This window comes from Hyperoodon ampullatus, assembly GCF_949752795.1.
Source record: "Hyperoodon ampullatus genome assembly, chromosome: 19".
NCBI classification, from domain to species: Eukaryota; Metazoa; Chordata; class Mammalia; order Artiodactyla; family Ziphiidae; genus Hyperoodon; species Hyperoodon ampullatus.
In genome coordinates, this window is record NC_136932.1 from 44680249 (window position 1) to 44751744 (window position 71496).

At 43.1% G+C, this 71496-nt stretch overlaps 2 protein-coding genes across 2 annotated transcripts in view; both read left to right on the forward strand.

Moving 5' to 3' along the window:
* Window positions 1-3576: 3576 nt before the first annotated feature.
* BLMH (bleomycin hydrolase) lies at window positions 3577-47066 on the forward strand (the record flags this gene model as incomplete). The annotated part of the gene is made up of 12 exons (XM_079724984.1): window positions 3577-3829; window positions 4129-4329; window positions 7535-7644; window positions 8476-8617; window positions 9439-9527; window positions 10834-10926; window positions 24546-24701; window positions 25818-25976; window positions 26091-26158; window positions 27958-28075; window positions 30714-30783; window positions 46108-47066. 12 exons carry the CDS (start codon window positions 3577-3579, stop codon window positions 46257-46259), a joined length of 1611 nt encoding a protein of 536 aa, XP_079581110.1. The 3' UTR covers window positions 46260-47066.
* Window positions 47067-70872: 23806 nt separating this feature from the next.
* Window positions 70873-71496, forward strand: part of SLC6A4 (solute carrier family 6 member 4) — a gene marked incomplete at both ends in the record, with an annotated part of 21245 nt that continues 20621 nt past the window's right edge. The window contains one exon of the mRNA XM_079725581.1: window positions 70873-71000. Coding sequence (XP_079581707.1) covers window positions 70873-71000 — 128 coding nt within the window. The remainder of the gene's footprint in view (window positions 71001-71496) is intronic.

The following is a 71496-nucleotide window of genomic DNA, read 5'->3' on the forward strand; positions in this document are numbered from 1 at the left end:
TAGGGAAACGTCTTCCTGGCTTGGTCATCTGGGGCAGACTCATTGGAAAACCAGCTTTCCTCTGCTCTCCTTCTCTGTGCCCACACAGGGGCTGAGTGTATGGGTGTGAGTTGCTGGGTGGGAAACTGGTACTAAGGGTGACACCCTGGCAATGAGGGCAGAGCAGGAGACCTGGCAAAGTGATGATGATAGGAATTTCTGGGCATGGGGTGGGAAAATGTAGTCATTGGCATGAAAAGGGTAGCCGTAGCTGTAAAACTGGCCCCTCCACCTTCTCCAGTGATTCCATCCCTCTTCTTTTCCAGTGCTTATATTCTAGCAATTGTACCTTCTCTGCCACATATTTACTCTCTCATCTGTACTGGTTCCTGCCTTTCACCCTCCAGGTAGACATTAGTTTTCCTTTTCTCCCAAAAGACCTTTCCTGGTATTTCCTTCCCTCTCAACCTACTGCAGTGTGGTGGCTTCTGCCCACCCCATCATTCACTGACGCTGTCCTCTCTAAGGTTGCCTCTGACGTAGTTACCAAACTTTTCTGGAGCTTTCAGGCCCATTCACCATCTTCTCCTTGCCTTCCTGGGATTCCAGGGCATAACTCTATGGGTCTTCTCCCTCTCTCACTGCTCTTTCTGTGATTTACTGCTGGCTTCTCTGTCTTCACCCATTCTTTAATGCCACTATTTCCAGAGTTAATGGTACCCCCTTATGGCATCTTTGTAACAAGCATTAAAAGGTTCACCATAATCTGATTGGGCACAGCCCTGGGCCAGGACATGTGGCTTCAGGTCCCATTCACCCCACTCAGCCTGGTACCCTTGTGCCATTAACACCCTGCACAACAGCATGCAGCTGCCCAGGGTACAATTCTTGGTGCTCATCTTTTTTTGCTTTATTCTCTTTCCCTGTGTAACCTTGTTGACTTTCATGGTTCGAAGACCTATGTAATTCTAGACATCTTTTAATCTGCCTCCTGGACTTCTTTTCCTGGGTATCCTGTGGGCATCCCAAACTTGCCAAGGCCCAAACTAATTTAATTATCTACTCACTTGCATATTCCCAAACATATCCATTTTTCTGTATTCCTTCTCTAAGTTAATGACACCACCATGCATCCACTCATCAAGTGAAAACTTCCAGATTATCTGTGCGTCCTCCTTTTTCACAGTTTAAAGCTTCTATCACCCCCCAAGTGCACTGCTGGATTAGCCTTCTAACTAGTTTCCCTAGGTCCAGAATCTCTCCCCTCCAAATCACTCTCCCCACTGCTCTTGCATTTCTTTCTTTACATAGAAATGAGCATATTGTTCCCTTGTTCAAAATCCTACGTTGGCTTCTAGTTAACCATAAGATAAAGTCCAGATACTCAGGCATGGCATACAAAAGCCTTTATATTCTGGCCCAAATCTACCTTTCCAGTCCTACACTTTGTCCCTGATCTTAACACCTTCCCTGATCTTAACCACATCAGTCTATGATGCACAGTTTCTTGAACATAATTTTGCCACATGCTTTAATGCTCCAGTGCCTTTGCTGGTGCCTTGCATGCCCTTCCTCTGTGTTTTGCCTTGTGAAAGCCCATCATCCACTCTTTAAGACTATGCTCACTGTGACCCCTTTTTTCAGGCACCTCTGGTCCAATTAACAGCTCCTTCCTTACTGCTTTTACATCTCTATTGTTATGTTAATACAAATTCTCCAAAAGTTATTTTGCATCTTTTTCACTACATTGTGTGTTTCTTAAGGGCAAGTTTAAGCTTGTTGGTCTCCATATCATCAGCAGTTTGCCCAGTGACTGTACATGGTAGATATTGAATAAAATTTTTTTTTTTTTTTTTTTTTTTTTGCGGTGCGCGGGCCTCTCACTGTTGTGGCCTCTCCCGTTGAGGATAACAGGCTCCAGATGCGCAGGTTCAGCGGCCATGGCTCACGGGCCCAGCCGCTCTGCGGTATGTGGGATCTTCCCGGACAGGGGCACGAACCTGCATCTCCTGCATCAGCAGGCGGACTCTCAACCACTGCGCCACAAAGGAAGCCCTTGAATAAAATTTTATGAGTTGAATTGGGCAGGATGCTTGAACATCATTTTGTGAAAGGACCAATGATTTCTTTCAGCATAATTTTCAACCTGTTCCTTTTCTTCAGACATCAGAAGAATCTCAGAATGGGACAGCTGATGGGCTCTGTTGGAGACAGTTGTTACGTCATATCCCCAAACTTTGGCTAGGTCTCTCTAGGGACACAGAGACTGTGATTTCTCAAATGACTGATTGGTGTCTGAGTATGGTTTTTCCCCCAGATATTAGAGTTCCTTCGAATCAGAGATTATTTTCAATCTAGGACCTAGATGCTAGGTTCCATAGAAGACTCTCACTGCTCTGAGTAGCAGAGTCAGGCTTTTCAGTGGTAGACAGATCTATCTGGATTTGTTTCATCACCTTTGGGTCCCATCCCAACATCTCACTAAGGTTTGAGATTTTAGAGCACGAAAAACAACATAAAAAGGCTTCACTATCTCAAAACCTTGTTAAACCTCTCAGTTATCCTGAAAGCCTGGGGACGAGGGCCCGGTCATTTGAAGGTTTTGTAGACGGCTGGACAAACAGTATCGATGCATTAGACTGAGTTCTGTCACGCCCCTTAGCTAGGTAGGAGACACTCACTGTCTCCATGAAGCCCAGAATGAGTAGTTTCCTCGAAATGAGCAATTGTATGTTTTTTGCGGTGTTGGGGTTTTTTGTTTGTTTGTTTGTTTTTGGCTGCTTTGGGTTTTTTGGCTGCGCGCAGGCTTTCCCTAGTTGCCGCGAGCGGGGGCTACTTTTCCACGCAGTGCGTGGGCTTCTCATTGTGGTGGCTTCTCTTGCTGTGGACCACGGGCTCTAGGCATGCAGACTTCAGTAGTTGCAGCATGCGGGCTCAGTACTTGTGGCTTGCATGGGCTAAGTTGCTCCGCGGCATGTGGGATCTTCCCGGACCAGGGATGGAACCCATGTCTCCTGCGTGGGCAGGCGGATTCTTAACCACTGCGCCACCAGGGAAGTTCCAGCAATTGTATGTTTGTAGAACCCTGGTAGCAACTGAGTGGGTAGGAAAGAGCTTGATTCCAATTTCCCCTCAAACACAAAAACATTGCCATTAAAAGTGCAGTGACTGGTCAGCGAAGGATGCCTATTGGAAGAGCTTTCGGGTTCATTTCTGAAACGAGTCAACCCATCCTAAGCCCAGTGCTTAATTATGCGGCCCCTGAGCCCGCCCTACCGCCTTTGAGCCCCCTTTTGGCCTCTGAAAGGGCTTCATGGGGCCAATTTCACAATGCTAGGGTATTCGGTCTCCGGGCCCGGCATGGAACCCTCGAGTTCCACGCTCGGGACTGACCTTATGCTAGGAGGGCGCCCCGGTGGTCAGGAAGCGTAATCACGGCTGGCTGTGAACGCCGGCGCCTCTGGGGCAGACGGCAGGCAGCGCTGAGGGAGAGCGTGGGCCTGAGCCGAGGGGGACCCGCCCGGGGCGGGGGCGCGGGCGGCTGCAGTGCGTCAGCGACCCGCCCCCTCGGCCCTCCCCCGGGCGGGGCCAGCCCCGATGGCGCTGACTCAACAACGCGTGGGGGGAGTTTTGTCCCTCCGCGGACCCCGTTTCTCTCAGCCCTCCGCCGCCGCTGAGCCGGTTTCCTCTTTCCGGCGGTCGGGGTGCGAGAGCCAGGTCGGGCAGCTTAGGCAGCGAACCGCTGTGCAGCCCCGGCTCTTGCCTGAGGACCCCGAAACTACCGTTCCCCCGCCGGGCAGCGTGGGCGCCATGAACGACGCGGGTGAGGCGCCACTCTTCCCCGCCGAGGGTAAGCCGGGGGGCGCGGGTGGCCTCTGGGGACTCAGCTGCGCCCCGGAGGCCCGGCGGCGGGGAAGGGCCGGGGCCGGGGCCGGGTCCCGAGGCGATGCTGAGGGTAGAGCTTTCTGGGTGGGCTGGAGCGGCCCGGAGGGAGGCAGCATTGTGGGCGAGGACGCCGGTGAAGGGCTTCTCCGCTGCTATGGTCACCTCGGGATGTTCTTAGCAAGTTAGAGCCCGAGTGTGGGAGTCCCGGGTCAGCCCTTCTCAGCCTCTTTTTGATGTTATAATCAATCCCGTTTGGTCTTTTAGCAGGACTGAATTCGGAGAAGGTAGCTGCTCTGCTTCAGAAACTGAATTCCGATCCTCAGTTCGTACTGGCCCAGAATGTCGGCACCACCCACGACCTCCTGGACATCTGTCTGAAGAGGGCCACGGTCCAGGGTGTTCAGCATGTGTTCCAGCACGCCGTGCATCCTGAAGGCAAGCCTGTCACCAACCAGAAGAGCTCAGGTGAGGTCTTTAAACTTCTTGCACACTTCCCTTGACTTTCTTGACAGCGTCCCATTGTGGTGTCTTACCTAAGAATGGCCTTAGGGGAGAAGAGGTTTGGATAGAAAGAAGTTGTAGTAAATTTTTAGAGAACAGGCGCCAAGTACAGGCTGGGCCAAGAAGGTTACTTTGTGACTTGTTTTCGTGCTCTGTGGTTCGTTAGTATATTTGATTTGAGCACTAAAGTGACTGACTAGCCCATGGTCATCTGTTTGAATTAATTCACGACATTCTGTCTTGAAGTTATGTGACTGCAGCCCCATGTCTTGGAGATATATGTTCTTCGTACGAAACGGATCATGCAAAAAGGTTCATGCCCTAGAGGACACCTCCACGTTGCCCTGAAGGCCATGTACAAATGTATGGGATGGAAAAGACACAATGTAATTGCATCAAAATGTCATCAAATGTTATTTTTAAGTATAACTTTTGGTTGCAGTTTGAACACATGTGCTAATGGGCTAAGTTACCACCAGTAGACTAGTTTGTAATACAGAAAAATACTCATTTCTCATGCCTTGCTGGTCAAGAGCTCTTGCTTTGCTATCTGCTATCTAGCACCACTAGAAAACAGAAAAACAGCTACAGTGAAAGATGGGTTATCCAGGAATCTAAATAAGGACATTCTCATGGCAGAATTTTACTAAAAGGACTTTTTAAAGTCTATCAATTTTAAAACTACTTCTAGTCTATTTATTTTGGCAGAAAGCAGATCAGTGCTTGCTTAAAGCCAGTCAGAACTCAAAGTGTACATTTATAACATGGATGTGTTTTATTGTATGTAAATTATACCTCAGTAAAGTTCATTTTTAAATTTTAAGAAAAAAATTATGATCTTGCAATAATTAATGTTTTGCCACAGTAGAAAGTGCTTGGGGTGGTGTGGCCTGTCAGGCTACAAATTATCCAGTTAGATCCAGTTAGTAATGTTATTAGTGGTCCTACATGGATTGCAGCGCCCTTTTAGGGAAAAGCCTGGAAATGTTCATCTAGAACAGATCATGTCTTATATATCCTGTAGTGTCATTTTTATTTGCAAGAGGTACAAATAGCACATGAGCTATGTAGGTTATTTCCCTGCAGTTTTCACATTAACAGTTCAGATTTCCTCACCAGGAAATAATAGTGTGCTTATGAGAGAGGTGGCATACAGGTAAAACCAAGGTAAAGATGAGCTACACTAAGTCATTAGTGACTTTTTAAAAATTTTTAAATTTATTTTATTTATTTTTGGCTGCGTTGGGTCTTCATTGCTGTGCGCGGGCTGTTCTCTAGTTGCGGTGAATGGGGGCTACTCTTCATTGCGGTGTGCAGGCTTCTCATTGCAGTGGCTTCTCTTGTTGCGGAGCACGGGCTCTATGCATGCAGGCTTCAGTAGTCGTACTTGGGCTCAGTAGTTGTGGCTCGCGGGCTCTAGAGCGCAGGCTCAGTAGTTGTGGTGCACGGGCTTAGTTGGTCCGCAGCATGTGGAATCTTCCTGGACCAGGGCTCGAATTCGTGTCCCCTGCATTGGCAGGTGGATTCTTAACCACTGTGCCACCAGGGAAGCCCCATTAGTGACTTTTGAAAAACACTGTGTGTAGTTACTTATTTTTAATTATTTTTTCTTCTTGTAAGATTACTGTTGTTCAATGTAGAATATTTGCAAAATACCGATGAGTAAGTATTCTGTCAGGTCTTTATTCTGTGTGTGTGTGTTTAATATGGGTGATACCTTACATATTGTTAGGTAACCTACCTACCTTTTTCACTTACCAATATATTGTGAACGTATTTTCATATTAGTAAAAAAGTTATGCCCAGATAAAAGTCAAGGTTTTTCCCCTCTGAATCTTCCTTAGAAAAGAGTTACCCTATGTGTGAGGCTTTACAAAGACTTTGATCATGAGCATTCTCAGTTAATTTAATTTGAAGTAAAGTACATTTTGGGAAAGACATTAATTACTCTGAAATAACCTTGATCCTTGCTAGTTTGGGATGCTTATGGAGATCATTTGATTGAATCAGTTTTTTTAAAAAGCAGACAATTTGAATGCAATATTTTTCTAGGACATGACCTCACGTGGAAATGTTGGATATCCTTGTAAATAGACCCCTAAAGATCACTTAAGATGAAGTACAGAAGTACAGAAGATGGTGACATTGTGGAGTTTGTGATTATCCACTTACAGGACAAATGACGAATATGATTATATGGTGGTGGCATAACATTTTTTAGGGACAGCATTATGCATGGATTCAAAGCATTGCTGTGACTCAAACATAGTAGATGGAAGAAGGATGATGTGTTCTGTTTGAAAGAGTGATCTAATAATGGTAAAGGCACTGATGCCAAGATGCACGTGAAAAGTGTGGATCAGTGTGAAAATGACATGTCAAAGTGGAAAAAACAATGCTTCTACATCAATTTATTATATTAATATGATTTTAAATATCTAAATATTAAAGCTACTAAATTAAATATTATAGGCAGACAGTTACTATTTCATCTATATTTTTAAGTGTTTATATAATCCAGTTAACTAAATAACTTAAAGAAAAATTCTCGTTGGGGCATGGGGATTGACTTATGCTAGAGTCATCTTATATTGAAGCATATACTATATATTCCACATTAAAGGGTGGAGACTTTTTAAAGGTTTTGCCACATATTGCCAGATTGCCTTCAGATATTTTTTACCTGTTTAGATTCCTATCCAGGGTATATAATAATGCTGTTTCCCCAGGTCCTTGCCAATATTGGGCATTATTAATTGAAAAATAATGTTTCTCCATTTAACAGGTGTCTTATGATGAACTTTAAAAAAATGTTTCTTGGCTATTTGTATCTTTTTTGACTATTAAATTAGCTGTTCATGATCTTTGCTCATGTTTCTCTACCAGTATTTCTTTTTCTAATGTAATTTTCTTAGGTGATTTGTAATTGATTCTTTATGTGATACGTAAAGAGTTTTTTTTATATGTTAAGGATATAAACCTTTGGATATATATTGCAAATAGTAAGTACTACCTTTCTTGTTTTTGTGTTTGTATCTTTCTGCTCTTTCTGATTTGGTCTTAAATTGTCCAAGATCTTGTCATAGATTCAGTATTGGGAAATACAGTTGGAACAATGTAATCTATGTGAACATTCATCATACTTTCTTGATTTGCTTTCTTTTTTCAGGGCGATGCTGGATCTTTTCTTGTCTGAATGTTATGAGACTTCCATTCATGAGAAAATTAAATATTGAAGAATTTGAATTTAGTCAGTCTTACCTCTTTTTCTGGGACAAGGTATGGGACTGATCTTGAAATATTCTTTTTGTTTCAATGTCAACCTTGGTAGGGACTATCTCTTCATTTCTTGCTTTTCTAGTTGTAGTCTGCCTTCCATTATAGATGGGACAGCATTTATTCTGATTTCCAAAGTATCAAAAGTTGACTCTTTTCAAAGGCAGAACTACTTTTGGTTGGTAGGTGGCTACTTTTTGCAATGAAATAATAAGTCTGATGACTCACCTTACTACTTCCTTGTTTCTTTCTTATTTAAAATGTTTTATTTTGTTTTCAGTGATTTCCCCTTTTAGCATCTTTATGTAGATTATTTGTATTTCTAGGACCTAATTCCCTTTCTCCAGGTAATACTTGTCTGAAAAACAGTAAATAATTTTATTCCAGTTTTTTATCTTTAAAGTGTATGTTATATGTATCCATTAGATCTTTATTGATTGAAGACTCTAAATATCAGATTTTTCTGTTTCAGAATAAAGCAGTGCCTTGTTTTGGATAAACTATTACAATGTGTACACACAGATAAAGAAAAACACTTCAGACATTCTCATGAAACCAGATACTGCTTTCCCCCACCACACACACCACGTGACATGTGGGATCTTAGTTCCCCGACCAGGGATCGAACCCATGCTCCCTGCAGTGGAAGTGCAGAGTCAACCACTGGACCCCCAGGGAAGCCCCAGAGATACTGCTATGTAATTACCAACTTTAGTTTAAAAATACCTACTCTGTTGGGTCTACAGTAGTTCCAGGACTCATATTCTGTTGATAATGCCAATAAAGATATTAGCTCTCTTCTCCTTTAATTTTATTTAACTTCTCTTACTCTAGGTTGAACGCTGTTATTTCTTCTTAAATGCTTTTGTGGACACAGCCCAGAAAAAGGAGCCTGAGGATGGTAGGCTGGTGCAGTATTTGCTTACGAATCCTGCAAATGATGGAGGACAATGGGATATGCTTGTCAATATTGTTGGTAAGAGCCTTTCTCTAATGAAACAGAAACCCAGCATGATCAAGCAAGGCTCTGTAGTTAGGCATAGGTCATTTCTTTGGTGGTTAAGTACAGAGTAGAATTGGTCCCCAGAGGGGTATACAGTTAGCTTTAAGAACCTTTATCTCACACTCTTACCTATTAAGTACCTTTCTTAAATTAGAGGTAAGGAGATAGGTACTGTGAAGGTTGAGTTAGAGAAGAAAAGGTTGTATTAAGTAGAACTAACTTTCTATGAAAAAGTTTATCTCTTATCCATTGATGTAATCAAGAAACGCGTTGAAACTGCAACTGTTTGAAAATGTCCTCATTCAAAAAATTGTCTTTTGGAGAAACTTCATCATGCTGAATACTTTACAAAGTGTGTTAGATTAAAAAGAACAGAATTAATTCAAGATAGATGGATAAATAGGCAGATTAAATGACCTGTTTAATAATATTGTAAGGTCATTAAGTTTTCTGAGTTAGACTAGCAAAATATGGCCTATTTTTTTTTTTTTTTTTTTTTTTTGCGATATGCGGACCTCTCACTGTTGTGGCCTCTCCTGTTGCGGAGCACAGGCTCTGGACACGCAGGCCCAGCAGCCATGGCTCACGGGCTCAGCCGTTCTGCGGCATGTGGGATCTTCCTGGACTGGGGCACGAACGCGTGTCCCCTGCATCGGCAGGCGGACTCTCAACCACTGCGCCACCAGGGAAGCCCAATATGGCCTGTTTTTAAAAGCAATAGCTATTTTTGCCAGGGTTCCTGACACTGGAGTATACGTTTACTTTATTGAACATTAAAATTTGTTTTCTTTTAGAAAAATACGGTGTTATCCCTAAGAAGTGCTTCCCTGAATCTTATACAACAGAGGCAACCAGAAGGATGAATGATATTCTGAATCACAAGGTACAGCATATGGAGCAGGGTGGGATTGCATGTAGTATACTTACCTTAAAACTCCTAACTGATTTTCCAGGGACATTCCTGGGCATTTCAGTATACACAGTCTGTGTACAAGATAGCTACTCAGTGTCTATCCAAGGCAATGTAGCCTCATATTAACTTTAAAAATAATTGAGATTAGGGTGGTTTTTTTCCTTCTCTTTAAAAATCTCCCACTTTTATTTCTATTGATTTTAATATTTTCTTATGGGTACTGAGGAAAGAAAGCCCCATTCTCAGCCACAAGCATGCTAACTTGGTTCTAGTGGAGGTGGACTGGGGCAGCTTTATGTTCTAGTAAAACCAAAAAGAACTCTTTGGAAGACTTCCTCAGAGAGTATGCAGAGTTCTGCGGCTTCCCCAAACTATATCAGTGTAGTTTATCCATTCACTTAACATTTGATGTAGTCACTGAACTGCTTTTTATTGCCTCAGTTGTCTTAATGAATCATTCTCTCTTCTCTACATAACCCATTTTCCCAAGGAGGATTGTGAATCCTACAGGGATGCTGCTCTGCCAGCCAGACATCTTTTTTAAGAACTGGGAGTTGCCAGAATCTGCTGTCTTGATCTATGAGGCTAAAATTGGATTTGTCATTCCTGGGAGAAAGACTACATTTTAAAATAAACTGTAAATGTGTTTCCTCAATATTAGAAGTAGGTTATTTTCCACCCAGGAAACTGGGGAATATTATCCACAGGCTAAAAGGTCATTAATAGTATAGCATTGGATTCCATTTCAGGTGGGAGCAAGATTCTCTTTAGCACAGTGGTTAGGTTTATGACTCACCTTTATCTTTGGCATCTCTCAAAATTGAAAACAACAAAAATGAAAAGTATATTGGGGGTTGGCATAGCCATGGTCATAATGATTTTACAGAGAAGAAATGGACAACCAGTAAAATTGTAAATTAAAATCTATTAGAGTGACTTAGTGGCATAATCAGCTTGTCTCTTGCTTTTTCTGAGGGTGATGGCATTATGGAATTACATGTTTTCCCCATCCCCAGACATGTATCACAGGGGGTACCATCAGTTGCAGAGCAGGAGCAGTTCCATCTAGTATTGTTGGGGAATGATTCATGTCTTTTCTCCTTATGGAGAGTGTTTTTAGCTTTGTGTTTAAGTGGACTGGTTGGGGAAAGATCCATTTGCTTTTATGAACTTTGCCCGGGGTCTTGGCTGAGTTATACTTCAAAATAGAGCTAGCACTGGTCTGTTAGGCTCATTTATAGTTGAATATGGGTAACTGAATAAGTTTCTATCATAGATGAGAGAATTCTGTATACGACTAAGGAACCTGGTACACAGCGGCGCAACCAAAGGAGAAATCTCAGCCACACAGGATGCCATGATGGAGGAGGTAATAACAATTATTTGAATTTTTTGTGTCCCTTCTAAAGAACTCTCAGAATATGCCTATCTGTTACATTGATTGGGAAGCGTGGTCATTGTAGGTAATGTTGAATTGAATTGAAAATTACTTATTTTAGGGACTTCCCTGGTGGTCCAGTGGGTAAGACCCTGAGCTCCCAATGTGGGGGACCTGGGTTCAAGCCCTGGTCAGGGAACTAGATCCCAGATGCATGCCACAACTAAGTAGTCCGCATGCCACAACTAGATATCCTGCATGCCACCACTAAGACCTGGTGCAGCCAAAATAAATAAATAAATAAATACTAAAAAAAAAAAGAAAAAACAAAAAAAAAACCCAAGGGCTCCCCTGGTGGCACACTGGTTAAGAATCTGCCTGCCAATGCAGGGGACACGGGTTTGAGCCCTAGTCTGGGAAGATCCCACATGCCGCAGAGCAACTAAGCCTGTGTGCCACAACTACTGAGCCTGTGCTCTAGAGCCTGCGAGCCACAACTACTGAGCCCGCATGCCACAACTACTGAAGCCTGCATGCCTAGAGCCCATGCTCCACAACAAGAGAAGCCACTGCGATGAGAAGCCCGCGCACCGCAACAGAGAGTAGCCCCCGCTCGCCCCAACTAGAGAAAGCTCGCGTGCAGCAACGAAGACCCAATGCAACCAAAAATAAATAAATAAAAAATAAAGTGTAGAATCTTTAAAAAATAAAAGGAAGAAAATTACTTATTTTACAGCTGAAAAGGCTGAAGTATAAACTTTGCAGTTTAGTATGGGACTTGTACTTATATCTTCTATTTCCCAATTTATTATTCCATAATTCACTCTTTTATTCATTTCATAAATATTGAATACGTGCTATGAGTTTGCCACTGGGAATACAAAGATGAGAAAGACATGGTCTCTGCTTTCAAGGAGCTCAATCTCTTGGTAAAAGAAACACATAAATAATTAAAATAAATCCTATGCTAGAGATGTGTTATAAAGAATTTGGTGGTCATAGAAGAGGGAGTGACTAATTCAGTGAACTGAAGGTTTCATGGGGAAGATATTGGAACCAGCTCTTGAAAGAGCAGTAAAGATGTACCAGATGGGTAACTGGGAAAACCATTCCAGACAACAGGAATTGCATGTACAGTAGCATGAACAAAGGTGGAATCTTCAGAGAACACAGTAGCTGAAACGTAACATTTTGTGAGTGTGTTTGGTAGTAAATTAAGCTAGAAAGGCAGAGCTGTGAGGGATCTTAGGTAGATGCCAGGTCTTTTGGTTTTATTCTATAGGAATAAAGATGAGAAGCTATTGATGGTTATAACAGTTAAAATAATGTATGTGAAAACATTTTGGAAAACTTAAAAAGCATTAAACAAATATAAGGCAGTAATATTTATTATCAAGGCAGTTAAAAATCTTTATTATTAAATACTATTCATAATCCAAATGAATATGTATAAAACTGTGAAATCACTTTGAGAAAAGTACAAACATTTCCCTTTTTCATCTAGTGGGCCCATTACTAGGAATCACTCAACTAACAGTACTTTCAAGACTGTTTGTATGGAGTTAAGATGGCCTAAATTTTTTCACTGAAGCGCACAACATTAATGCTTCACTTGTGTTTTCCTTTGAATTTTAGAGAGGCAGCATAGTGTAGTCGAGAGCATGGTCTCTGGAGTCAGGCTATCTAATCTCGTTTAACAGCCATGTGACCTGAGACAGGTTCCTGAAGCTCTGAAGTCTCAGTTTGTTCAAGTGTAACACGTCTAGCTTGATACAATATTCATTTCTTAAATATTGTTCAGTGGATGAATACAGAGGTTTCATTTTGCTAGATACATTTAAATTATCTCATACTTACCTCTTTCTTTACTCCTTAAGTGTTCTTTGTTAAGAGAGGTATCTGACTGTAGTAGAAGAAAATAGGTTTTGGAGTAGGACATGGGTTTCCGTTCCGGCTCTATCACTTAACAGCTCTGTGATTTTGGATAAAATACTTAACCTGTCTGAGATTCCGTTTGGGGTTTAAAATATATTTCTCATTGGATTTTTGTGGGGATCAAATAAGGAATTAAGTATAAGAGTATAAGGCGTAGTGCCTGGTACATAGCAGTGGTCCAATAAATGTTAGTTTTTTCTCTTTCTCCTTGGAATGATCTCTCCTGTTGAGGCCATATCTCCTGCATAATTTGCCCTTCTTTATGTTTATAGTAAGATGGTGGGATGTAGTAAGGATGAAGGTTCTATAAAGAGTTACGGAAATGGGCTCAGATAACACTTATTGCAAATCACAAGCATTCTGTTGGCTTAAGATGTTTGCTTTAATGATCTTTTAAATGATATGTCTAAAATCCATGTTCTGACTCTGGGATTAGCTGATAAGAATTAGGGCAGGTTCACTTCCCTGGCGGTCCAGTGGTTAAGACTCTGCGCTTCTAGTGCAGGGGGCGCAGGTTCGATCCCTTGTTGGGGAACTAGGATCCCACGTGTGGTGTGGTGCGGCCAAAAGAAAAAACAGAAACGAATTAGGGCAGGTATATTTCACATATCTTTTCTCTCCTGTTCCTAACCTTGGAAAAATAGTACAACACCACCTTACCAAGTCCTGAGTATGGATGTATTATAAATAGGGTTGTTTACTTAATGATTCTAGGTAAACTGTTGACTGTAGAATTCTGTGTGGTATAGGTCTTTAGATTTTTACAATCCCCTAGATAACTCTTTATTTAACCTGACTCTTATGTAATGAAGAGTCTAGCTGTGGTTTTATTTTATTTTATTTTATTTTATTTTTATTTTTTGCGGTATGCGGGCCTCTCACTGTTGTGGCCTCTCCCGTTGCGGAGCACAGGCTCCAGACGCGCAGGCTCAGCCACTCCGCGGCATGTGGGATCTTCCCGGACCGGGGCATGAACCCGTGTCCCCTGCATCGGCAGGCAGACTCTCAACCACTGCGCCACCAGGGAAGCCCTAGCTGTGGTTTTAAAGCCACAAATTAGTACGTATGTTTTGCCTAGTCTTGTAGGCACATCAAAATGATGACTTAACAGCCATGAAGCTCAGATAGCTTTGAATGAAATGTATTTATGCTAAAGGCATTCTTTCTAAGAGAAGAGAAAGGCAGGTTGTTTGTTGTGATGACAGACAAGGCAGATCTGGAACCGTGTAGTCACTTCTGTTGTAGTGTTTTCTTAGTGTGTCTACTCTCTTTTAGCCTCCAGATTCCCTTAGGATTATTAAGTGTATTCTCTACCAAAACTCTGTCTGTTAAAAAACAAAACATAGAACAAAGACCAGAAACAATATTTATCAGTGCCATAGGAAGAGACAGGGAGTCATTATGATTTACTCAGGAAATTCTATAGCAGTGGCTCTCAGCTCTTAAAAGCAATATATGGGGGCTTCCCTGGTGGTGCAGTGGTTGAGAGTCCGCCTGCCGATGCAGGGGACACGGGTTCGTGCCCCCGTCCGGGAAGATCCCACATGCTGCTGGGCCCGTGGAGCGGCTGGGCCCGTGAGCCATGGCCGCTGAGCCTGAGCGTCTGGAGCCTGTGCTCCGCAACGGGAGAGGCCACAACAGTGAGAGGCCCGCGTACCGCAAAAACAAACAAACAAACAAAAATAATATATGGGCTTAGGCTTGCTTCAGACCTAAGGTCAAGGTCATTTTCTTTGAGATTAGGGCCTAGTTATCTTTCTTTCGGAGGTGTACCCATTTATTTTATTTTTTCAACTGAACAATTAACTTCTTAGTTTGAAACATACAACATATTTGAATTACATTTGCTAATCATTCTACCGTGTTGCACATTAGAGGCTTTTGAGTGTTACACCAGGAGCATGAATAATGCTTGTACTTTTAAACTTTATAAATATAAGAAATTACATACTAACACAAGGAAGGATGACATAGAAAGTCCTTGTGAGCCAAAGGTTAGCACTGCTAACACTCTGGTGCATTTTCTTCCATATTTTTTTCATTTAAGATCATATAAGAATAGCTTTAAAAAGAGATCCTGTACACTGTTTTATAACTTGTTTTTTTCATTTTCTTTGTCTTTCTCTAAAGCCTATAGTTTCTTTTAATACAATTTTTAAAGGTTACTTTCCATTTACAGTTATTACAAGATATTGGCTATATACCCCATGTTGTACAATGCATCCTTGAGCCTGTCTTACACCCATTAGTTTGTACCTCCCACTCCCCCACACACACTGGTAACCACTTGTTTGTTCTCTGTATCTGTGAGTCTGTTTCTTTTTTGTTATATTCACTAGTTTGTTGTATCTTTTAGATTCCACATGTAAGTGATATCATACAGTATTTTTCTGTCTGACATTTCACTTAGCATAAATATCAAAAATAGAAGAAGATATACAGTGAGAAGTCTTCTCACCCTATTCTCCATCCTTCCAATTACCATGTACCCCCAAATTAGTTTTATTAGTTTTTGTTATTAGTTTTAGCTGTTAGTCATCCTTCCAGAGATTTCTTTTTTAAAAAACATAATAGAAATAGAATTTTTGAGTCAGGGAGAATATACATTTGTAATTTTGATATATAATGCCAAATTAACCTCTTTGGAGGGTCTATCAATTTACGCTCTCATCAGCAATATCTGACAGAACCTGTTTCCCTTTAGATTTATCAAGGCAGTGCATTTATCAAACAATCGGATCCTTACTGATCTGATAAGGTACACAGTTGACAGGTAAACAGTCTGATAGATAAACTATCTCATTGTAGTTTTAATTTATATTTTCTTACTTTGAGTGGGGCTAAGCATCTTTTCTGTGAACTGTATATTCTTATCCTTGTTTTTTTTCTTGGTCTTTTATCAATTTCTAGGTATTCCTTAAATGTTACAGAAATTAGCCCATTGTGATATGAGATGCAAAATTTTTTTCTTAGTTTGTTGCTTATCTGTGATATGCTTTGCTATGCAGAATTTTTTACTTATATATAGTCAAATTGGAAGTTTTTTATGGTTTTTAATTAGAAAAGCTTTTCTCAAATTATAAAAGAATTCTTCCATTTTTCTTCTAGCACTTATAGAGTTTTGATTTTTGTGTTTGAATCTCTGATCCATTTAGAATTTATCCTGGCATAGGGTATGAGATATGGATCTAACTGTTTTCCTCTCAAGGCTACCCAGTTGACCCACATCTTTTCAAATAGTCCATCCTCTCCCTACCCCTTAATTTGAGATGCCATCTATCATTTCTGAAGTTTCCAGGCATGCAATTCTGTTTGTTTAGTGTGTTTATTCATCTGCCAGTAATCCTGTATTTTAGTTACTGAAGCTATTTATAGTGTTTTAGTGTTTGTAGAGTTAGCCCCATCTCATTGTTCTCTTATTGTTTTCCTGGTGAATTTTGTTTTGGCATTTGTCGAATTGTGGCATCTACACCATTAAAAGCTTCTCAGGTGATTCTGGTTTAAGAGCCACTGCTGCTAAGATGTAACATTTTCTAATATGGTCTTCTCTTTTGGATTCTGGAAGAGGAAAGGAATTATTATTCTGATAGTCATAGAGGACATTTCTGACACTGAATAGGGGACTAACCTTTCCCTTGAGGTTCTTAAAGGAAATAGATTATATTCACAAATTGCATTTCCCTTTTGAAGTAAAGCTGCACTTCAGGAGATTTAGTTAAATAGGTGAAACTGGAAGGAAGAGAGGTAGGAAAACCAGTTAGAAGCTGCAGCAGTCCAGGTGGTACTAATTTGGCCTGAACAAGAATAGTGAGGATAGAAATGGAAATGAGAGAAATGTGAGAGATCTCAGAGGAAAAATCCATAGCACTTGGCAACTTATCTGCCAAGGATTCATCATTACAAATAACTTTAAGGTTTTAAGCCTGGCAACTGGGAGAATGCTGCTGTGGGTCACACACGTCAGTAAGAGAAGCTCTTTTCAGAGGCCACCGTGAAGAGGAGAAATATTGACTTCGGAGTGCCTAGTCCCAAGGCACTGTCCAGTTGGAAATGGGTTTCAAGCATATGGAAATCATTCCAAAGTTCAGGAAAGAGAATGATCTAGAAAAGTGATAATGATGCTAGTACCGGTGGCTGAAACCTTGCGAATTATTGAAATTCCTGAGGGAGAATGGAAGGATAGAATAGGTCTGAGTAAAGAATTCTGGAAAATAATCTATTTCCATAAAACTTCGATTTCTATAAAAGTGAGTGCCAGAACTGTGTGATGTAGGTGCTGGTCATCAGTGTCAGATGCTGCAGACAGGCCAGAGACTCTGAGGTCTGAGGAAAGGCTGCTGATTCCTGAGTAAGGGTGTGTGGAATGGAGAAGGGAAGGAGCTAGGTGGAGAGGAGTCAGACCATGGCACGGAGAGGCAGGGAGTTTCAAGAAGCTGGGCAGTGCAGAGGAGAGAAGTTGATATGCATTTATTCCATAAGTATTTATTGAGTACCTACTAAATATTAAGCATGTTCTAAGCACTGTGGGTACAGTGATGACTGAAACAGACCTGGTCCCTGCTCACATGGATTTTACATACTAGTGGAGGGAGACAGATGATACACAAGTAAATAAACAATCTGATGTGATATGTACTCTGAAGAACATAGAATGCAGTGATTGATAGGGTGGTTAAGAAAGGCCTTTCCAGGGAGTTCCCTGGCAGTCCAGTGTTAGGGCTTGGCTTTTACAGCTGTGGCCCCGGGGTTCAATCTCTGGTCAGGGAACTAAGATCCTGCAAGCCATGGCACAGCCAAAAAAATAAAAAGGCCTTTCTGAGGTCAAATATGAGCTGAGATATAAATAGCAGGAAGAATCCATCCATTCAGAGATCTGGACATAGAGCATAGCAGGCTGAGGAGACAGTGGGTGCAAAAGCCCTAAGACAGGAGGAAGCTTGGTATTTTTGAGGAACAGAAAGAAGGCAGTGTGACTTGAGCTTGGAAAGAGAGTGGGAATGGCTGGAATAGATCTCAGAGGAAATGAGAACTGGCTAATATAGCACCTGTGAGCCATGGTAAGGATATTGCATTTTATTCTAAGTGAGCTAGGCACTGGGGAATTTAAACTGAGGAGTGACATGGTTTAATTTTTGTTTTAAAAATATGCCACTCTGGCTGTTTTGAGAATGGATGGTAAAACAGTGGGAGAGGAAGTAGGGAGACCAGTTAGGAGGCTCCTGTGGTTGTGTAGATGAGATATCCTAGTGGTTCCGACCAGATTGATGAGAGTGAGGATTAAGAGAAGTGAATACATTTGGGGGTGTATCTTGGAAGTGAAGCTGTCAGGACTTGCTGATGTGGAGAACAAGGAAGAGGGAAGAATTGGCGTGAGGTATAGTGTCTGAAGTGGGAGGGGTTACAGGTAGGAGAGAGGGCTTTTCGGCAGTGATGAGGAAACCTGTGTGTGGTAAGGGATAGCAGATGTGAGTGAGAGAAGCAGTAATTGAAGAAGCAAGGTTTTGGAGGAGGGAAAGAATAAATGTGCTCTGAAGTAGTGCTTTCAAACTTTAATGTACAGTTGAATCCCCTGAGGATCTTGCTAAAGTGCAGATTGATTCAGTAGGTCTGGGTGGGACTGGAGAGTCTGAATTTCTAACTATTTCTTTGATTCAACCACCGCTCTAGAAGGAGTCTCAAGATGATCATTTGATTCTTAGTTATCATCTGTATGACCTCATTTCTCGTAACATCACAGAAGGGCACATACCCTTTAAGTGTACCTTCTTATGTCTTTCCCTGCCTGAAAATATATTTGGTGCCCCCAGAAAGTATCTCCTTCTCTGCCTGCTTCTGCAGGCACAGGTAAGATTTTTGTTTTTAAAACAGATCCTTGCCTTTCTTTCATTCCCCACCAGAAAGCAGTAGAGAGCTGTCTTCTCTCTCCTTTCTGTGCATTATCAGCAGTCACTAAGGTCTCTGCTCCTTCCCTCTTGTAACTGGTTCATTTACCCTTAGCACTGAACTTTCTTCAAAGTTCAGCTATATTCTTTGACCACTTTTGTGTCCTTGTGGTCATTCAACTCTGTGATCAATAGGTCATTTTACCTATGAGCCTAATTTCTCCATCAGTGAAACTAAAAAGTCAGAGTAGGTGATTTCTTAATGGCACTGTAGCTTTGCGTTTTTATAACAATAGAAGTAATATTTCTACAGTGCTTTAGACTTTACTAGGCAATACAGTATTGTAAATACAAATGAAGATTCTAATATTCTGTCACTTCTGCAGTGGTTCCAAGCACTGAAATCTTTTAGCTTTACCAATTTTGCTCCATTACAAGTAGCTTGGTTGTTACCATTGCACTACCTTCCCATTCTAACATTTCTAATTATTACGGTTTCCTCCATTCTGCATCTGCCTGTAGCTGGCTTTCAACTCTCACCCTTCTAAGTATTCATGACTGACTCTCAACTATTGCATCCTGCCTTCCTCCTCTCACTTGATGTCTGTCTCCCAGTTTAGCCATGGGTATAGGAATTGACTCCATCCCACATCATTTGTCTTTAAATTGGGGTCCACACATTCTTTCCCTATGTCCTGTATTTCATGTTTTCTGTGTCCTTTTTCTTTTTTCCATTCCCTTTCCTGGTTTTATTATTCACCAGTATTCAGTTCTGCATAATGACTTGTGTTCAGTGTCCAGCATCTATTTTTGTCCTGAATACCAAGTGCATCTTGTGAGAAGCAGGTGACACTCCCAAGTTGCCCACCAGAGAGCAGACTCAGATATCCAAAACTCAGTGCCAGCTTTATACTTTGGGAACCGGGAATATTATTTCAGAACAGCAGAGTCTCTTATCAAGAAATGTAGTATCAGGGGCCCTGGAGACTATACTTTGGAGAGTTTTAAAAAATTAGAGCTTGTTTAACTATTGTAAGTTGACTTGGAGCCAAATATTCCTTCCAAAGTGTTATGAACTGACTTGAATCTGAATGGCTTTGGATAATTATAGTCATGGTAAACAAAGCAACATGTCTCAAATTACAGTTTTACTAAAATCCAAGAGAAAGAGATGTCACCCTTATCCTCACTCGTGCCTTATGTGTACCTCTGATAAAAATTCAGATTTATAAATCATATGCAGTAGGGCATAAGTATTTGTATTCCAAAAAGATTAATCATAGAATTCATTTAGATAACTAAAATGCAGGTTTCCTTTAATGCATTTTTGGGGAGAAGGAAGGAATGATTTAACACTTTTTACTTTAGATAGGGAGTCAAATGCATAATGAGGTATATGTAAATTATAGTGTCAAACACTCATTTGTATTTAGAATGTGTTTAAAAGTAAACAGAACTTCACTTAGTTGTCTTAAATCTTCATTAGGCCTAGCCCTAGCCTCCTTTTTTTGGCCAGAGCCTAACTGAACTGGATAAACCACCCTTGGATGACTGAGAATTAATCAAGATGACCCCATATAAAATGTTCATACACATGTGACAACGATTACTAGTTGAAAATACACATCATTTAAGTCTTTAAAACCTTCCTTATTTAAACATGTTCTGATTATATACTTTCATTGTCATTGTCTTTAGTTACCAGTGGCAGCGTCCTCATGATGAAAGGTGCCATTTGTGGCTTTGGTGCTGAGCAAATACAAAATGACTCTCTGGTCCTTATGAATCCCAAACAGAGCTCATTAATCCATGGCTAGATTAGCTCAATTACAGTTGCTAATGTGATGCCCTGCTGCTGCTTTTCTGTACTAGAAACCAACCTGAGAATGATGCAACATTAAAAGAGAGGTGGGGCTTCCCTGGTGGTGCAGTGGTTGAGAGTCCGCCTGCCGATGCAGGGGACATGGGTTCGTGCCCCGGTCCGGGAAGATCCCATATGCCGCGGAGCGGCTGGGCTCGTGAGCCATGGCCCCTGAGCCTGCGCGTCCGGAGCCTGTGCTCCGCAATGGGAGAGGCCACAGCGGTGAGAGGCCCACGTACCGCAAAAAAAAAAAAAAAAAAAAGAGGTGGTTTAAGGAGCAGCTGTTTAGGCTCATAAAACACAAAGTAAATCCTAGTAAAGGAAGATTCTCTCTTGGGAAACAAAACATAAAATGAAAGGCAAACATAACTTCATCTGTAGGTTAATCTGTTTCTGTTAAGATGGTAGAGTCAGGCTCTGTCTTCCAAAATAACACATGAATTAAGAGTCTTTTTACCCTTAATTATAGGCCTAATGTCATAGGCAGGCCTATGTTTAGTTTTCTAGCTTTGGTTCAGAGAATAAGTTTGAGCCTTGGTATCAGGTTCCAGTCTGTCCCAAGGCTTTTTGAGGCCTAGAATGAATGCACTGGAGATGATGAAGAGAAATAAATACAATTTCAGTGGCTGATGATGACATATGGATACTGATTTAGAATTGGGGGATCTTGGACATGTGTTCCCTAAAGCCAGATAGGGACTGGGGTATCTACTGAATTTACCTAAAGGTCAGTCTGGAGAAGTCCTGGCTGCTCAAAACAACTACTAATGTACAGCTAAGGAGTATCAAAAACTAAGCTCCTTAAGTGGTCTTTCTGGCTGAAAGTGGTGGGGTTGGGCGTATTAAGAAATCAGGCCGTCATAGATCATTCTCTGGTGATTCTTTCTAGAGCAGAGGCAGGAGCCGACATTTCTGAAGGGAGTGGAGGGTAAGGTGAGGGAAGAGGGTGGGATCTGTCAGGTTAAGGACAGCAGAGTTCTCCAGAGTTGGGGTCCAAGGAGAGGAGGGGAAGGAAAGGTTTATTTCTTACAGGCTATAGCTTTGTTTTATTCTCTAAGCCTTCCCTTTTGTTCTGCGTTTAGGGTCTGCCCAGTTTGAACTCCTAAATTTAAGTTTTACACCAGTCACTGGAGAAGAACTTTCAATTTAAGAAAACTGTTTTTAATGTGGGGATACGTCTAAGGTCTAGTTTCTGTCCCTGGTAGATTAAGTCTAGCAGGGGACACAGTAGAGAAACACAAATGACACTATGGAATCAAATGTTAATTTTTCTAGCTCACACTAATTTCTCCCTTCTCTGAATACTTCTGACATAAAAATTTAATTAGTGAAAACTTTCTGGAAAAGGGTCATCCTGCACTGAGCTTTTTTTTTTTTTTTTTTTTGGCTGTGCCACATGGCTTGCGGAGTCTTGTCCTTTGACCAGGGATTGAACTCAGGCCCTCGGCAGTGAAAGTGTGGAGTCTTAACCACTGAACCGCCAGGGAATTCCCTTCACTGAGTTTTATAGCATGGGAGTAGGATTGGGTTTTGAGGAACAGAAGAGACAGTAAAGTTATGAAGGTGACAGCGAGCTGAGTGCATTGAGTGGACAGTAAGGAGAGACATAGACAGGCCAGACGGGTGAGCAGGCTCCATGATGGGAAACAAGGTTGGGTGAAGTTACAGAGAGCCTTTAAAATCCAACCATGTTCATCAGAGAAATGCAAGCTAAAACCACATTGGGGATACCATTACTTACCCACCAAAATGGCTAAAATTAAAAATACAGTGCCAGGCTTGGCAAGAATGTATTGTTAGAACTGGAACTTTCTTCCTTTGCTGGAGAGTATGGAAATTCCTTCAAGCCCCTGGAAAACCGTTTGGATAAAAATATTCTTAGCTGCTTTATAAATAACCCTACACTGAAAACAACTCACATGTCCACCAACACAAGTGAATAAATTATAATATATTTACACAGCAATAAAGACAAATTAGTGATATCCACAGCACCATGAATGAATCTTACAGGCATTATGTCAACAAAGGTTGCCATACACAACAGAGAATATGCTGTGTGATTCCATTTATATGAAATTAAAGAACAGGCAAAACTAATTAGTGGTTATATAAGTCCGAATGATGCTTACCTTGGGGAAGGTGTGGTTATTGATTAGAAGGGAGCTAGGGAACCTTTGGAACCCTGGAAATATTCTGTATATTGATTTGAATGGTGGTTACATGGGTGTATACCTATGTAAAAAATTGAACTGAGTTGTATATGTAAGATTAGTGCACTTTGTATAACTGTTGAATGTATGTTATGCTGAAGTAAAAAAAAAGAAGACAAATAGATCAGGTCATGGGGTTTAGATTTGTTATAGGAAAGCATTATTGAATCTTCAACAAGGAAGTGACTTGAAGAAAGGGTGGTACTTCTGAAATTATTCATCCTGTGGTGGAGAGTGGAACACTGTTCACATCAGTTATCATATCTAGGTCAGATATAGTGCTAGATGCTATAGGAGATACAAAATATCCATGACCTTGTCCTTATCCTTGAGAAGTTTATGACCTTTTGTAAGAGACAGGTTATAGGAAACCCAGAAAGTTACAGTAAACAATAAATGCTTAATTCATGGTGTTATAGAAATAGTGCTGAGGTCAGACCTGGGTTCAGATCCTAATTTTGCAATTTATTGGCTTTAGGACTTCAGTCAAGCTATTTATTTCCCTGAACCTTGGTTTCCTTATCTGTAAAATGTGAATAATACCTACCATTTTTTTTGAGAGGATTGAGAAATATGATATTTAAAGATTGTAGTACAGCACAGAAAACAGTCAATAAATGTTCCCTTTTTTGTTTTAAAACCTGTACCAATGGAGCAAAACTTTTTTTTGGGGGGACAGTGTGTGACGTCAGTTTAGACCATGGTTCTGCCAGTTACTAGCTATGTGATCTTAAGTAGGTTACTTAGTTTCTTTGAGTCTCTTATCTCTTTTGGGGGAAGAAAAGAAAAAGGAGGGGAAATTATGCCTTGAGAGAGTTCTGTGAGAATTAAGTTAACCTAGCAGATATATAGTATCTAGCACAAAATAGTCACACTTAATAAATACAGGATCCGCTTCTTTTGACTGTATTGGAGTATATCAATACAAATGTATGGAGCAAATAATACAGGTAATAAGATTGGATTAGGGTGGTGCCTGGGGTGGGGAAAGAAGAAGCGGATCGCAGTGTGTATTTTTTAAAAGATAAAGCAAATTTGATACAGAAGAGGAAGGTATGTCTCTATACTTCTATTTTTGTCTTTCTATAAGGTGAAAATAATATAAAATATTGAAATATCCTTGGATTGTAATAATGCTAATTGAAGGTTTTATGACATCATTGGATAGTATGTTTAGGTCTCACAACCCAAAAACTCGTACCTTACTACTAAATTTAGTCTTGTTCTAATAATAATTTTAATAGACATTGTCATCTAAGCTCCACCAAAAAGTTAATGACTTTTCTGTGAGTAGAGACCCCTGTCACAATCAAAGCAAAACCTAGAAGCATAAAAGGAAGGAAATCCATTTATAAAATGTATGTAATTGTTTGTCACTTGAAATATAATCAGCAGAACAGCAACCCAGGTCTTGTTGTGTATCAGTGGTGAGTGACTTCTTGGCTAAGGAAGTTTAACTTGCAGGGCAAATACTAAGCACTAAATATTAACATTTCAGAATTGTATTGTTCACAGTGTTTATTTAAGGACTCAGAAGTTAGCTGATATCAAATCCTGGACATAAACCTTCCAATTTTTGGAGCAATATTAGATTTCCTGTGAAATTTCTGGCTTGAATTTAGCCACTGATTTCTTGTGTTTCCCAAGCTAGAAGAAAATGAAGAGGTAAAAAATACTGCTTCCCCCTAGCCATCACTCATCTGTCCTCCTTTTTTCCAGATATTCAGAGTGGTGTGCATCTGTTTGGGTAATCCACCAGAGACGTTTACCTGGGAGTATCGAGACAAAGATAAAAACTATCAGAAGATTGGCCCCATAACACCCTTGAAGTTTTACAAGGAACATGTCAAGCCACTCTTCAATATGGAAGATAAGGTTGGAGACTGGCATTGGCAGCCACTGGCTGTTTACTTTCTCTTTTTTTTTTTTTTCGCGGCACGCGGGCCCCTCACTGCCACGGCCCCCCACCTGCCACGGAGCACAGGCTCCGGACGTGCAGGCCCAGTGGCCATGGCCCACGGGCCCAGCCGCTCCACGGCACGTGGGATCCCCCCAGACCGGGGCACGAACCCGTGTCCCCTGCATCGGCAGCATCGGCAGGCGGACTCCCAACCACTGTGCCACCAGGGAAGCCCTGGCAGTTTACTTTCAAATGCCTGTTGACTACAAGAAAGAATATACGATTCCTGGGTTACCATGCATGGTCATCAAACTAGACACTAAACAAAATCTTTCCTCCTTCCTCTGAGGTATTTTATGTACCAATTCAGTTGATCATATTAGGATCCCCAGTGCTCCTCTTCAGAGACTTTTCTGACTATGGGCCAGCAGTCAGTTTAATTCCCATAAGCTCCCCTGATTTGGGCCCTGAGTCATTCTCAGGTGCGAAGACAATAAAAGTATATTGGGAGTTTCTTACCATGGGTTCAGAGCATCACTCTACTGTGGGCCCCTCTCAGGACTCTCTTGCGGAAGGGAGCAGTGTCCCATCCTAGTTTTTCCCGCTCACTTCAGGGCTTCTCCACCTGCCTAGCAAGATGACTAGAGCCTTCTTCATTGGCATCTTGACCGTCTTAAAAGCACATGGCGTTGTTTTATGATTGGAGTCCCAACTCAGTTGTGGTACTGCCAGATGTTAAGCCTTTCTGGTAACTTGAGAGCGGAGGTTTTGTAGTGATGGACTCGTGAATTGCCATCTTGCCTTACTCAGTGCACACAATTCTGCAGAATTAGTTTTGGGGTGATTCCTGCCAGTAGGAAAAACAGGTTGTTGCAACTCCCAAATATGTCCCTTATACTAATTAGAATATACAGGGACCTCTCTCACATGACCTTGCCACCTTTTGTTTCTCATTTAACAATGTGTAATGCTTGTTCTTGTAGGCAGAGGCGCTAAGCTTGATACAAATATATGAACTTAAAGGAGAGGTCTGTATCTTGCTTGACACTCCTGGTTTTATGCTCTAATCAACATGTTCTTGATCTCAATAGATTTGTTTAGTGAATGACCCTCGGCCCCACCACAAGTACAGCAAACTTTACACGGTGGACTACTTAAGCAACATGGTTGGAGGGAGGAAAACTCTATATAACAACCAGCCCATTGACTTATTGAAAAAGATGGTTGCTGCCTCCATCAAAGATGGAGAGGTTGGTATTGTTTCTTTGTCTTCTGCATAGGCGTTAAAACCCTTCTTCCAACTTCTTTGGTGTAATAGGAAGAACTTATGTTGACTTCTTTCTTCTTCTTTCCTCTATTTCTAGGCTGTATGGTTTGGCTGTGATGTTGGAAAACACTTCAATGGCAAGTTGGGCCTCAGTGACATGAATGTGTGAGTGCAAGAAATTTAAAATAGAAAATCGTTTGTGGGTTGTGACTGTTGGAGTGCACTCTTGGTATGAAGTGACTCAGCTCAGGTTCACTCAAAGATTAAGGTTGGCCTGAGGGTGGGTCTATTTCTTTCTATTTTGTAGAGTTTGAGGATTCATAGCAGAAACTCCACATATTTATATGCTCTAACCTGGGAAGTCAAGATCATACTTCATATCTGAGTTGAAATTGTTGGACGTTCCTAAAAAGTCATCCTACATGAGAAAGACACTTAAAAAAATTTTTTTTTGATTAAAAAAAATAATGTAAAGTAATATTGTAAAAGATATAATAATGTGATGCCAAGTATTTGATACCAAGTATTTATCAAAGATACCACATACTTTTTGTCTTTATTTTTGTACAATAATTACTTTTTAAAAGACAACTTAAGGGACTTCCATGGGTGGTCCAGTGGCTAAGACTCCACGTTCCCAATACAGGGGACCCGGGTTCAATCCCTGGTCAGGGAACTATATCCCACATGCTGCAGCTAAGAGTTCACATGATGTAACTAAAAGATCCCACATGCTGCAACTAAAGATCCTGCATGTGGCAATGAAGATCCTGTGTGCCGCAACTAAGACCCGGTGCAGCCAAATAAATAAATTTTTTTTTTTTAAAAAGGCAACTTAAAAGTTGGATTACTGGGACTTCCCTAGTGGCACAGTGGTTAAGAATCTGCCTGCCAATGCCAGGGACACAGGTTCGATCCCTGGTCCGGGAAGATCCCACATGCCACAGAGCAACTAAGCCCGTGCGCCACAACTGCCGAAGTCCGCGTGCCTAGAGCCCATGCTCCGCAACAAGAGAAGCCACTGCAATGAAAAGCCCGCGCACCACAATGAAGAGTAGCCCCCAGCTCGCCACAACTAAAGAAAGCCTGCACGCAGCAATGAAAACCCAACGCAGCCAAAAAAAAAAAAAAAAAAGAAAAGAAAGTTGGATTACAAAAGGTTATAAAAATAATAGTAATTGATTACTGTGTAAATCTGCTTAGTGCATTTGGGGATATAATGAAAGGTTTTCCAGATCTCTTGTTTGCTATTTGAGCCTTCTTAACTACTTCTGTTGCTTTGATACCTTATGTATTTTGTCTTTATGACAACTAGGACTAATATGCATACATACTTTAAAGCATTCCTCCTGGTTGTTTATGACAATGAAGATTGATTTGTGAACTGAATCATTCAAATTCCTTGACTGTTAAAATATATCACTTTAGTGTTACTTGTAAGTAATTATTGCTTGTAGGAAACTGAGTAAATATCTTGACAGTTAACAACAGGAGAAAGGAAATCTGCTAAAAGAGAGAATTCATGAGGTTTTTTAAACTTTGAAAATATTCTCCAATATTTTGACAGTATTTATTTAAATTTCAGTTAGCAGTGGTCTAAATGAATTCAGAAACTGAGTGCTTCTGCCGGCTCAAAAGAGACGATTTTTGAAAGAAATTACTTCAGAAACTTTTAAGTTTTCTTGCCAAAATGACAATGCAAGCTTATCTTGTCAACTTTTTGATTTGGGGAATTTATGTTTAATAACTTTGTATTTTTCTGAGTACTCTTGTGACACAGAGAGAATGGAATCCCATTGAGAGACTAAATTTTGCATGTACCACGTTCTCTAAAGAGCTACAGCCCAGATATATCTGGAGCTGCAAAGCCCCTTCAGGTTCTTCTATTATCCTTTTACAACCAGAAGCCAATTATCCCCCATGACTGTACTCTGTATATTCTGTGCTATTGTTCTCTTTTACAGCTATGACCATGAGTTAGTGTTTGGTGTCTCCATGAAGAACATGAATAAAGCTGAGAGGCTGACTTTTGGTGAGTCACTTATGACCCACGCCATGACCTTCACTGCTGTCTCAGAAAAGGTATGACCCTCAGCGTGCCCACTCCAGTGTTTGCATAGATGGATCTACATGCTCCTGCAGACCGTTTATTCCAGCAGAGCTTCTTCATAGTGTATATGATTTCTTTTAAAAGTTAGCAAGACATTGTACCTGCCTCACTTGGGGTTTGGCTGGATGCTCAGAAGTAATAAAAATAGAAACTTTCCATGAGGAGCAGAATTTGTGTCAGCAGGGAGTAAGGAAGTAACTGCTTTTCTGTAACTTTGGAAATTCTTGGTGTGAAAAGAGGTCAGCAAGGGAACTTGGGAGAGGATAACTTCAGTTTAATAAAGAATTAAAATGTGCCCTGAAAGTGTTCATATCTTGATGACTTATGTTCAGACTCACCATCCTTTCATTTGTCATTCAGATTCTTCTGCAGTAAAATGTCAATAACAGTAATTTGTAGACTCCATGCCCATTACTGGATTTATGCAGAGCTTCAGGAAATTGGATGTAAAAAGTATGTTGAATTTCCTATGAAATACTCTGACTAATAATATCACTGTTTCTAAGACACAGTGTTGGAAACAACAACTGCAGTTTTATTTCACAAATAAGCCTCCCCATTTCTAGGCTGTAGAATAGATATTTACTCCTGTGCTCAGGGATCATAAAGAAGAGAAGACTTCAAAATACTTTAGTTCCTTACCACTGCAAGCAAAAGTGTTCTTTTCCTAGCCTAATTGGAAAGAAAGTCACAGAATAACTACCTTGACCTTAGAAGCAAAATATTAGAAGGAACTTCTCATAAAATACTGTAAATAATGAAATAAAATGCTATAGTAAATAAACTAGAATAAAATACTACTAAAATACTTAGCATAAAATATTAAGTTGTTCATATTTATGTTTGGACCTCCTATATTGTAAAATTCAGTGGATTTATAACTAAAGCTCCTTAAAGTTAAACTTTTAAACTATTCAGAGGATTATTAAAAAGGAAAACAAACTAAAAACCTTGCAATTTCCAAGAGAGTTTTGGGTTTTATCATTTTCCATCTCTATTATAGAGTATTCCTGTTCTTCAGAAATAAAAATCATACATACTCCATGTCATTTTCTCTGGAACTTCCATTCTTTCATTGGCATGGTTTATTAATATGCTTTTGTTTCCCCTCTGGGAAATGGAGCTACATTACCTGTAAATATTATAAAACAGAATTGATACTATCATAACTGGAATTTTATATTGAGATTTTTCTCTTCCTTCTACTTTGAGTTTTTGACCACTACAAAACTAGTTTGCACTGCATTTGAATGATAATGCAGAGATAAATGCTAGTAAGTATTCTGGGATATTCTTTCTTGTTTCTGGTTTCTTGGAATCCCTCTGAGGGAGGTCCAGATATTATTCTATATTTGTAGATGACATGGCTTGATCTAGGTCATGCAGGAATTCATTGGCAAAGGAAAGAAGAAACATTTTCAAACTTACTATAATGAATGACTTTAGGTGATATAGATTCTAACAGTTATATTTAAAAGGAAAGTAAAGATGGACTATAATGCAGGGAATAGAAAACCAAAACATTTAATAAGCTAGCCCCAGAATGTATAGTTTATTGATGTGGTTTTAAAGGTACCTGAGGCTAAGATTAAGGGGTAGGTAGTACAGATAAGGATGTTTGAAACTTGTGGGTTTGATTGTTGCCTATTTCTGAGACTGAAAATTACTGAGATTCAAGAAAACTGTCAGGAGTAAAATCAAATCCCATGTAGATGGGACTCATGCAGTTTTATGCAGGTGGGAGTTGACAGATGAAATCATTAGGAGATAATTCAGGAGCCAGCTCTCTTCTCATGCTACCGAGATTTAAGTTGTTTTGACATCAGCTAATGCCTGGGTAAACATGAGAGAGAACAGTCTTTTCCCAAGTGCAGGCTTCTTATCCCTCTCTGTTTCACTGTAATAAAGACTATAAATGAAAGTTATGATGAGTATCGTTGTCCCTTTAAGAAGATGAAAATTGAGCTTATTTTATTAATGAAGATAGAAGGAACGGAACTGCCTGGGTTTTCTTTTATGAAAATAGTGTTTGGTTTGCCATTCAATCTCTATTGTATTAAATTCAATATTTGTGTACCTGAATCAATAAAAGAACACATTGGTGAGTGTCATTACTCAGTTCCCCTAAGAAAGAAAAGTAGGCTGTATTAATGAGAATGTGTTTGTTTTGTTTTTTAAACTCTTGACCAGGTCTTAGAATCATTTCTAAAATAAATACAGTGGGATACTTCTGCAAAGAATGCTGATTAATTAAAAGCAAGGGTCTCTGGCTTCAGATGGTGTTCACTGCTTTCAGTAATTTAATATTTTGTTTTTCTTAGCCAAGAGGTATTTTATTGTGCTTACTTTCTGTATACAATAGGATATAAAGAAAATAGTATTTATCGCTTTGCTGGGTTTATTGCACTTTCACCCCAAGAGATTCAAACTCCACTTCTATTCGAGTATCCCTTTGGTTATAGTGGAAGATATACGACCCTGGTCATGTATATCATTGCTGTATAGAGAAGGCCCTTTCTTCTGAGTGGCTGAATAAGAGCTAAAATTACATGACACCTCATCAGGACGGATCTACTTTCAGACTACACACTGTCATCCACTCTTTTGCAGGATGATCAGGAGGGTGCTTTCGTGAAATGGAGAGTGGAAAATTCGTGGGGTGAAGACCATGGCCACAAAGGTAAGCTTAATCTGGTAATACTAACTCAGAGTGCCTAGGTCTGCTCTACTCTGTGCCTCCTAATGTGAAGAAAAAGCTGCCCTAGTGTGGATCATTTTTATTTTTCAGTAATTGGTCCCATTAGCTAGATTATTAGCTAGACTATTCTGGAGAAAAATCTGAGGATCTCGTTTGCCCCCAGGATCCCTATGACCAACGTGGTAGGCCTGAACTCCCTGGTTGGCTCTGAGATCAGTATGTGCTGGCATTTGTTCAAAACCATGCTGACCCTAGTAGACCTTTGTACCAGAATCACTTGGCCAGTAAGAAGTTTGAGTGCCCTTTGCCAGGACACTTGCTGTACGGAGTTAGGTGCATTTTCATTTACTGCACTAACTCTAGAAAATCAGAAGCTTTCTAGTGGGAGAATGGGATTGGCAAGAAACTTTAGGCATGTATTGGAGACTCATGAGAAGTTGTGAAGTCTAAAGAGGGAAAGAATGCCGTGGTTACCATTTAGACGGTTTTATTCTGACAATCAAAACGCAGCCAGAAGTCATAAGTAAATTATAGTAATTAGGCTTAAAGAAAAACCACAAGTAATATATGAATTGTAGAAAAATAAAAACTACAGATAAGCCAAAAGAGGGGAAAAAAATCTCTAATAATCCTGCTACCCAGCGATCACCATTGATTAACTATTTAGGGTATGTTCTTGCAAATCTTAGAGACCATATTTCTTAAGACTGTTTTTCATAGTAGATTTAGTAGATAAAAGCCTTTTTTTTTTTTTTTTGTTTTGTTTTTTGCGGTACACGGGCCTCTCACTGTTGTGGCCTCTCCCGTTGCGGAGCACAGGCTCCGGACGCGCAGGCTCAGCGGCCATGGCTCACGGGCCCAGCCGCTTCGCAGCATGTGGGATCTTCCCGGACCGGGGCACGAACCCGTGTCCCCTGCATCGGCAGGCGGACTCTCAACCACTGCGCCACCAGGGAAGCCCAAAAGCCTTTTAAGGTGTTGTTATGCTTTAATTTTTAGAGTTTCAAACCCAAAAGTGGCAGCTACCAGAGAATATTATGCATGTCAGCATGTATTTGCTTTTGTGTTATGTGCTGGTCACATCTTGCAGCAGCTGTTTCCCAGAGTCCATATTTCTTACTTTTAGCCAGTGGATTCTGGCTAGGAAGGATACATTAACCACAGCGCTCTAGACTAGTTAGAAGACTGGAAGGAAATAGGTAGGGAATCCAGTGAGATTACCCAGACACTTGGAATCAGACTTAAGCTATCTCACCCAAGCAGCAATCAGCCAGAAATTTTCTTTAAAAAAAGTAAAACAAAATGAAAGAAAAAAAAAAATAGTGATCTCAGCAACTCTTTACCTGTTGCTTCCCTCTTTGTTTAAGTGATTTTCCAGCTAAGTTCTTTAGAGCTCTAAGATTTCCACAGGTAAAAGGTGGAGGTTTGGAAGTGAGCAGGTGGGGCTTCAGTTGTTTATATTTGAAAACTACTGTCTTAGAAGAGCCTTGACAAGACTTGAGTATGCTGCGATTGAGTGGCACAGGCTAGTAGGTGATGGCCAACACCTAGAGGCCATTTAATCTGTCATTCCAAGTCTTTTCATCTCCCCATGAAATGCTTATTGGTGGATTTTGGCTAACTATCCCTGGAATCTGCCGTGAAACTCAGCAGCTCAGTGATTATATGTAAACGAATATCAGCGCTGTTGGTGCATATCTGTTCATCATCAGGTAGTTGCATGTCCCCCATCTGTGATTTCTGTTATTGTTCTGTGATGATGGGGCACTTGCTAAATTAACTATTATGAATTAAAGTGCAACATATTTTTTAATTGGTGATTTCTTATAAGATAAATTCATTTTAAGACACAAAAACATTGGGATCAGGTAGAGGTGGGTGTAAGGAAACTAGCAAAAAGATTAAAAACAAACAACTCAGAATTCAATTATATCTGTTGATGATGGTTAAGAAGTGGATGCAAAGGAGAAACTTGTCTTGAATTGGAAGGATTTGGTGTTTGTAACATTTTAAAACATAAGCTATTGTTTCAGATGAAACTCTAGCTTCTGTTTCATTTTTGGTCTCATTTGGTCCCTGTAAATGGTTTGTCATTATAAAGATTAGTGTCTAGGAAAAGGACTAAAGTTATGGTTTGTTTGTTTCAAAGGTTATAGCTTATGGTTTGTTTCAAAGGTTATAGCTTATTGCACTATAAAACATTAACCAGTTTTGCTTCCAACCCAGAAGTCTAACATTTAATTATTTACATAATTATACGAATTTTATAATTTATATTATAAAGCACACATAATTATATCACACACACATCTTCAAATGTCCTTTGGCTCTTTGAACTGATTGTGTTATCTTACTGGTTCACTCTTGTAGTGAGTTGAATAAAATCTTTAACACGTGTTCATTTTATATTTGCATTATATCACCATTTTACTTCTTAAAATTTACTTTAATGACAATGAAACTCCCTTCTTAGTTTTTTGGGTTTTTTTTTTAACATCTTTATTGGAGTATAATTGCTTTACAATGGTGTGTTAGTTTCTGCTTTATAACAAAGTGAATCAGCTATACATATATATATATCCCCATATCTCCTCACTCTTGTGTCTCCCTCCCATCCCCCCATCCCACCCCTCTAGGTGGTCACAGAGCCCTGAGCTGATCTCCCTGTGCTATGTGGCTGCTTCCCACTAGCTATCTGTTTTACATTTGGTAGTGTATATATGTCCATGCCACTCTCTCACTTCGTCCCAAGAACTGGGGTCTTGATCCCTGTGGTCTGCCTGTAATCCTTCCTAGTGAAACCTGCAGCTGTCTAGTTAAGACTAAACTAACTTTTTTGTTGTTCTCGAATAACTGAAATGCCTGAGATTATACAGAGTAAAGCATTTCCGTCGAGAGCCAAAAGATAAATTGGACTGAGTGGGGGTAGCGAATAGTTCATTCAAAGCCAAAATAAATTATTCTCATGTGTTTCTTGGTAATGTTCTTTCTGACTTAACAGGAAGGAAGGAAAGAAAACATGATCTAATTTAATTGGCACACTTGGCCTGACCTTAGGAGAATACGTAGTATGTTATTATGCTGGCGATGTGTGTTTACCCCAGCAGGGCCCTCCCTTCTGTCATCCTGGTGGGCATTGGCTGCCATGTCTGAGACAGAACCTCTTTGATGCTCTTTCAGGAGACAGGACAGCCTTAAACAGCATTGCTAGGATTTTGTTTCTGTAGATAACATTGTTAACAGTTTGTTACTGTTCTCTATGGGGTTTCTGCTTGTTAAGATTGATGGTTTCTCAAAAAGCGATGTTGATAATACTACAGGCTGGAGGTGAACAGAGCAGAGATACCTGGGCAGGCTGCCTTTTCCTTCTGCCCAGTTCTGGCTTTGGCCTTTCCCATTGGTCATGAGACTACTAATTAAATCAGATAACCTGACTGTTTCCCAAAGGGGACAAATATTACCTCTGACCACTAGACACATAAAGGGAGAAATTAATTCTTATCTTATTGAAGCCATTGGTTTACTTCATATTGGCGAAGTATTCTAATATTCTAGAATTCTAGTGTTCTTAGTCAGATGGACTGAAAACTGGATACATATCTAAGATGGTGTACAACCAACGTGGCTTTCTTTTTTCCCCCACTTCTTGAAGTACTTGACTGTGTGTTTATGGATCATATTAGAAATGGATTTCATAGTTGAATGAGGGAACAGACCTTGGGACTTGTTACATTGTCTTTCATTTTGAAAAGTTGATAGGCTTGTTAGAATCAAGTAGTTTGTAAAATGTTTAAAAATTTAAAATAGGGGTGATAACCTTTGGTGCTTCTTACTCTTAGTCAGAAATTCATCTGAGAAGAGCATAATCTTTAAGCCAAAGTGACCTACAGGTCATCTCACTAAAAAGTGGTAGAGCCAGAATTATAATTCAGTCTGACATTAGAGCCTGTTTTCTTAACCACTAACTGTGCTTCCTCCAAGCTTCTCTGTTCTACTAACATCTAGTCTACTCATGGACATACCAGATCAATTTATGATCTTGGTGACCAGAAACTAGTGGCTACGGGGACATAAAACTTGTATAAAGTATCTGGAGATGAGTAAATGTCTGCTGTCAGGAGAAAGGGCTCTTAGAGCACTGTTTATGTCTGGGAATCTGAACAAGGAGGGGAGGATGGAGCATCTTGTGAGTGGTTTGTGTCCAGAGTTAGCACATCGTGAGTTAGGCAAGTGAAAAACTGTATGTAGCCACCAAAAATTTCCCAGGATTATTTTGTCCATGCTGCTTTATAACATGGTTCTTTGTTTTTGTTTCTGTTTTTTTTTTTAATTTTTATCATGGACAATTTCAAGCATATATAAACAGAATAGTATTAAGAAGTCCCCATGTGCCCATAACCCAGCTTCAATAGTTATCAACATTCTGCCATGCATATAACAAAAGTGTTGATACTCAATAAATTAAATTCTTGGATGGTCTCCCTAATGAACCAGTCTTATTATGGAACTTCTTTTTATGATTGGTTCACTTAGTCATGAGATGATATTCCAGTTCTAAAGTCTGATACATTAGAGCTCTGAAGGTAAAATTATCATAACATAGTTCTTAATGCTTGTAGTCTAGTTTCTTAATATGATGAATAATACAACTTTTTAGTAAGGTTAGGAGGAATATTATTTTCTAACTCTGCAATGGTCATTGAAGGAAAATCTTTGTCTTTTAAAAATTTGTTTCTCTACATTTTCATTTTGAACCAAGATTAGTTTTCATTTTTCAGATTGCTTTTGTGCCTTTCAACTTCAACTTTGAAGTTGTTTTTTTTTTTTTTTTTTTTTGGCGGTGTGCGGGCCTCTCACTGTTGTGGCCTCTCCTGTTGCGGAGCACAAGCTCTGGACGCGCAGGCTCAGCAGCCATGGCTCACAGGTCTAGCCGCTCCATGGCATGTGGGATCCTCCCGGACCGGGGCACGAACCCGTGTCCCCTGCATCGGCAGGCGGACTCTCAACCACTGCACCACCAGGGAAGCCCTTGAAGTTGTTTTTAACTCACATTCTTCATCTTTCCTCACAAATAAGCCTTTCTGTTCCTGATTTCATTTTAGTAAAATTTCCAGACTTCCTCATAAAAGGGAGTCTCTTGATGATTTCAGTTAAAGAGGCTTTGGCATGTTAGAGATTAATCTGGAAAGAAATTTATGTGGCTGATTCACATTACATCTGGACTTCTGCTGCTTTCTAAAAACCAAAAGTATGGCCTTTAAATTGCCTCACCATGTGATTTTGGGAACAGTATGTCCAAAGCTAGGCACAAAATTCATCATATCCTTCATATAATGTTATATGGTGGAACCAAGAGAGACAGTTACTACTTTCTTGATTATAGATCCTGGGCAGTCATTTGTCTCCTTATGGTTTCACATTTCTCTATCAGTAACACGGATAATGACTATTTCCTTGTGAGGCCCTATAGTTTATATATAGCCATCAAACTGTATACTGTTATATAACTCTAAAAAGCTCAATGAATACTCCATATTTCTGTCAGAGGTACTCAGGACATAGACTTCATAACATCTTGCTTCATAAGAATTCAACATTTGCTAATGTATTTGTATTTTTTTTCCTCACAGCATCATGTAGAGTAACTCAGGATATGAACACCCATGTTTGATGTGAAAAAATGAAAACATGCTGAGAGGTTTTGACTTGTTCAGGTTGCCCAGTGTCAGAGAGAGAATTGGAATTCAGATTCCTTAATGTGACACAGGCAGCTTCCCTAAAAATGTATATTACCTATGAAAGATAACCAGTTATTTGCAGATCAGTTTGAGATTCAGTGGATTTCTAGCACAGATAATATAAATTATAGACAATATTGAGCTGGACTTGCAGAAATAAGGGAAAATTATATGAGCTAAAAGTGGATGCTTCTGATTTCCTGTAAAAGAGCAAGATACAAATTTGTTTTGTCACCTCAGGGTTTTCATGTCTCTCCAGGCTTGGGGAAAGCGCTGCTACTATCAGATTCGGGTATCTGAGTTCTTTCAGAGGGACTCCTCATCCTCCATCTCCATTCACCAACGAACCTGCATGACTCAAGCTAAAAAATAGTTCATGTGAGTGGAACAGAGGAAGATTAACCGTTGCTTCCTTATCAAAGTGTGTGACTAGCAGAGGGCTACCATTTGTGAGAGGGGGACAAACTATGGAACAGAGGCTTCTCCTAACCTGCAAGCAGGCATTGGTTTCAGGGAGAAATCTCTTCACATTTAATACAGATTTGTGTGTGTGTATTTGCTTTCTCCTATAGAGAGGATCTGTCATTTTCACCAGATTGTCTCCCAGGTGTGTTTGTATTGCTTTGAGGAGGATAGAGGTTAAGCACAGAACCTGGCACCAGATGCCTGGGAACACATCCTGGCAGTCCCTCCTATTGGCTATGTAGCCTTGGTCATGGTATTTAACCTTTATAAGCCTTAGTTTTCTGATCTGTAAAATGGGGTTAATAATTGTACCTACCTCATAGGGTTGTTGTGAGAACCGTGCCAGGCATATAAGAAGTGCATGAAAATATTAGCTATTGTTGTTACTTTTGTTAATGTTACCTGTAGACAGGTGGGAGCAGGAGAGAGAGAACATAAGGCTCCTTAACCCTTCCCTCTGGGAGAGGGCTGTCTTAACTTGCCCATGGTTCTAGTGTCAGGTCTCTAAGAATTCAAGACCCTCGTGTGACCACTGGACTACATACCAGTTTACTGGATGGATGACTCGTCATGTGGGCTTAGTTGCATGAAAGAAAGCAGTGGAGGCGAATAAACCTAGTGCCCAGGAAAACCCATTAGCAATAGCATCACCTCACATTTATTGATGGGATGCAGGGAACCGTGCACAGACCATGGTGGAACGAATGTCTCTGACCCTCAGAGGAATTTATACTTATTCACCTGAGACATGGAAGGGGATTTGAAGAGGGCTGTGATAGGACAAAAGTGGCATTCGTGGTGTGCTCCTCAGACTGTAAGATATAGGATAAGTGGACCAAGGAAAGCAAGAGAAGGGATGATTTCTCCAAGAAGGCAGATGACAGCAAAAGAGGAGGAACCGGGTAGAGCCCCCTCAGTGGGGAGACAATAGAAAGACACTGAAGCTGAGGTTATTGAAATGGGTGAAGAGTTAGGGAGAAGTCATGGAACTAGGGGATGTCAGGGAGGACTTGGTGGTAAATAGTGCTGCAGCAGGGCAGCCAGAAAATGAGTCAGTGGGAGAGGCTTTGGGATTGGACTTTAAGGCAGGTTTTGGAAACTTTAGGAGGGGTGAGGGTAGAAGCCCAACTGTGCTATAAATGCCACATCAGGAACATTTTGTACTTGAGTCTTTCAAATGCTAGGTACAGGGAGTGGGGAGGCCAGGAATTGAGCTGGGGCCATTGAGGCTGTAAATCTTGTTCTGTGTGGTGTTTGCAATTTATTATAAGAGCAATTTATTATAAAAACAAATTGCTTTTATAATTATAAGTGCAAAATAATAAAGGGGATAAACTACAAGAGAGATGGTGAGTGATTGGAACAGGGAAGGCTCCTTAGTGATTCTTCAAAGGTGAGCAGAGTTTTAGGAAAGATGTTAGGGTTGTGGCTCTTTTGGGAAGCGAAGTGGAAGGCCAAGGAAAGGGGAGCTGAGAAGCATTGCTCTTGACCTGTGGAGCATGCTTCAGGCCAGTCTGAGGCCTGGAGCCAAGAAATAATGTGGCCTGCCATCAATGGAGCTTTTGAGGAATGATCAGAAAGCAGGCTTTGCCTGAAACAAATAGGAGTAATGATGTTTGGGGTTAGAGAGAAGTCATTGAGTTTGGGTGAGGAAACAACCCTTGGATGACACCTAAAGATGTGTTTTCTCCTCCTGTCCAACATCAGAGACCCTGGCAGGATTTTGTGTGATCTCAGACTTGCCTGGATCATGCTCACAGTCCAGGGAAACAAAAAATCAGACTGGTTGGTGTGCTGCCTTCTCTCCCCAGCCCAGAGGTGGACAGGCCTCTTCTGGACCCCTTAGCAGAGGGCACTTCCTCAGGAAGTGTGCACTTCTGCAGACTGAACTTTGCTGTGGTTTGATGGTTTAAAAAAATGCAACCCACAAACCAAAACAACCCTCTTTCCCAACCACATTTTTCCACTCTGCCTTCTTACCAGGGAAACAGAATCTTCTGTAGCCTTTGTTTCTGAAAGAGGCTACAGGTAATATCCAGCTGTAAGAGTAGCCCTTCTCTTATCAGCAAAAGGTTCAGGAACCTGAACTACACACCAGACGTTTGTGTTTTACTCTGGAGGAGAAAGAAGCTTCTCCTCAGATCACTGTCCAGATATCTGTCTCTTAAGTAGTAGGTTTGTTTCTTTTTGAAAAGCGTCCAGCCCATCCTGTTCTCCAGCCTTCTAAATAAATGCACTTAGAACACATGACATCTCTTTGATTTAAAGATACAAAATACCTCATAAATGGACCCCGCAAAACCTGGGCTCATGGCTCTTGATGTGGGGTGTCTGAGCAGATGGGACCTGATTCCAGACAGTGCCTAAATGAGGAGCTAGATTAAGCAGTTATCTGTCGGCCAAAGTCGTAACTACCTGCCACTCTCTTTGCCCCCCTGAGTGCGGAAGCTGAGCCCCATGGAAAAGACCAAATTTGAAGTTAAGACGTGGATTTGAGTTTGGGCTTTACTTACTTACTGGCCTATGTGACTTTAAACAGCTCATACCAACCCCACCTGCCTCGTAGTGTTGCTGTGAGGGTTAAAATCAAAACAAGGATAGTGGATGTAAAATTGCTTTTTTTTTTTTTTTTTTTTTTGCGGTACGTGGGCCTCTCACTGTTGTGGCCTCTCCCGTTGCGGAGCACAGGCTCCAGATGCGCAGGCTCAGCAGCCATGGTTCACGGGCCCAGCCGCTCCGCGGCATGTGGGATTCTTCTGGACCAGGGAACGAACCTGTGTCCCCTGCATTGGCAGGCGGACTCTCAACCACTGCGCCACCAGGGAAGCCCTAAAATTGCATTTTGAAGTCTAAGCTCCCTACAGATCCCTGTGTGTGTTTTGTTTTATTTTGCTTTCTAAGGTATAATTCTTTTAATAAATAATAAAATTACATTGTTCCAAAATCAAAATACAAAAAAGTATACAAAGGGGAATCTTGTTTCCACCTCTGTCACTCTCTACTCCTTTCACCTCCCCTTCTTTCAGTTTCCCATTTCTGTTCATTTCTGTTGTATCCTTCCAGTGTGTTTTAGTGCAGCAAAGGTAGCACACCTTATGCCCCACTCTGCATCTTGCTCTCACTTCACTTAACAGCATGTCTTTGAGGCCTGTCAGTACGTTTTCACATCAGTACAGCTTCATTATCTTCCATTGTCTGGATGTACCATACTTTATTTAGCCAGTTCCCTTACTAATGGAACTTGGGTCATTTCCAAGCTTTTGCTATTACAAACTATATTGCAGTGAGTTAATATCATACAATGATTAGAACAGTGCCTGACAATAGTAAGAGCTGAATAAATATTAACTATTATTGTGCCTAAATAAACATGTATTGTCTGCATGTAAGTACTGTTTTGTCTGTAGGATGAAGTTCCAGAAATGGCATTGCTTAGTGAAGAGGGTAAATGCATTTGAATTTTTTCTAGGTTGCCAAATTCCATTCCATAGGGATTGTGTCTTTTTGTACATTTGCAGCATACTCTGTACAAATGTAAGGCATGCTTTACACAGTGGGTAACCAACAGAAGTGGGTGACAGATTGTCTCTACTTAATTACCTGTTGAAATTGTGTATGTTCATAGCTGGGGACTAGACTGTGCCGAGGCCTTACTGAGTGGTAGATTTTTCACTGAGATTGTGTTTCTTATGTTTTCTTACCACTAGCCCTACTTTTCTCTCTTATTTATTTTTTTAATATAGTAGCAGGAAAATGTTTGTAAGCATAACAAAAAAGTTAGAAGTCATAAAGGAAAAGATTGATAAATTTGACTTCATAAAATATAAAAAATTTTAGTATACTAGAAAAATACATCATCAACTAAATTAGAAGGCAAATTGCATAATAGGAAAAAAAGTTTGCAATCATTATAATATATTAATGTAGAGAGCACTATTACTGATCACTGTGAAAATGACAAACACACCAGTTAAAATCAGGCAGAGGTCCGAAACAGACTCTTTATAAAAGAAAACTGTAAATAGCAAGCACACACAGACAGAAGTTCAAATTGGACCCAAAAAGAAAGTTGTAATTATGTATACCAAGTATTGATGAGGATATAAGGAAATTAAATAGATAATTAAGGATGTACACAAAGCTTTAATTACAAAAATGTTTATAGCAGTATTGTTTCTAAGCCTAAAAAAACAATCCAGATTCCAACAGTAGGGGATTGATTAAATACATTCTGGTTTTATTCATACAAATTCAGCTTAAAAATTAAGATGTAGGGCTTCCCTGGTGGCACAGTGGTTGAGAGTCCGCCTGCCGATGCAGGGGACACGGGTTCGTGCCCTGGTCTGGGAAGATCCCACATGCCACGGAGCGGCTGGGCCCGTGAGCCATGGCTGCTTAGCCTGCACGTCCGGAGCCTGTGCTCTGCAACGGGAGAGGCCACAACAGTGAGATGCCCGCGTAAAGCAAAAAAAAAAAAAAAAAATTAAGATGTAGATAGATGTATTTTTTTATCAGTGTGAAAAGAGCAATATTGGAAAACAGCATGTGTGGTACTCTAATAATAGAGCACGTATGATGTCTCATTTTTATTAAACATACAGAATCTAAATGTACAGAGAATATGTAGAAACTTTTATCAGAGGATGATAAATCTGAATAGGGCTTATCCCAAGGTGGTGGGACTGTAGGCAGTTTTAAAATTTATATTCATCTTCTTACCATCCACCTCTTCCTTCTTTTTCTCATCTTCCTCCTCCTCCTGTGTTTCCAGAATTTTTTATAATGGGCATTAATTATTTGGGTAATCTTTAAGGAATCAAAAAGCAATATAACATTTCAGAATTTTGAGGGGAAAATCACCTACCCAGTGATATAAAATTATCATTTTGCTTTTTTTTTTCATGTTTTCTCCCCCTGTGTATCTGGATTTTTAACATAGTTATATAGGATATGCCATTTTTGTATACTTGTTTTTATATCCATGTTTTATATCCATGTTACTATGTAGTCTTTGCAACTTCATCTTAAATGACTAATGTTGGGTGAAGTGGTTTCTCACTATTTATTAGGAAGTTTGAAATACGAGACAAATGTCAGTAAAGCCTTTGCTTTCCTTTCTGGGAGCCTTTCTTCAGCCTTGAGTTATCAGCATCAGGTGAAAGATTGGCGGTGACTTAATGAGGCTTCAGTCGTCTGGCTTCCTAAGGTCTGCGCTGCCAGACAGATCCATCACAGCAGAGCTGATAACTTGATTTTGTCATACCTTTTTTTAAAATAGCAAAAAAAGGGCCTCCCTGGTGGCGCAGTGGTTGAGAGTCCGCCTGCCGATGCAGGGGATACGGGTTCGTGCCCCGGTCTGGGAGGATCCCATATGCCGCGGAGCGGCTGGGCCCGTGAGCCATGGCTGCTGAGCCTGCGCATCCGGAGCCTGTGCTCCGCAACGGGAGAGGCCACAACAGTGAGAGGCCCGCATACCACAAAAAAAAAAAAAAAAAAAAAAAAAAAAAAAATAGCAAAAAAAATATATATATATATATATTTTTTTAACCACAAATAGTTTGTTAGTGAGGTGAAATACTTCATAGAACAAAGCAAAAAATATATCTAATTCGTAAATGACAATATATTTATCACTTTAATTTAGTCTGAGAGATTTAAAATTTAGATCTTTAGCAGGATTTCAGAAAACTTTTCTTAGGGTAAAGTTCTTCTTTCCCTTATACGAACCCATTAGAAACTCTTCTGTTTGTGAGTGAATTTGGCCTAACCGGCCTAGAGCTGTATCCACAGACACTTTTTCCCCTTACAGACCGATACTGCCCTTTCTCTTAACAAATACAGAAACATTGCCAGTGTCTTTGAGGGCCTGTTCATTAATTTTATTTCTTCCTCATAGCATGTAAACAAGACATTAAAGTTTAAACAAAATTTAATTTAATTCCTAAAGCTGACTTTCTTTATCCATTTGTCTGTTTCCCTGAGTGCCTTGTTCCCTGAACCTCGGGATCCTTGGAGCAGATTTTTTGTTTTCCTTTTTTTTTCTTTTTTCCTTTTTCCTTTGGGGAACACCAGTTTCTAATGGCCAGAGTACATAAGGGCTAGAGGCTGCAACTTTCCTCAAATCGAAATGGCCTCTTTCATCCTGCCTGAGTGGGTACCTCACTGCTCCTCCGCACAGCCCTCACTTGGGTTTTAGACACACCGATCCTAATCTTCTCAGTCAAACTCCAAGACACGCAGTATCAACAGTTACAGTGGCCACAAGTTCATTACCTACCCAGGGCGCAGTTACTTGGCAGCCACCTAGACTGTGAGGTTTCTGTGGGCCCCCAAAGAACTCATATCCTGAAGAGAGAGACTAATCAAGGCAGGCCCTCTTGGCAGGGACACTGAAAGGGTGGATTACAATTGATAGGAGTTTTAATTTGTAAGGACTTACTCTTATCTCCTGCTTTTGGAACAAGATGGTGTAGATGTACTTATTGTCCATTTTCTCTGGGCATTCTTTGAAGACTCATTTGATTGTGTGATGATAGTATTGTCATAAGGATACAGAACTTTATTACATGAATCCGCCTCTATCCTTCACCTGCCTCACTGCCCCAAGCTCCTCTAAGGATTTATTCAGCGTGCATTAGGGTGAGGGGAAGGATGCCTAATATCTCAAATGGTGTAGCGTTTAGTAGCCTGGTCTCCTGCCCACGAGAACTCTTAGACAAGGCAGATGCTGACTTTCTCAGGAAGCACTTACTTACATTTCTTGCAGCAAGAAATGGTACTAGTTGGTCCTTCAGCTGACCAAGCTTTGGCTGCTAGAACTTAGTGGCAGTAATGTAGGTGATGGTAGGGGCCGGGGACTTTGGAATGGCACGGGCTACAGCGTTTATCTGTGTTGTTCTTCCCTGAACCTCCTGTTGAGAAAGGAGCACTGGATCGTGAGGGGATGAAAGCCCTTGCGCACTTCCCGGACATTTTCTGGTGAGGGTAAACGTGCGGTGCTACATCAGGATGAGCTGTCTTTGACTGCTGTCGCAGGAGCAGAATTGGGCATAGATGAGCTCCCCATAGCAGTTGTGTTTTCAAGTTAAATAATGTCCTCTGTCACACCATTTAGCTTAAAATTAGACTTAACCGTCATGATGCCTTTTTTTTTTTTTTTTTTTTTTTTGTGCGATATGCGGGCCTCTCACTGTTGTGGCCTCTCCCGTTGCGGAGCACAGGCTCCGGATGCGCAGGCTCAGCGGCCATGGCTCACGGGCCTAGCCGCTCTGCGGCATGTGGGATCTTCCCAGACTGGGGCACGAACCCGTGTCCCCTGCACCAGCAGGCGGACTCTCAACCACTGCGCCACCAGGGAAGCCCGTGATGCCTTTTAATTATTTAAATCAGTCTTGCTTGTAGAGCAGCAGTTCTCAGAGTGTGGTCTGAGGACCCCTGCCGGGTCCCTGGGACCCTTTTAGGGCATCTACAAGGTCTTCCTTCTCCAACAACGTATCTGTGTGAGGCCGGATTTGCTTCATCTACTTCATCCAAAACAACAGATTGCACACAGAAGCAGGTACAAGAATTTAGCTATCTTCTGAATTGTAAAGTAATGCCACTTTCCTAACTAAAATTTATTTTGTTTTAAAAGATATAATTATTTTTCCTAAAAATATATTATTAATATTCATGTTTTTTAATTCTTATTTTTAAATGCACCAATATTTTTAACTTTCTGTTTTAATTTTTACTACGGTAAATATCAGTAAGTATAACCCACATAAACAACTTTTTAGGGTCCTCAGTAGCTTTAAGTGTACAGTCTTGATCCTGGGGCCAGGAAGTTTGAGAACCAACATACTAGAAGATCACCTTAGGAGAAATACTTACCTCCTCTCCCTTCCTCTTGGTCCTGTGTAGTGGGAAATGCTATAGCATAGACCTAGATTTGCACAGACACTTTCAGAGAAAAATTGCTCAAGTGTCTAGTATACAGCAGGTGCCAGATATGATAAGATGATGATGATGATGATGAAGAGGAAGATTGCTAGTTCCTGTGAGTCCTTGGGTGTGTAGGTGCACGCAGTACCCCTGTGTAGGTACACAGGTTTGTCCTCTGTGCTCTTTCCCTGGCCCATCCTTGTTTTAAATACACACTCTTTCATCTCTTGCTTTAATTTTGCTCTTTGTATTAGCAGTGGCTCAGGTGAAGCATTTTCCCCCCTGTTTCAGTTTGTTGGACATGTGATCCTGAAGAGGAATTTGTGTTGTCCTAGTGGAGCCTGAGATGCAATCTCCCTGAGGGGAAGAGGCAGGTGTCTAGGATAGGTACCTGATGACGCCACACTTTTTCTCAGCTAAGCTGTCAGCCTGGGGTGTTGGTACAGCTGAGCCCCTCTAGTCCTGCCACTGGAGAGATCCACAAATCCCAGGGCCTTTGTGAGGAATATAGGTCGAGCAGCTGTCTCGTCGTCCGTCCTGCCTGATCCTCACCACAGATTTCCTCCTAAGAAAGCAGCGACTCACCCAGTATCATCTGGAAATAAGTGGCTACCTGGGAATGATGATCAGGCCCCATCAGGATCCCCCTAATGGCTTAGCTGATTGTTGTAGGAATTTATGGTAGAGAGGAAGGAGAGACAGCAGCCACGGATGCTGAGAAGGTGGGTAGGGTAAGAATCGAGCAGGTATGCTTGCCCTTCTCACCCTAGAGATTAACCCCCTGTGTATGTATGGCTGTATGAACAAGAAACATTTCCACCTACCTTTAGGGTCATTGACCCACCTTCAGCAAGGCAGCCTGGGCAGTGGAATAGCAGGATCTGGTAGCAGCTTTAGGTGCAAGGCCCAGCCCTGAACTTCTGAACCCATGTGACCTGGGTACATCACTTAGTTACTCTGAGCCCCAGTTTTCTAATTGGTAAAAATATAGCCATCCTGTCCTGTCTGCTTCACAGGGTTGCTAATAAGACTTAATCAGATTAAGTGAGCTTATAGATGGGAAAGCTGAAAAACATGTACAAGTGTTAGCTTTGTAAACGACTTTCTTATAGTGCCAGTAAGGCTTCTGCTCTTTGCCTCTCGCCCTCTGGACTCATGAGGCTTCTGTTCTTTTCTCCAGGTTACCTGTGCATGACAGATGAGTGGTTCTCTGAATATGTCTACGAAGTGGTGGTGGACAGGAAGCATGTCCCTGAAGAGGTGCTAGCTGTACTAGAGCAGGAACCCATTGTCCTGCCAGCCTGGGACCCCATGGGTGCTTTGGCTGAGTGATATTGCCTCCAGCTTTTCCTCCTCCCATGGGACCTGAAGTAGCTGCAAAGGACAGATCCAGGGACTGAAGCCAGAGTTACACAGGTGACTGTGTGTTCCCGCGGGACACAGTCAGACTCTTGGATTTCTCCTCCAGGAACCTCTTTGGGAAAGTGTGCTTTATGCTGAAACAAAATACTCTCTAAAGAAAAAAAGGGAAACATCAGGTCGTACTATCTACTCTCCTCATCTCCAACAGCTCAGGATCTCTTAGCATTTTAATCAGATGTAATTGTTTGTCTTAACTCGGTCCCACCAGTTTGGTTCAGTGTCTGTTTTATAAGGCAAGAGAGGATGAGCAATTGAGGTGTGTGGAGAGAAAACGGACTTAGTGCTCCTTGTTGCTAGAGTAGAGTGGGGGGAGGGTGCCCTAATATTTGAGCTCTCAGAACTGCATGCTGCCTGGCAGTAACACTGTCCCTCCTAGGTGGCAGTCATTGAATTCGGATTTTTCAAGGTAATTTCATGTGCCTCTAATAGCCCAGGATTGGGAGGTTGATCAAAACTGACATGATTCCTTCCTGTTGTTCTGAACTGTGGGGGAACACAGCTCTACTTGAGTCATGGTTAAGTAGAAGGTTGGAGAAAGTAGGTGAGAGAACAACCAAAACCTTATCATGATCTGAATTATAATCATTAGAGGGAGCTCTCACCAAATGGTTTAACTTCTGCCTCTGGGTTTGGGAGTTGGGTGGGCATGAAAAGGGGATATCCATTCTTTCTGACAACTAGATGGTGCTGAGAAGCTTTTGAATAAAACACTTTGCTAAATGAGATATGTTGGCTTATTTGATCTAAGAAGTGTGTGTTTGTTTAGCTACAAAGGAAAGCAACCAGGTGACTTGTGTTCTTGACAGTGAAAAAACAGCAAGGTGGTTCAGGGCTGCCCTGCTTTAGCTTCTCTGTGGGATGTATGATCCTTCCCAGCCTGTGCTGATCTTCACTGGCTTCTGCAGAGGGCTTCCAGGCACCATATTTAGGAGGGCTTGTGCCCCTGCCACTTAACCATTCTCCCACCAAGATCCAGGGTCTCTACAAGGGTGGGAAGTAAGGCTCTGCTAGGTCCAGCCTTAGAATGGGCTGAAGAGTATGTATTTTACTAAGACTGGGCCTTTCTTTCATTGAAAGCAAATAAATACAGCACCCTAATCAACATTTCCATCAGTGCCTGAGTCCCTACCTTTCGGGCTCTCCAAGAACCTTCTCCGTTCTAGCATGGAATATTGTTTGTCATAGCACTTTCCAAGATAACATTAGTTAAAGGCTCAAGCATTAATCAGTGTTTACAGTATTCTAATAATCCTGTTCCAAGCAGGATAAATCCATTTCTAGATATATCATGATGAAACCCCAGAACAGATCTTAAAAGCATCCAGGAAGAAAATACAGATTGCCTCCAAAGAAAAGACAGTTAGATTGACAGCTCACTTCTCATCAGCAACTATATATGACAGCAGACAGTGAAATGTACCTTCAAAGTACAATTAGAAATTAACCATGAACCTAGAATCCTATACTGAGTGAAACTGTCTTTCAAGAACAAGGGTGGGGAGGGGGAAAACAAGGGTGAAATAAGACATTTTCAGTCAAAAACTGTTGCCCAAGCAGAACAATAGTGATCTAATATAGAAGGTCTGAAATTCAACAAAAGAATGTAGAATCAAAGTGATAAACACGTGCACCATCTAAACAAGAAGTGACTGTGGGTAGTCTTACAGGGTTCAAAAAAAGATAAAACCAAAATACATGAAAATAGATAATGAGGGAGATGATTGGAATAAACATACTCTGAAGTCCTCACATCACTGAGGAAGATGATAAGTATATTGATTAACTTTAAAATAAAACAAGATGGGGGGAAGAAAAGAAAACAGGACAAATACCATGTCCAAATAAGATAGAAATCTAAATGTGACGATAATTACAATGTCTATAAATGGGTTAAATGTTTCAGAAAAAAGACATTGTCAAATGGGATTTTTAAAAGAAATTCAGCCATAAGTTGATTACAAGAGACATCAGTACCTAGGATAAAAAAGGATAGAAGAGATATATCAGGCAGGTACTAACCGAAATAAATTTGGTATAGCTTTCTTAATAACCAGTAAAATTATGGCCACTCAGACTAATTCTGGGATATGTTTTTCACAGCCTCCCTGGAATTGTACAGCACAGTGGCTCTGGAAATAGGCTTTAAAACAAAAAGCATTACTAAGGATAGAATCAATACATAATTATATGCTCACTTGATTCTCCAGGAAAATTGAAGGATTCTAAATTAGTATTCACCTAATAACCTCAAAATATATAAAACAAAAACTGATGGCTACATGGAAAAACAAATAACCCAATATCATAATGGAAGATTTTAACACTTCTCAATTATTGATCAAGCAACCAAAAAAATCAGGTGAAGATTTAAGCATTTAATAAGTTTGATATAATAGACATCTAGTATCCTACCACATCTAACAACTGCTAATTCTTTTTTTTTTTTTTTTTTTGGCCATGCCACATGGCATGTGGGATCTCTCATTCACCCCTGACCAGGGATTGAACCCATGCCCCCCTGCAGTGGAAGCACAGAGTCTTAACCACTGGACCATGAGAGAAGTCCTTACTAATTCTGTTTTGAGCACATATGTAACTTCTGCAAAAATTGAGCAGATGCTGGGCAATAGAGTCAGTCTCAACAAATTTCAGTGGATTGTTAGCATGCAGACCACACTCAAACCACAATGCAATCAAGTTAGAAACCAAAATTAAAAGATAACTAATAAAGCTATAAAAACTAAAGAAAGATAACTAAACTAATTAAAAGGAAATTTAACCTGAACAATAATAAAAATATATATCAAAACGAGATACAGATAAAATAGTACTTAGATTTTATAGAGTTAAAAGTTTATTAGAGGGCTTCCCTGGTGGCGCAGTGGTTGAGAGTCCTCCTGCTGATGCAGGGGACACGGGTTCGTGCCCCGGTCCGGGAAGATCCCACATGCCGCGGAGCGGCTGGGCACATGAGCCATGGCTGCTGAGCCTGCGCGTCTGGAGCCTGTGCTCTGCAACGGGAGAGGCCACAACAGTGAGAGGCCTGGGTACCGGAAAAAAAAAAAAAAAAAAGTTTATTAGAATGTAAGAAAGGCTAAAAATTGAGTTTAGCATCTATTTCAATAAATTAGAAGTACAAAAAAAAACTGAAGAAAGTAGAAGGAAATAGGAAAGACGTGCAGAAATTAAACATAGGATCAACATTGCCATAAGTGGTTCTTTTTTGGCTTTCTTTTTTTCATTTTATTTTTTTATTGAAGTATAGTTGATTTACAATGTTGTGCCGATTTCTGCCGTACAGCAAAGTGACTCAGTTATATGTGTATATACATTCTTTTTTTTTTTTAGGAAGAGATTTATTATTATTATTATTAGTTTCTGCTTTATAACAAAGTGAATCAGTCATACATATACCTCTGTTCCCACATCCCTTCCCTCTTGCGTCTCCCTCCCTCCCACCCTCCCTATCCCACCCCTCCAGGTGGTCACAAAGCACCGAGCTGATCTCCCTGTGCCATGCGGCTGCTTCCCACTATCTATCTACCTTACGTTTGGTACTGTATATATGTCCATGCCTCTTTTTTTATATTCTTTTCCATTATGGTTTATCGCAGGAGATTGGATATAGTTCCCTGTGCTATACAGTAGGACGTTGCTGTTTGTCCATCCTAAATGTAATAGTTTGCACCTACTAACCCCAACTCCCACTCCATCCCTCCCCCTCTCCCCTCCCCCGTGGCAACCGCAAGTCTGTGTTCTATGTGAGTCTGTTTCTGTTTTGTAGATAGGTTCATTTGTGCCATATTTTAGATTCCACATATAAGTGATATGGTATTTGTCTTTCTCTTTCCGACTTATTTCACTTAGTATGATAATCTCTAGGTGCATCCATGTTGCTACAAATGGCATTATTTCATTCTTTTTTATGGCTGAGTACTATTCCATTGTATATATATACCACATCTTTTTTATTCATTCATCTGTTGGACATTTAGGTTGTTTCCATGTCTTGGCTGTTGTGAATAGTGCTGCTATGAACACAGGGGTGCATGTATCTTTTTGAATATAGTTTTGTCTGGGTATATGCCCAGGAGTGGGATTGCTGGATCATATGGTAGTTCTACTTTCAGTTTTCTGAGGAACCTCCATACTGTTTTCCATAGTGGCTGCACCAACTTACATTCCCACCAACAGTGTAGGAGGGTTCCCTTTTCTCCACACCCTCTCCAGCATTCGTTATTTGTAGACATTTTAATGATGGCCATTCTGACCGGTGTGAAGTGGTACCTCATTGTAGTTTTGATTTGCATTTCTCTAATAATTAGTGATGTTGAGCACCTTTTCATGTGCCTAGGGCCATCTGTATGTCTTCTTCAGAGAAATATCTATTTAGGTCTTCTGCCCATTTTTCAATTGGGTTGTTTTGTTGTTGTTGTTGAGTTGTATGAGCTGTTTATATATTTCAGAGATTAAGCCCTTGTCAGTTGCATCATTTGCAAATGTTTTTTCCCATTCTGTGGGTTGTCTTTTCATTTTATTTATGGTTTCCTTTGCTGTGCAAAAGCTTGTAAGCTTGATTAGGTCCCATTTGTTTATTTTTGTTTTTATTTCTATTGCCTTGGGAGACTGACTTAAAACATTGGTACAATTTATGTCATAGAATGTTTTGCCTATGCTCTCTTCTAGGAGTTTTATGGTGTAATGTCTTATGGTTAAGTCTTTAAGCCATTTTGAGTTCATTTTTGTGCATCGTGTGAGGGTGTGTTCTAACTTCATTGATTTACATGCAGCTATCCAACTTTCCCAGGACCACTTGCTGAAGAGACTGTCTTTTTCCCATTTTATATTATAAGTGGTTCTCAAAAAAAAAAAAAATGAAGCAAACTAACATATTTGGCAAGACTGATCCCAAAAAAGTACATACACGGACATAAAAGAAATTGAAAGGAGGATACTATTATACTGCAGATATTTGAAAAATAGAAGATACCCTTAATGTTGTCAAAAGTGACAGTAAAGGGATTTGTTTGGAAGACATAAATCCCCAAACCCTGGGAAGAAGGGAAAGAAGAAACAAACTGAAAAGCAGATTGAGACATTGAAAGATTTAGCAGAACTGAAAAAGTTGAATCCTGAGCCAGTGGTGGAGAGAGCTAGTGACAAGCAAACCAGTTTATAATTGCATAATCCCCCCATAGCTCAGATATGGTAGCACCAGAGAGTATTACTCTGGGAATTGGGAGTAAAAAGAGGGTTACTGAATGTCTGTTAGATTCCCTCCCTGCTTTGGGTAGCTAGGTGACTGCCCCTCCCCATCTCAGCAGCAGCCAATTGAAAATTTATTCTCCGTAGAGAACAATAGTTTATGGCCTAGAGGTCAGAAACTGAGTTGAGGATGAAAGTACCTTAAGGGGTTCTGTGTCCTCAGTCATACTAGGCTCCCAGAAGCCTAGTGTGCAGGAGATTGGAAGTGTTCTCCGGGGAATCTTGATTAGATTAAGCGGAAAGATGTAAAGAACTATTTTATGGCATAAAGAATTATTTTATGAGGCTGCCATAACCCTGACAAAGATAGTAAAAGAAGAAAATACATGCAAATCTCCCCCATAAACAGATGCAAAATCCCTAATCAAATATTACTAACCAAATCCAACAAATAAAGATAATCTTCATAACCAAATATTTAATAAAATCTATTTTCCAAATAAAATTAGGATCCTGTGTAGAGAAACAAAAGAATGGCGGGTATGTCTTCTCTGCTGAAGATTAAAGGAAATGGGCCAGAGTTTTAGCCAGACATCTGAATTGGAAGAACTTGCTAACTTTTGGGTGAGCTCGGAAAGGAGAAGGTATGAATTGTCTTCCCCTGTAACTCTTTGAATGACACTCTCACCTCTGGAAGTTCCTTGCCAGCCCCAGGATTCCTCTTGAGACATGTAGAGTCATGCTGACCCTACACATCCAAGAAGCCAGGACCTGATGATGAGACATTCCTTCAGGATGTGGTTGTGGATCCGTCTATGTGCTCTGGCTTGTCATCAAACAGTAGCTGAATTCTTATTTGCTGTTGGCAGTGCCAGGGCACTTGCACTTTAATTTCCATTTCTCCAGCCGTGTGGCATGGGTGAGCCTTGTTGCTGACTATGCCATAGTCATTGGTTAAGTTGGGTTTTTCCTTTTAAGTAATAGCAGATGAGCATTCCCATAGTTAGGACAACTTGTTCAGAACCAGCCTTGCTTCTTAGGAAGATGACTATTCTCCCTTGGGGTCTGTGACACAATTTGATTGAAAACTAGGGATCAGTTGGCCAGAGTTGTTTTGTTTTGCTTTGTTTTCCTTTTCAGAATCCAAACCCTTTACACATTACCACAAAGGGAAAGGAAGAGAGGGAGGGAATGTCTGATTCATAGAAGCTGCAGTTACTTGGGAACAGGATTGTGTGAAGATGGGAAGCCCTTCTGCACCCGTCTTTCTTGGTACGGTTTTTTTTTTGTGTGTGTGGTACGCAGGCCTCTCACTGTTGTGGCCTCTCCCGTTGCAGAGCACAGGCTCCGGACGCGCAGGCTCAGCGGCCATGGCTCACGGGCCCAGCCGCTCCGCGGCATGTGGGATCTTCCCAGACCGGGGCACGAACCCGTGTCCCCTGCATCGGCAGGCGGACTCTCAACCACTGCGCCACCAGGGAAGCCCTCTTGGTACGGTTTGAATGCTCCCTGCTCTCTCTCTCTTGCTTACTCCTGTAGAAAAACTCTAGTAGCTCCTCTTGAAGTGGATGGAATGGGCTCTGGAACCATCTCTCAGGCTATCCTAAGACAGTTTTTTGTTTTATTTTTAAAAATTATCTGCTTTGCAGAAGAATGGAACAGCTGAGGCAGGGTGGGTACACGGTGGAAAGTACCAGAGTGTGCTCTCACCTGGGAGGGCCCTTACACGTCATCTCGTCCACACTGCCCCAAGATGGATAAGGAACCCTTTAAGTTCTCCTTGGACACATTCAGTGACAGGAGCGCACAGCCTCCTCCCTTGTGGCCCCGACCCGCCTCTCGGGACTCAGCTGCCTCCCTTCCCTTCTGTTCCAACCAACCGCCCTCCGCCTGCTTTGTCCCTCAGACACACCAAACTCCTTCCCACCTCCCAACTGTTCCCTCTTCCTAAAGCTCCTCCCTCAGCCTAAAGGCTGGCCTCTTATGATTCAGGTCATGGCTCGATGGTCACCTTATCTAAGTAGCCAGCTGCCCCTCCCCACTGCGTCTACCACCTCCATACCTGTCTTTCTGTATACTGTAACTGGGATCTATTTCCTTCACTTCTAGCACTTTCTGAAATTCTTGTTTATTTATATGTTTACTTCTGTTTTCCCCAAAGTCAATACTCCCTGTCGGCTCCCCAAGGGCGGGGGCTTTGTCTTGCCACTGCGTTCACAAGCCTGGTTCACCGTAAATACGGTTGGCTGCCTGATTGAAAATGCCCTAAATTCTGACAGCTATACTCAATTAAAAGTTTATACATAGGGACTGCCCTGGTGGTGCAGTGGTTAAAAATCCACCTGCCAATGCAGGGGACACGGGTTTGAGCCCTGGTCCGGGAAGATCCCACATGCTGCGGAGCGATTAAGCCCGTGCGCCACAACTACTGAGCCTGCGCTCTAGAGCCCGCGAGCCACAACTACTGAGACCGTGTGCCACAACGACTGAAGCTCGCGTGCCTAGAGCCTGTGCTCCGCGACAAGAAAAGCCACTGCAATGAGAAGCCTGCACACCGCAACGAAGAGTAGCCCCCGCTCGCCACAAGTAGAGAAAAGCCCTCGCACAGCAGTGAAGACCCAACGCAGCCAAAGGAAAAAAAAAAAGTTTATACATAGATCCGAAGTGGGCTTCCCGATAACTTGCTGAGTAGGGACAATTAGAATGAGAACAAAACCCCCGTGGATCTTGATATTTCAGTGCTTAACAGAAAGGTCTAGCTTTCCTGGTGACTGGCATAAGGGGAGTGGAAGAGAGGGGGAAACCCTCAAAAGTTTACTCCACTTTTTTCACTGCTTGCACCTTTCTTTCTTCAAATCAGCCCAGCAGAGTGAGTATCCCAGCGACTTTGGACTCAGGCAGACGGCTTGGCTGAGCTGCTTGGAGCCATGTAAGCAGGGACAAGTCACCAAACCTCTCTGAGCCTCAGTCTCCATACCATCTTTATTGAAAAGCATTTTGAAATGTATTAAATAGGAAAAGTCACAGCTTGAAAAGGAGAACTATATTTTAAATAACACTTACAGCAAATATAGCCAAAGGGTTGAAAAGACTGCATATTACCCATATGTGGTAGGAAAAGAACAAAAGAGGCTGCAGATAATGTGCCTGGGAGATAGAGGCTCAGTAAGCGGGAGCCACTGGTAATAACCAGTTCTCACAGAGCTTCTCCAGTGTGTCCATTGTGTGAGACCCTCTGGGGCTTAAAGCAATTCCCTGCTCTGCAGAAATGTGCCGTGTCGTTGGGAAAATAAGATGTATATACACGAACCGGTTGCAAAAGCAGATGACTTGTCTGAAGTTCTCCAGTAAATACCATAATTGTTAGGAAAGAGCTTGAAGTTGGAGAAGGAAAAGAAAAGCTGTCCGGTTTCAAACTAACTTCTGACCACAGTGACCACAGACATCTAGGATGAGGGTGATCAGTTTTCCAAGAAGAGACTAAGGGAAAATCTCCCTATGTGCAGAGACCCAAGTTATCTTGAAGTTCCTGGAGGAGGAGAAGCGCTAAAGAGAGGGTGAGTGTTTTGTAATCTTGAGCAGGCCGAGAAAGCTGGGAGCGGGACAGAGTGGGGAGGACTGGCCTCAGGGGCTGGAAGCGGAGGACTTGGTTCTAAAAATAGTCCCTCTTGATCGGATCCTGAGCAAAGCCCTGGGTGTCACCTCGTGGCTCACAGCCATACTTGTTAGAAAATTATAGAAAATGAGAGAAAATATTTGCCTCCTTCCTAAGGGAACAAAAGAAAATGACAGTGGTCCTGAGTAATTTGGCCCCGTTTGGGAAGGAAACATGTCTGCACTGCGTGAAGTGGAGCTGAGAATCTTCCAGGCTTTTCCCCTGCTTTGCCACAAGCTTGGGGCCCTTAGAACATCTTCCTGTGTTCTTTCTTTCCCCTCTCTTTTTTTCTTTCTTCCTTCCTTTTTTTTTTTAACTTTTATAAATGTTTTAAAATGTTGCCTTTCTGAAAAGGTTTTATAAAAATATTACCTACACATGGCAAATATTTAAGTAGTACAGAAGGGAATACAGTGAAAAAGCAGGGTACCCTTCTACTTTTCATGTCCCTTCCCTCCAAGGCACTTAGGATCCCCAGTTTCTTCTACATACTTAAAGCGATTTCAATACGCAGAGAAAACAGCCTCACTCCTTTCCCTGCTGGCTGTTTCTCCATTGTCAGATATGCCACGGTTGACTCACCAGTGCCAAGGGCACTGGTTCTTAGGACACTTTAAGTCTGCGAAGAGTGAAAGGCATTTTCCTAGTCCTTCGTTGCCAGTTCTTGTTGATGGGGCCTGCTGTGTGCAGACACAGTGCTGGGTGTTGAGATGTGGAGACAGGCAGAGCCCCTTCTCTTGGGAACTCAGAGCCTAGCGGAGGAGGTGGGCCTTCAGGAGACATCTGAGGGCTCTCACAGGTCTGTGCGGGCACAGGGCTGGGGTCCCGCCCTGGTGCTCTGTGCTTCTCCCAGCTGCGACTTCTCAGCCAAGGTGGAAGGTAAAAACAGCTGCCCTCCAGAATGTGGCCCGAGCTAAGGTGTTTAGAGTCAGGGGAGGGAATCCTGTAGCAAGGAAGTAAAACCCAAAAACCTTGGTTCAGAAATATCATAGAGCATGGGGAAGTCACAATACCTGTAAAATCTGGGGGAACGGGGTGTGTTTAGCAAGGGCAGTGGCTCCTAAGGAATGCGAGAGAGGGGGCCAGGAAAAGGTGACCAAGGACACAAGTCATCTACTTGCAAAAGTTTTCTGCCTTTCTCGGGGCATTCCGCTCCCACACCCCCTGCATGTCAAGTTCCTGGCACTCCTGAAAGGGCTTTTGGTCTCCTCCCCTTGGCCTTGCTTCATCTGGATCAGAGACAGCCTCCCACGGGGGGCTCCTGCGTAGATCTCTGTGAGCATGAGCCCAGGGTTCACAGTGGCAGCGAATCCTGCCCTGGAGGTGCTGTACCCCTCGCATGGTTGACTGTGGGCCCCATCCCCAAAACTATGCCACGTCCCAGGAGAAACAAGGGGGTCCTGTGAGACACTCTAAAGACTGGAGTACTGAGAAAGAGCCCACAAGAAGGGGTGGGTGGGCCTCGTCTTCCATTATTGTGATTTACACCGTGTGTCCCAGCCTGGCTCCACAGGGGAACAGTTGCTGGGCCTTGAGACACGCAGGAAGTGGGTCTCCTTGGTGGTGGTGTCTGTGGTGAGGGAGAAAGAGCTGGGGAGAGGATGGAAATACTTAAACGTGCCCTTTACCTCTCAAAGCAGCCTCATAGCAGGCCGGAGGCCCCACTATTTCTGATCTAGAGCTAGTGGAACAAAGAGAAAGTCCTGCTGAACCATGATCGCCCAGGTTCAAGGCATCATTGACAGATGCACCGTTTTCCCCAGACACCAGCCGCCGAGCCCCACAGGTTCTCCTTCGGTGTCTGACTCCCGTCTCTTCCCTGTGTGTGCTGGTGCCTGCCTGCCTCACACCCGCTCCACACCTGCACTCACGGTCTAAGGAACCCGTCTGCTTCCTCTAGCCCATGTCGGTCCTCCCCGGGAACACTGCTTTCGTCAACGCCTCTCCCGCTCAGGGCTCCCAAATGCCTTCCATGCTCAGCACAGCCCTTCTCCCTGACCCCCAAGGGCAGAGGGTGTGTCCTCCTCGGGGCCTGGCGTGGAGCAGGTGCTCAGTCGGGAAGGAGCTTTGATGGAGGCGGACAGCTGGGAAGGGTACAGGGCTGCCCTCTCTTGGGCAGTGGATGATGTCTGTCCACTCACCCCGATCGGGAGGCGAGGAAGGGTGGTCGAGTAGAGCCCCCCACACACACCCGGCAGTGGGACCAGGCGCCGGCACTAAGGAGCTCCACCAGGGAGGGAGTCCGAATGCTGGAGAAAGGCAGATGTGGCAACAGCATGGGAAGCAAGACAGGGAAGACTTCGCTTTAGGGAGGAGAGAGGCTGGATTTGTTGAGGGGAAGGGGGGAAGCTGAGGCCAACTGGTCTCTGTGGGGCGACACCCACAGGGACAAGAAGAAGCGACAGCACATGTGTAGAGAGAGGATGGACTGTGCCAGGGAGGCGGTGAGGAATAAGGGAAAGGTCCAGTCTGGGTAATCCCAATGTCTTTGATACCACCCCTCAGCCAGGGAGCGAGTGGGGAGAAGACTGGCCTGGGGTGGTTGGTCCAAGGCCGAGGAGGGAGGGAGGGTGGGGTCTCCCTGGGCGGAGAGGACCCTGGTGTTACTGCACACACCAGCCCCCTCCCTCCCTGCAGCTGGGCGGTGCCCGCCATCTTTGTGATCCCTATTTTACACACAAAGGAGCTGAAGGCCCCACTGGCTGAGATGAAGGGATTCACCTTGTGTGGGAACAAACCCCCACGGACAGCACAGGGGCAGAGCTGGGATTTAACCCAGGTCCACGGGAGTCCCACTCTCTAGGCCAGCACCCCCCCACCCAAAACAGCAGCTCTGAGAGGGGCCGGGGTGGCTGGGCAGGAATGGGTATTAGGCCCTCGAAAGAAGGCCAGAAGTGTTCAGCAGGTTCATGAGACTCTGGAATGGGGTTAAAAAGTCATGTTGCGGGGGCTTCCCTGGCGGTCCAGTGGTTAGGACTTCGCCTTCCACTGCAGGGGGTGTGGGTTCGACCCCTGGCCGGGGAGCTAAGATCCCACATGCTGCGTGGCGGAAAAACCAAAACATAAAACAGAAGCAATATTGTAACAAATTCAATAAAGACTTTAAAAATGGTCCACATCAAAAAAAAAATCTTAAAAAAAAAGTCACGTTGACCCAACGTGGAGGACAGACTGGGTGGGGAGACAAGAGCCTTAGCCAAGGGCTGGAGTCACCCACTGCCCCCAGTCCCCTCCCCAGAACCACACCTTACACTTGTGTAGTCCCAGTTCACACAGTGCTAACACATTGTGTTCATCTGAAGGGAGGCGCTGCCTAATGTGGACCCTGTCACCCCGGGATTTGGCCACGGGATGAAATGCCCAAGATTCCCCAGGGAATCCCCAGCCAGCTCACCAGAGCAGCCCGGTGCTCTCTGAAGCCCATCCCGCTTTCCTTGCAATCGCCACCCTGACGTCTAGGTGGCGCCAAAACCTCACACTGATTTCTCCCAGGTTGGGGCACCGCCCACGCCCGGGAACGGAGCTGTTCCAACTCAGTCCCTGCAGACTCCAGCTCAACTCAGCTGGCTGCCAGCTCAGCTTTCTGGGTTCCGTTCCGTCCAAGTACAGGGGCTGCAAACTTGCAATTGTTGTTTCTGTTCTGCCTTCTACTTGGCTGGGACCCTGGCCTCCTCTAGGGAGGTGGGTCAGCCCTCACCCTCCCATCTCAGCTTCAGGGACATCCCAGAGCAAGTACTGCATCTGTTCTCTTCAAATGTAAAAAATAATTTTACTGAAAATATAATAACATTAAGTTCACTTTTAAACTTAATTTTAAAAAAATTATCGAAGCAAGGTATTCACATGGTTCAACACAAGAGGCTCCTATTGACCCTCTTCAGATAATTAAAATATTGTTGACAATTCACGCACTCCCCCAACACCACAGGCATATACTGCGTTTTCCAGATCACCACCCACTGTTCTGATATTGCTTTTAACTGTAGCTGGTTAACAAAATGGGAAAGAATTCTTCATTCATTCATTCCTTCTGCAAGTATTTACTGTGAGCCATTAGGCTGGGCTTTATTGGAGGCACCGGGGAGGGCGAGGAATTAAACAAGATCCCTTCTGGCTGCGCTCACCTCCCAGCGGCAGAGCCGGACGGAGAGCCAGGGGCTAAAGTCCCAGGAAGGAAAATAGGGCAGGATGCGGGGTGAGGGTGATGGGGGTGTGTGTGTGTGTCAGTGGTCAAGAGAGATCCTTCCGAGAAAGTGACATTGAGCCGAAAACTAAATAAAAATTTGGGAGCCATTTGCTGGGGGAGGAACTACACCTGTGGGTTGTGGAGCAGCTCCTCCCCCGCAAGCTTAACGAACACGAGGGTCAGGATTCTTAGCTCCTCTCGGCCTGCTGCCCGCCCCTCACCGCCCCCGGCTCCCTCTCTTCCCAGGGCGCTGCCCCTTCCGGGGAGCGAGTGTGCGTGTGTGCGAGTGTGCGTGTGTGTGTGTCTCAGTGTGTGTGTTGGGGAGAAGGGGTCCTTCCCCTCCCCGGGCCCCGGCTGCCCCTCCACTCCCACCCCCGGCGGCCCCTCCCCGGTGAGCGCGCCCACCCCCCCATCCCCCATCCTTCCCCCTCCCCAGGAGGAACGCAGAGCCGCAGCCGCGGGGAAACGTAAAGTTTCTGCGGCTCAAAAGTGACGCACAAATTCTTTAAGAGCTCTTTGGCGGCGGATATCTAGAGATCAGACCATGTGAGGGGCCGAGAGTACAAATACGGCCGCGCGGGCGTCGGCGCTGGCACAGGCAGCGGCGCCCCGGTGCCTCGAGGGCGCGAGGATCGCCCGCCTCGGAAGCCCCGGACCGGCCTCCGCGGACTGCCGGCAGGTGGGTCCGCTTTCCTCCCGGCTTCTAATGCCCACTTCTCTCCCGAACTTCATCCCGCCCGGCCTCTCCGGGCACCGGCGCGGGGGCTCTGGGCAGGGTGGGCGCGCGCGGAATCGGCCGCGGGAACAAGGGGACGCGGGCGGGCGACCGGCTCGGAGAGCTCCTTCGTCCCCGGCTGCCCGGCTTCGGGTGGCCCAGTAGCCCAGGAAAGCCCTTCAGGACGGTCCTGCTGTCGGGAGGAAAAGTTGCTTTACTTTCAACCCATGGCTTCTGTTTGCTCTTCACTGACGGCCATCGCGTGCAGGGCGCTGTGTGCAAGCATCGCTGGGGGGAGAGTCCTGGTGGACGCAAATGCCCAAATATCTAGAGAAATCTCTGAATGACACATAAGTGGGACGAGTCTCCGTGCGCTTGGGTAGTTTTCCCTGGCAGAGCCGATGCATGCTCAGTCATTCAGAATTTATGTAAAACTCAAGAGAGCTGTTTTACGTGGTTGAAGTGTGTAACCATCAGTTGCTTGAAAAATGTGTATATTCAAATTTGCTTTTGAAAAGGATCTCTGGAGCTAAAGAACACTAAGAAACACATTTCTTTTTGCCCTGGGTCTTCTGCATAATGAATTTCTTTTTCAGTTGGGGTTCTAAAGAATTTCAGAGAGGTGGAATTTCTAAGAGTGAGACATTACAAAGGCTTGTGTGCATGTATTTTTATGATCAATTTTGTCCAGAAAAATGAACCAGGTCAATGGATTATTTATGAGCCTGCTAGCTCTCATCAGAGTAAGACGAGATCAAATATTTAATGTGTTTTGCCTTCAGTTACATAGGAAAAATGTCTAAGAAAGCAACATTGGGATTTGTGTTTAATGAAGTGGAGGGCGCCATGGCACATGGCTGTTTGGGTTTTGGGAGTGGAGGGAAACACACAGCTTTGACTCTGTCCCGTTGCTCGCTTTTGTGTGAAGCCACTGGTGCTCAAAGATTCAGATTTTCCTACCGCAGACTCGGGTTGGGGTGGCCGCTTCCAGCGTGGATGAGATGCATGTTCTTATGGGGTTTGTGCAAGCTGTTTTGGGCACGGGTTTTCCTTTTTTTTCACTGAACCTGAGTAAGAGCAGGTTACTTGCAACTGCTTCACAATTAATCAAATGTCCCCTCAACACTCGGGTGATCCATCTAGGACATTTCAGAGATGTGACACCAGCACAGATATTCAAACCGATCTCTTTTAGTCTCCTTGCTTAAAAATATTTATACTAGGGGTGGGCGGTGGGGACGGAATAACATTGCAATTTTAATGGAATCAGCAAAACCTCAGAAATTCCTCTTTGGGGAATTCTTAGAGTTGTCTGAGCATTTTGATGAAACTCGGAGAGGCATGTCAAAGAGTCACAAATGGGTGAGGTGACCGTGGAATGGGGTGCTTGGCTGGAGGGTGTTGTCTCTTACGGCAGGCTTGCAAAAACATCCTGGATGTGTCCCCCTCCAAAGAGAAATGCAGGTAATTCCAGACATTTAGCCACTAAATGGCAGTTCTTCTCCTTCATACTCCTCGAATGGTATAATTTGGGAGAACAAAGGCAGGGTTGCCTGAAGAAGTTTAATTTTAATTTGGCTTAATGAATCAACAGGATATGGTCATGACTTGACTTTTTAAATAAAGATGCTTGGATGGCCAAAGGGAAAATTATGCAGTCATGTTTCTGTCAGTTTAAGAAGGTACCTCAGACCTTAATTATTCGCCGTCACAGATCAGCTCCTCTGGGTCTCGAGGTCCTCAGCTCTAAGCAAGGGGTGGGGGGCCCTGCCTAACATGATGTCCACGTTCCCTCCACTCACTCTGTGACTGTGAGCCTAGCCTCTCTGCTTTAAGCAAACACGAGTTGAAGTGATGGTGCAAAATGCCTGGGGGCCAGGACTCTCTACCCAGGTGTTTCCATCAGATTAGGGTCCTCTGGGGACCCCCAGCTTTCCCTCTAAGGCAGAGGCTTTGCACACTGACACGCACAAGTTAAGTCCTGCACCTCAACCCTGTCCAGCTGACAGGGGCCTGAGTTCCTAGACTCCTCGAATCCCCTTTGCAAACTGTCCAGGGTGTGGGGCAGGAGAAACGGCCCCCAGACGGTAGAGATTTGTGCTGGGCTGGTTTTCTTTGCAGTCACTGAGCTGTTGCCAGTGGGCTGCACTCCACTGAGGTTGGTGGTGTTCCACGGGACAGGCTTGGGGGTGGAGTCAAAGGTCTGAGAAAGCGGCCCGTTTCTCTGTGCCTCAGGCAAATGATGTCGACTCACCTGTTCCAGTGGGGAATCCCATTTCTGGGCTTAACCGGGCCAAATAGCACCCTAAGGAAAGGGAACTGCCATCTTTCTAGGAGGGAAAGATGGAAAATAGACCCAGGTGGAAAATAGATGAAACTTAGCATTTTAAAGAACCCTGGCATAAATGACTTCCCCTGGTCAGAGGGTGACCTGCTTTTCTAGGGTGGGCAGGAGCCCCAACGTCAGCCAGCACAGCCCCCCCATTTCTAGGCAGAGCTCAGCGAACTGACATGGGTCCACATGCAGAAATGATCTCTGAGGAAAGGCTCTGTGCAGGGGGCACTTCCTCCTGCCTGACCTTTGTCAGCTGTCAGCACCTGGGAAGATGAAGGCTCACTTACTGAACGTCAACATTTTTGTAAACCAAGTGTAAACCAACCAGCCGGGTGTCTAATGGGGTGACAAAACGAGTGGAGACAAGTCCGGCTGCCTTATTTTCCTCTTTCCTTTGGCTCCCCTGGAACCTGGCAGCAGCTCCCTTGCTGCCACCCCAGCCCGGGACCAAGGGCACTTGATAGTGGGTATCGTAAGCCCTAGGCTTTCTAAAAGCCAGGACAGGATAGCTCTCTATTAACCCCCAAAACTCCTGGACTGCAGAGTGAGGGATGAACCCCAGCGACGTGGAGACACGGAGGTGGTGTCCCAGGGCCAGCTCGACTACCAGGGTCCCCATGCCACTTGCTAGTGCCTGAGGTCTGGCGCTGGGAGGTCTCCCGGAATCCTGAGGTCCAGTTCTTTGTGTCATTATTTGAGGTAGGAAGGGAAGAGGTAGGGTCTGTGACGAGGCCGGTGGCAGATGTTGGAGAGCCACCTGTGTGCCCTGGGCAAATCCAGAGCTGGAGCCTGGCAGGTGGGCTTGGTGAGAGGGAGCCAGTCAGTGGGCCTTTGCCTTCTCGTGTTGTCGTGTGGTCTTTCGGGGCATATTCAAGGAAAAAGAAGATGGTATTTCCTTTGCTATGGAGCTGCTGCATGAAAATAAGATAAACTGATTTTTCTCCCTCTAACTAAGGGATTCCCTAGAGTCAGGGAAGGGGAGAGCTGGAAGGGGCCTCTCTGGGGAGCTGCTCCGAGTCCTCCGTGGCTTGTTGAAGTTCGCCCACAGCCCTGAGTTCCAGGCTAGGCCTCGAACTTGAGTCTCCCGCGCATCTGTTTTTTTCTCTCCGCTGGGTGTGTTGTTTTAAACGCTACATTAGCTGGCTCTTTTCCTTGTTTCAGAGGAGAGGGGCTGGGGCAGGAAGGAAAGGGGAGGGATGAGACAGGGAGAGACGGGGAGAGAGGAGATATGCTATTCCAGGCAGCAGGGAGGTTTGACTGACTGGGGGTTTCCCAGCTCGTCCGAGGGCTAGAATTATTTTTCTCCCCCCCATTTTTTTTTTTTTTTATGATTTAAAAAAATGTTTATTGGAGTATAGTTGACTTACAATGTTGTGTTAGTTTCAGGTGTACAGCAAAGTGAATCAGTTATACATACACATATATCCAGTCTTTTTTTTTTTAGATTCTTTTCCCATGTAGGCCATTACAGAGTACTGAGTAGAGTTCCCTGTGCTCTACTATATAGGTCCTTATTAGTTACGTCTTTTATATATAATAGTGTGTATATGTCAATCCCAATCTCCCAATTTATCCCTCCCTCCTTTACCCCCTGGTAATCATAAGTTTTTTTGTTTTTTTTTAACATCTTTATTGGAGTATAATTGCTTTACAATGTTGTATTAGTTTCTGCTGTATAACAATGTGAATCGCTATATATATATACATATAACCCCATATCCCCTCCCTCTTGCATCTCCCTCCCACCCTCCCTATGCCACCCCTAGACCATACCACCCTGAATGCACCCAATCCCATCTCCCCTCAGTTTTTTGTTGTTTTTTTTTTTTTTTGCGGTACGCGGGCCTCTCACTGTTGTGGCCTCTCCCGTTGCGGAGCACAGGCTCCGGACGCGCAGGCTCATCAGCCATGGCTCACGGGCCCAGCCGCTCTGCGGCATGTGGGATCTTCCTAGACCGGGGCACGAACCCGTGTCCCCTGCATCGGCAGGCGGGCTCTCAACCACTGCGCCACCAAGGAAGCCCATCTCCCCCTCAGTTTTTTTTTTTTTTTTTTTTTGTTGCTGTACGTGGGCCTCTCACTGTTGTGGCGTCTCCCGTTGCGGAGCACAGGCTCCGGACGCGCAGGCTCAGCGGCCATGGCTTACGGGCCCAGCCGCTCCGCGGCATGTGGGATCTTCCCAGACCGGGGCACGAACGCACGTCCCCTGCATCGGCAGGCGGACTCTCAACCACTGCGCCACCAGGGAAGCCCTCCCCCTCAGTTTTTAATTTTGAAATATTTCAACTGAAAAGTTGGTGAAGTGGCCCAGTGAAGCTTCACCAGTTGTTAACATTTTGCCACATTTGGGCCTAAGCTTTCTCTCTAATTAGACACATTTCTAATTTTTACGCGTTAACATATATATAACTTGATACATTATGTATAATATGATATAACTAATGTAATAATTATACTATATATATGTACATATATATATAATTTTGTTGTTGAACGTGTGAGAATTTGCAGATATCCAAATACTTCACCCCTGGATACTTTAGCTCGTGTCTCCTAAGAACAAGGACATCCTCCTACATAATCAGAGCCCCATAATTATCACATTTGGAAAACTTAACATTGATAAAATATTTTATAAAATATACAGCCCATATTCAGATTTCCCTCACTATCTCAGTGATGTCCGTTTTAGCTCAGAGGGTTACTTTTTTTTTTTTTAAATTATTTATTTATTTTTGCTGTGTTGGGTCTTTGTTTCTGTGCGAGGGTTTTCTCTAGTTGCGGCGAGCGGGGGCCACTCTTCATCGCGGTGCACAGGCCTCTCACTATCACAGCCTCTCTTGTTGCGGAGCACAGGCTCCAGACGCGCAGGCTCAGCAGCTGTGGCCCACGGGCCTAGTTGCTCCGTGGCATGTGGGATCTTCCGAGACCAGGGCTCGAACCCATGTCCCCTGCATTGGCAGGCAGACTCTCAACCACTGCGCCGCCAGGGAAGCCCTCAGAGGGTTACTTTTTGAGACCATCAGATCCTAGGGATGAGAAATTACCTCTTGCCCTCATGTCAGTGCATCTGAGAACTAGATCAATTCTGTGTAATGATGAACTGATTTTTCATGAATGTTCCCGAACCATGTGTGTGTGACACATTGTAAAGCACATTTCAGAACTTGACCTAAGAGCATAGCACCTTTGAGCAACGTTACCCAAGTCACAAACAGCCTGTGGCTGCAGAGGTGGCCCCCATCCCCCGCCCTACTCTGCTGCTGGACCCCATCTCTCCCCTCGTTTAGTTCTCCCCCTCCCTGCCCCACCCAGAGAAACGGGCCCGGTTCCCCCTTCCCTTCCTCTTCACTCACATTGTATCTAATTCCACTTCGAATCCCTTTCTCCTCCCCTTCTCTCTTCTACCAGCTGCCCCCGGTAAATCTGCCCTCATTTCGTAACACCCTCTCCCTGGGGCTGGTTTTCTCTCTCTCCCGTCTCTCCCTCTCTCGGCTTTCTTTGTGGGTCTAATCATGTCTGTTTCACACAAAAGTAGTCTTAGTAATATACCTGTGTTAAGGAAAAGAAAAATCTGTGTTTGGAAGTGCTCCCATGTTTTTTTAAATCTTGATTTCTATTTATTGCATAAATTGCATTATAACAATAAAAGAGTATTAGAAGGTGTAAGTGATACCCCTCGTTCTTTTTTTCTTTTTTTTTTTTTTAAGGAAACTAACTCTTTTTTAATGATTATTTTTTAAATTTATTTTTTGGCTGTGTTGGGTCTTCGTTGCTGTGCGGGCTTTCTCTAGTTGTGGTGAGCAGGGGCTGCTCTTCATTGTGGTGCGCAGGCTTCTCATTGCGGTGGCTTGTTGCAGAGCACAGGCTCTAGGTGCACAGGCTTCAGTAGTTGTGGCTCACGGGCTCTAGAGCGCAGGCTCAGTAGTTGTGGCGCACGGACTTAGTTGCTCTGTGGCATGTGGGATCTTCCCGGGCCAGGGAACAAACCCGTGTCCCCTGCATTGGCAGGCGGATTCTTAACGACTGTGCCATGAAGGAAGCCCGGTACTCCTCATTCTGCCTAATCTAACACACCACCTGTGCGAGTTTCCCAAGCCTCTTTCCTGGCCTTGTCCATGTTGAAACAGAGTGAAGGCAGTTTTGTTTTCTGCAAAAAGTTGTAAATTGTGTAGTTAAATGTAATAAGGGATCTGTGTCCTCAACTTCTAAAGGCACCTCCACAGATTCTATACACAAGCCTCTCTACCTCCTTATCCTTCTCTCTTTAAATTTACTTTTCCTTAGGAACCAGGAAGAATGTTAAAATAAACAACTTCTAATCAGTTTAATTGTCACCTCCCACCCCCTTTTGTAGTACTTAACAATGCTGTGTTCTACAGCTTGCATTTTAGGTATTTTTGTATTTTATGGTTAAACTAGGATTTTGTAAGCTAGGTTAGGAAGTTAACCACCGTTTACAACATTTCTTTCTGTAGGTAGAAAATATATTGCAAGTTCCAAACAAACAACCCACAAATGAATGTTTGGAACACAGACCTTTGACGGGCATGCCTGCTGGTACTTGTTTCAAAGTCTAAAAGCACAACCTGGGCTCTTCTTTAATCCTAGACATGTCAGTCTTTTCCAATCCAGAGTTCATTAAAATTATTGTTGTGACAGTCCTCCCTCGGCCCCCGAGATGCACAGCGGATCTTCCTAATGGGTGAGGAGGGAGGAGGGGCAGCCCCCTGAGATTGGGACCCCGGGAAGAAAGAGTAGAGCCTCACCTGAGGCTTACACCTGCCAGCATGGCAGCTGTGGTTCCCTGGGTCCCATGCCCAGGAAACCTGAAATAGACCCTCTGTGCTGGGAGCTGTGCAGTGCACACACCGGTCAGCAAGTATTTGAGTACAGAATGTATGAGCCATGGCCCCTGCTTCCAGGGGGAGGTGAAGCAACTAGACATAAAAGGATAACTAATGATACTTGAAAATCAGTGAGGAATGACAAATGAGTAGAGAGAGATCATCTTGGACTGGGGTGGTGAGAGAAAGCTACATGGCAGGGGTGGATAGGAACAAGCCACACCTGGAGGATGCAGGATGATTAGAGGGAGCGAAGGGGCAGGGTGGCGATGCACTGGGCATGCTCAGTGGCCCACCTGCCCCTAGTAACCTGGGGTACTTGTTAACAATGCAGCACCCACTGCATTGGATCTCTTTATTAGAATCTCCGAGAGAGCAGCCCAGGAATCTGCTGTTTACAAGTTTCCCAGTGACTCCAAGCCACTGATTGAGAGGAACAAGCAAGAACCACTGAGGGCCTATGGATGGGGATGGAGGCTGTAGCTTCTGGCTCAAGTGGCCCACTTGTGCTGTGGGCTACGAATCACTTAGCCTTGTGGGCCCCAGTTTCTCGGACTGGAGTGACAAGTAGAAAAGCAGAACGGGTTGCATATATGTGGTGGCTCAGTGGCCATCAACTCACTGTCATTTATTGATGCTTTCCATGTGCTAGACACTGAGTTAAGTGTTTGTCATATGTTTATTTAATTTCCACAACAACCTTTAGGAAGCAGGAATTTTAAGGGTCTGCTTTTACATATGGGGAAAGTGAAGCTCAGAGAGGTTAAGCAACCTGCCCAAAGTCACACAGCCAGTAAGTGATGGGTCTGGGATTCCAGTGCAGATCTGTGCAACAGGAGAGCCATGGATTGTGGACACATAAGGACTGTTAAAAATGATGCCTCAGGAAGGTAGTTAGTCTAGGCTTTCCTGTTCGTGTTCACTACAGCAGGGCTATTTATGCCTATCTATGCCAGATCCACTTCTTTTTATTAAAGTCAAAATAAATAATCCATTGTACTTTTGCCCAGCCTCTGGAGTGATCTCAACCCCAGCACAAATGGCTGATCCTCTAAATTTTACACCCTGTGTGGTGAGAAGCTTGAAGCTATCCTCCCCCAGGGAAAGTTCTGGATGGAGACCCTTTTCCTTTCTCATGGTAACTGGCCCAAATGGCCCTGAGCATTATAGCCTATTTAATTCCTCTCCAAAAAATTAAACTGTCTCATACAAGGCACTCTTTGGATAGGGAGATGGCTGTGATAGTGGAGTTCATTTCTATCCCTTATGTCCAAAAAACAAGGAGATTTTCTCTACTCTCTCTGTTCAGATCATGAAGTCTCTATTTTGTTTGAAAGGCGAGTAGGAGTCCCGTGGCTTATGACCCTCAGAGAACTCAACGGTCCCTTCAACAGGTACAAATACAAGCCACCATTTTGCACTGTGAAGACATGAGCCAGAAGCAGCGAAAATCCAGGGTCCTGTGACAGAAGCTATGCAATAGCAACAAAAGGAAGACCTTTAAAACCCAAGGGCAACTTGGAAGCTAAAAATGCAAGGTATCTGAACATGCTGTGTCAAGTCAGTGGAAATCTTGGTTTACAGCAGGTTGTGTGGCAGCAGTAGGAAGTGGCACTGGCCTCTCCCTTGTTCTGCATGCTGGTGTTTTCCTACCAGTCGTATTTTGGCCTTGTACCATAAACTTCATGAAGGCAGGACTGAGCCTGCCTTGTCTGCAAGAGCCTAGCACATAGTAGGCAGACAGTATGTGTCTGCTGAATTAGTGCCAGTCCGTGGCAGAGGAGCAGGTTCAGTGTTCACCGCCTTACAGGCACCAGGACTCTGTAACTCCTATCATCCTTGGTGTCCTGGGAACTTTAGACTCCCTCTGAATAGAGAGTGCCAATTGCCACTTGGGTATATGACCTATAATTAATCTTATCTCAGTGGTAAACCCATAATTCTTGTTGGTTTTGGGGGGTTTTCTTTTTTAGTTTTTGGTTTTTTTTTTGAAAATGAAAATTGAGTGTCCTGAGAAATGAACTCACTTTGATCTGGACATGTGAAGTCAAAGTACAAAATTTCTATAGTGTTTTTGCTTAGGATGTGCTGAGGCATCAAACAGACAAGTAGGGTCATGGGCATTTCCAAAGGGCTGGGTGGTTTCATGACTAATCACTGTAATTACATGCTTGTTCAGATACTGGTTCCCCTGGCTACAGAGACCAAGTTTGTGGAAAGAGGAATGGAGATTTGATCAGGAGAAGTTTAAATAGAAACAATCCTTTTTACTGGGGGGTGGGGGGAGGTGGAGTGAATTAGCCCACTCCCTGGGCTAATATGAGCATTCTGTCAAGTGCATCACTGCTCGGCTCCTCGTGTGCAGACCCCTGGGGGATGAGGCTCCTGCATGTCAAGCTGTCATCCTACCATGGAGCTGGGTGACGTGCACAGCCCCACCCACAGCTGGTCACCTGCTCAGCCCGGGAAAACGGCATACATTCAAGGTGCACAGGAAGGCTTCTGGGGCTGTTTCTGGCCACGGAGAAACTCAAGTCTGCCTGGAAGAGGACACAGCTGTAATATTGGACTCATTTGCAGTCTCCTTACCCAGCAGGATAAAAATACCTTTTAAAAAAGAAAGCTCTCAAGACAACATTCTTAGAAAGCAACCTTCTTAACATCTCTTCCTTCTATATTCCTGGGCCAGCTTGCTCTCAACTATTGCTATCTGCTGGTCTCAGTAGGAAGAAAGCTGGTCAGTGCTCCGTAGAATCAGGAAAATGGGAAAGGAGTCTGGATCCACAGGCAGCATCCTGCAGGCAGAAGGGAACCCAGGCCCGGCCATCTGCTCCTGGATGACGGACTAGTCTTTGGGAGGCGCTTTCTTCTAAAAGGCAGAGGAGTGATTTGAAGAAAAGGAGATGTGCATCTCCTGCCTGTTCGGTGGCTCCGTGTGGCTGTAACTTATCTATTTGTACCCCGAGTTCTATGATTGGGTCAGGAGCCCAATAAGAGAACCCCAGAAAGCACAGCTGGATGGAGAGAGACCAGCCTCAGGGGGAGAGGCAACCTGAAGTCATGATTGGGCTAAAGGACCCTCTGAATAGGTTTTCTTATGACTTGGGCTATTTCAGCCGTTGATGAATTTTTTTTTTTTTAATGCTGAGGGATATTTTAGGGAACAAGACCTTTTGTAATGCTCAGCAAAAATAGTCTGGTGTATTATTCTTCTAGGAGTTGCTCATAACAATTGCCAAGAAATCGAGATCAAATACCTTGGGGGCTGAACCCCTGAGAACCCTGAAGAACATACATTGCCCAACCAAAGTTCACCAGCCCACACACATTTTCCTACTTCCTGCAGAGTGCCCCAGGGGAGGAAGTAAATGAAATCTAGAAAAATTCGCACGGCTCTTGCAGCAGGAGGGTGACGGAGCCACTGTATGGCTAAACGTTTATTCCCCCGCCAACGTATTCCTCAGAGATGGGTGATGTTGCCCTTCTAGAGACTGTGATGGACATGCCAGAGGAAGGTTGGGTGATACAGTTGCTCTCTGAGCTTCAATTTAAATGAGAGGAAAGGTTGCAGTATTAAAAGATGGGAAGATGTTCCTACAGAAAAATTTTGGGTAAAATTTTGAAGGTGGAAAAAGAAAGACCAGGGAAGGGGGGCCTCGGTCACAGGCAGGATCTGTCAGCTGGGTGCCGTCTGACCATCCGCATGTGGTAAAGCTCTATTTCTGCCATCTGGTCTGCAAGTTCTTCACTGTTTAATGTGGAAAACATGCCATTGATATAGGCTGGGAGGGAAGTACAGAGGCCTTCTTCAAACAACACAACCAGAGACTGCCAAGTTCAGGTTTAATTTAGCTGTGTATTCAAATATATTGACAACTCATCTCTCTCAAAAACAAAAACACCTTAAAATAAAAATCCCTTAGCCTGGTAAATGGTACCCTTATGGTGGATGAGAGGATGTGTGGTTATTTAAAAAGTCCATCAAGTCTAGTTGAGGTCTCAGGGAAACGGGTGGGGGCAGGGAAGGCTGGACAGCAGCATAAGGATAAGCAGAACAGGTTTTTATCTAGATCACTCTGTCAGAAAATTCGTATCCTTCTATGGGTCATGTTTGCCTCCTTGAACCCGGGATAGGGTCAGAGGCGGGGGCCAGTTAGATAGGGTAGAACCCAGGACACCTACCCCAACCCGTTAACACACCACA